Consider the following 72,089-nt stretch of genomic DNA (forward strand, 5'->3'; position numbering starts at 1 on the left):
CTGATGAACGTCGATGCAAAAATCCTCAATAAAATACTGGCAAACCGGATTCAGCAGCACATCAAAAAGCTTATCCACCATGATCAAGTGGGCTTCATCCCCGGGATGCAAGGCTGGTTCAACATTCACTAATCAATAAACGTAATCCAGCATATAAACAGAACCAAAGACAAGAACCACATGATTATCTCAGTAGATGCAGAAAAGGCCTTTGACAAAATTCAACAGCGCTTCATGCTAAAAACGCTCAGTAAATTCGGTATTGATGGAACATACCTAAGAATAATAAGAGCTATTTATGACAAACCCACAGCTCATATCATACTGAATGGGCAAAAACTGGAAAAATTCCCTTTGAAAACTGGCACAAGACAGGGATGCCCTCTCTCACCACTCCTATTCAACATAGTGTTGGAAGTTCTGGCTAGGGCAATCACCAAGAGAAAGAAATCAAGGGTATTCAGTTAGGAAAAGAAGAAGTCAAATTGTCCCTGTTTGCAGATGACATGATTGTATATTTAGAAAACCCCATTGTCTCAGCCCAAAATCTCCTTAAGCTGATAAGCAACTTCAGCAAAGTCTCCAGATACAAAATTAATGTGCAAAAATCACAAGCATTCTTATATACCGGCCACAGCTTTTCTAAATATCAATCCAGAGCTGACCAAATTCACAGTAGTTTGTTTTTGAGAATGACAGGTATTCTGAGGTAGTATCTGGAAGGCCCAAAGGAAGGGAAGGTGGTAACATCTTATGCCACAGACACATTTTGATAAATCTTAGAGATAAAAGGAGAAACAATTCAGTGCTGGTGGCCAAGCACTCTGTATACCATCCACAAGTGGATACTGAGTTGGCACATTCTCCCTCATGAGCAAGAGAAAGGAACCTGCAGACTCTGATTCCAGTCTCTGGTGCTGGGGTTGTGTGAGATCGGGAACGACAGCAGAATTTAATCAGCAGAATTTCAAGTTGTTTGGCCTATTAAATCCTGGAAAGGCTGTTGAGATTGATGGTTGTGGCAGTTTCTTTCTGGCAGAGGGAGGCTGAGGCCTGTGAGTGGTGAGTCTGGTTCATGTGGCCTGGGATGACTGGGCTAAATGTTGTGTCCCCGTCTGTACTTTACAGTCTTTGCTGTAGCATATATAGGCTGTGCTCCTCCCTCCAGGCCTGTGTCCGTTAGGGTCCCCCAGAAACAGGTTCCCAGGGGATGAGGCTCTCCTTTGGGAGCTGAGACCAGGTTGGCTCCAGGCAGGTGTCCAGTGAAGACTGAATTATAGGGGACCTAAGAGCAGGGGGAGAGCAGTCCCCCAAATCACATGCTCTTCTTGCTGAAACAGCTCAATTGTGAGAAAATTCACACTACAAATACGGGCTTACTTTTCTATTTACTGCTGGAGCTGAGACCAGGCAGAGGCTGCTGCAGCCACAGTGTCCCCTGGTGTTTGCCTATCCTCTCCAAATGGCTGTCCTGACCCTTCCTCTTGCTCCACCAACTCTTATGCCTCCTGCCTATTTTAATCTCATGGAAATGCAAGTCAAAGCCACAGTAAGATACCACTTCATAACCATTATAATTGCAGAAAACAAAGACACACAAAAAAGCTAATAATAGTTGAAATGGGAATGGAAAAATCTGAAAATAAAATGCTGCAACTGCTGTGGAAAATAGTTTGGTGGTTCTGCAAAAACTAAATATAAAATTACCATAGAACCCACAAAATTCCACTCCAAGCTATATACACAAAAAATGTAAAACAGGTATTCAAACAAAAACTTGTATACATATGTTCATAGCATCATTCACAATAATTAAAATGTGGAAAGAATCCAAACAAATGTCGACCAACAAAAAATAACAAGCAAAAGGTAGCATGTCTGTAGAATGCCATAATATGCAGCTGTGAAAAGCATTACAACACTAATGCTACAACGTGGAGAAACTTCAAACCTGTTTTGGTTCAAAAAGCTACTGTGTGATTTTATTCATATAAATATTTAGAATAAGTAAATCCCTAGAGGCAAAAAGCAGATTACTGGTTGCTAGGTGTCAGAAAGAGGACAGATTGGGTAGCTACTCCTTAATAGGTAGGGTATTTCTTTTTGGGATATTTAAAATAATTTGGAACTAAGAGGTGGTAGTTGCACACAATTGTGTATGTACTAAAGATCACTAAAGAATTCATAAAGAGGCAGTTAATTTTATGTTATGTAAAGGAATTTTACCTCACTACAAAGAAAAAAAATTCCCCCTCAGAATTGTCACAACAATGTGAGCTCTCTTTTCACAGAGTACTCATAGCATGGGGTCCTGGTCCCTCCACAGTTCAGAACTGCCTGTGGCCAGGCCAGGCACATACTAGGCACGTACTCCATCCACACAGCCACACCATCCACCAGCTTCTCAACCTGTTACCAGTGGGAGGTATCTGAGTTACTGGCATCAAATCTATGGTCTGCAGTAACCTCTACAGAAGAAAGAATTTGACGGGAATAAAGTAGCAAAAGAGACTGAGAGAAGTTTCACAGCAAACATGGATATTATTTTAAAAGTTTTAGAGTAAGAAAAAATGGAGAGTGCACTTGGAAGAGACCCAGATGGATGATTTGAATATATAGCATAAATATGACTTGCAAATATTTTATCCCATGTTGTTGGTTTTCTTTCCACTATACTGACAGTCTCCTTTGAAGCAAGAAAGTGTTCAGTTTTGATGAAGTTCAGTTGATCTACTTTTTCTTTTGTTTTGTGTTCATTCAGCTATATAGCCAAGAAATCGTTTACAAATCCACAGACAATGAGCACATGAAAAGATGTTCAAAATCACTAGCAACTTAATATATGGACATCCAAACCACAATGAGATTACCACTTTATCCCCATTGGAATATCTATTTTTTTTTAAAGGAAAGGTTTGAGAGTATGTGGAGAAATTGGAACCCTTGTACATTGCTGGTGAGATTGTGAAATGGTGGTGATAGTTGCACAATGTGAGCATAGTTAATGCTACTGAAATATACACTCAAAAATGTTTGAAATGGTAAATTTGTTTATGTATATTTTTCCACACACAACAAAAGGTTCCTCAGAAATCATCCTAAATAGTTCCATGTGTGATGAAAGAAGACGCTCCTCTCCTGTCATGAGTAGAAGGCTATTTAGTTATTCATGCTGGTATACACATTCGTGGCTCTTCCTCATGACCAGCATGATCTCCTCAAGCAGAATGAGTCCCTTCTCACCTGGCCCATTTGTGCTTCTTTCCACTGTTGCATTCTCCTATTCAGCTCACTACAAACCACTGTATATTGCAGGTTTGTTTACCGTAGACATTTCTTCTCTATACTGCAATAGAAATGAAACCATACAATATATAATCTCTTCAGACTGGCTTATATCACTTAGTTTTATGTATGCCTGATCTATGGCTTTGCATGACTTCAGAAATCACTCATTTTATTTCGATGAATAGTATTTCATTTTATGAATTTACCTGGTTTAGTTAATATTGAAGGGCATCCTGATTCCTTAAAGTATTTGGCCAGTATCAGGAGAGCAGTTATAAATAAATGTATGTGTTTTTCATCTTTTGCAAAACATTCCACTGCATCAGAATCAAATTTGAAGACAGAGATTCATTTAATAATGGTTTACTAACTGTTGTTTATTTTTGCATTTAGACATCAGAGGTAAAACTTCTGATAATTTCAGCAGTACACATTTTAAATAATAAAAGCCAGAAAGAATGACAGATGAAATTGATTCCATGAATTTATAATGACTTGCTATTTGGTTTTTACTTACTACTGTTACTGTATATTCTGTCTTGAGAATACCAAAATAGTAATGCATTGTGGCAAGCATTCTAAAATAACTGCGTAATAAACAATTGATTTTTTTTTTTTTTTTTTTGAGATAAAGTCTCACTCTGTTCCCATGGCTGGAGTGCAACAGCGTGATCTCAGCTCTGGTAACCTCAGCTCTCAGCTTCATGCAGTTCTCCTGTCTCAGCCTCCTTAGTATCTGGGATTACAGGAGCCTGCCTCCACTCTTGGCTAACTTTTTGTATTTTATGAGAGAGCTTGTTTCACCATGTTGACCAGGATGGTCTCAAACACCTGACCTAAGGACATGCGCCTGGCTCAGCCTCCCAAAGTGCTGGGATTACAGGTTTGACACCATGCCTGGCCAAGCCAATTCTTTTATCTCTTTATGCAGAGAAGTAGAGCTTGAAAACCATCTTTCCTAACTTGTCAGTGCCTCAAGATTGTTAGGATAAAAATAAAACTTCCAACCAAAGGATAATTGTTGGCATCCAGAATTTTAAGAAAAGCTGAGAAATAAAATATCCAGCTTCTGGCTCTTTCCTGGAAAGCATGCCCAATGCCTGGGGAATCCTTGCACCCTGAAGGCAGGGTAGAGCTGGGGTAGGTGGGGATGATCTTTGGAGCCACTGCAACTCTGGCAGCCACCGTTGCTCTTCAGGAAATGGCTTGGAGCCTCAGCCTTCAGCAGAAGTAACAGAGGCTCAGAGATCAGTATTTTGTGTACCAGATTTTCCACCTCTTTATTTTTGGTGAAATATCTATTCAGATCTCTACCTACGAATTGCATCATCTTATTTCTTTGTGTATTTTGCATAGAAGTCACTTTTCAGATGTGTTTCCTAAATTTTTCTCAGCCTGCGGCTTGTTTTTTGGTTCTCTTAACCAGATCTTTTTTTTTTTTTTTTTTTTTTTTTACTTTTTTTGTTTTAGCTTTTTTTGAGATGGAGTCTCACCCTGTCGCCCAGGCTGGGGTGCAAAGGCATATTTTTGGCCCACTGAAACTTCTGTCTCCTGGGTTCCAGGGATCCTTCTACTTTAGCTTCCTGAGTAGCTTGGATTGCATGTGCATGCCAACAAGCCTACCTTTTTTTTTTTTTTTTTTTGTATTTTTAATAGAGACAGTGTGGGAGTCAGTTACTATGGGATTAAATGAATGGGGATGAATGCAGAAATGAAGACAAAGACAAAAAAGATCTGTTTTAAAAGAGGGGTGAGGGGGCTCATTGCTTCTAGTGAGCAAAGGCCCTGAGCTTCTACAGGCCTTCGTATTTATTAGGCAGAATCAACAGGGAGATGTAACTGTTGGTCAGCTGCTTGTTTTATCACAGGCTTACATAATTGCTTTCTTTATACTACAGGCTTTAGATGTTCCTATATATAACCACAAGGAATACTGTTCTGGGGGCATGACTGCACTCAGCATTCCAACTGGCACCAGACGTGGTGTGTCAGTTTCCAAACATCCTGCTTTCATGAGATCAGTTTGCTGTCTGCTCATAGACCCTCCAGTCATTACTGAGTTGGTCATGACCCTCCTTATTTTGTCCTCCAACATCTCCTCCTTTTTGTTTTTTCATTAAGAGTAAAGGTAATTGCAGTCTGTGCAGTTCTCAATTGCTGTTTGGTGGTCCAGCTGATTTTACAGACAGTGAACATAAAGCAGAGACATAATTACATTATGCTGATAATCACACAAAAAAAAAAGACATTGAGGAGATATTCAAAGGAGGTCCAAAGGTTAAGGCTCTCTAAATCTTGCTGGAATTCTGCCCAAGTTTTCTAAGAGGACTGAAATATTTGAGTATGCTTATTCAAGTTAAGGATTTTACTTTGTAAATCATTAATATCAAAAGTAACATTGGATGTGAAAGTCCCCGGCAAATGAGCCTTTACAAGGTTCCATGGATATTCACTTTGGTTTTATTCCAAATTGTTTACACAAGTGTCAGTATGGTTAAAGTCACAATGCAATTGCTGCTGCAACTACAAGTTTTGTTCTTGTTTTCCTAGACACAGAACTGTAGTCTTTAACATTCCTACTTCCGTGTGTATCTCGATGTGAAGTTTATTTTTAAGTATCTATGCATGGTTGGCTCTACACATCCAGTTTTCCACACATTGAGCTGTTTGAATGGAGCTATGCATTGCTACTAAGGACATCACAACAGAGGTTATTAATGTACCTAAGGAGGCTTTTACAAAAATTGTCATGCCTAAGGCCCTACAAGCACAATGAGTAAGCTGAGTAAGAAAAAGGTTTACAAATTGTAAACCAGAGGTGGCCACCCAAGGCTCAGACAGATTTCCAGGAATCCATAGTCGAGGACTGTGCCTAGAATTACTAGGGTGTATATGCTCAGTGTTTGTACTGTGTTATGATTAAGGGAATGATACAGTTGACAGGAATCACAAGTCCATTGGGCATCGTTTACCTGGAGTTGGTCATTTTCTGCTGCTAGAGAAACATAAGTTTTAAAAACACAGATTGTAAATTAGGCACTAATATTTTGTACAAAGGTAACATTAAAACTGTGTTGAGCACAATTACTATAATTAAACAGTGTTCTGACACAAATGCTGCCATTCATATAGGGGAGTTCTGCCTTCCCTATCGACTCCTGAATTGGACGTCTCTTTTCTTGATAATGCCATTGAGGCAAAGGTAGGCTAAAACCTGTTCCATGCCAAGCAAGCTGTGCTGCAGATGGAGTTTAATTCCCAATGTGATATAGTGAAGAGATGATAAAGTTTCAACACCACTATTAGCGAAGTTTATGCCATGAGGTCAGATTCTCATCTCACCCATCTAAATGACCAAAGGGACCCAGCCAATAATGTCTCCCATTAGCACGGACTGTTTTCCCAACTAGGGGCTAAGACACACTGGGTCCAAGGAGGGGGGTAAGAATTATCAAAGGCAGCCCTTTCTATATATAATCAATACAATTTGGGTGATGGGGCTGGGATTAATTAGTAGCTATAACAGTAATGTTAATAGAGCTAAGGTCTAATAGGTACATAATTTTTCCATGGTAACTCAACTGTGCTTGGGATTAATTTGCAAGGCCACTGCAGTTGAGTGATGTACCCTGGGTGACGCATAAAGGAAGTCCCTCCAATGGAGCAGCATAATAATCATTGTTCTGAGAGTCTAATTGCTCAATGTCAGAGGGTTTTAGGGGTCCTGGCGCCCATGCTCCATGATCATGATAGATCTCATGGGGAGTGTCACTCCTAATTGCAGGCCATGATACTGGGGGATTGGGAACATATGCCCAATATGTTTTTGTCTCACACAGGGAAAACATACTGCACAGGATGTTACATGTATCATGGCCATAAGCATGAATGCAGGGATTTTTACCTGACCCTGGTGCTCCACTGGTTTCAGCTGACTAATGGCTTGTAATGGAGGAGCCGGATCCATAGTTGGGATCCATGGCTCTCTCCAGTCTTCCTTTCCATGGTTACAAACACCTTGGGGGAACCACACAGTTTATCCATCTCCTGTAAAATCATAAGCATGCCCATGTCCTTACATCAGTATATCTACTGAGACTTTCCATCGTCCTTCTTAGGGGGATTTTCATAATACATTTGGGTATACTTCCCTTTGTCCCTCTAATATTTACTAATGTCATTTTGCTGCAGTCTTACTATCTGTGCCAGAAGTGAAAAAATTTAAAGAAAATACGTAAATTTAAAATATTAAAGTAAAAGTAAATGTAATTTTGTTTGAGGTGGTAACTGGTCTCCTATTTTGCCTTTCTGTTTTTCCAGCACATGTTGTAGTGTTTGATTTGCCCACTCTATAATTCCTTGTCCTTGAAAGTTGTAAGAAATTCTTGTTTTATGAGTGATTGACCATAGCTGTAAAAAGGTTTAAAAAACATGACTAACGTAAGTCAGTTTCTAATTGTTTAGGAACCCCCATATGAGCAAATGATGACAGATAATGCTATTGTACATGACCAGCTGTCTGACCTGGTTTACATGTAGCATGCAGCTTATGAGAATAAGTGTCTATAGTCACATGAACAAAGGAGAGCTTGCCAATGGCAGCTTTATGAATAACATCCATCTGTCAGATTTCATTTGAAGCTAAACCTCCTGGATTACAGCCTCCTATGGGTATGATTCCAGTGACATGCTGGCAAGTAGGACAGACTTGTACAGGCTGGAGCCTGGCTGGGTGACAAATGAAACATATGAGTAAAAGCAGAGGGGTTTTGATGCAGTAATGCATGAGAAGCTTGAGCTTGTTGAAACACAGAACCAATCAATTTGTCTGCTCTATTATTACCTAGAAATAGTGGTGTAGGGAGTTTTGTGGGAGAGCAAATATGAGAAATATAAAAACGAGCAGCACAAGAGCAAACAGCTTGCTGAAGTCTTAGAAACAAGTTAAACAGCTCTGGTTCTAGGGGGCTTTTAATAGTAGCAGTGCCAATTTACATTTACAACACTAGGCTGAATTTACAACACAGGCTGAATCATAGACAGTGTTTTAGGGAGATGAAGCAGTGAGCTATAAAACCTGAATAACTGCCATTATTTCTGAGTGTTGAGTTGAAACTGGGGGTTTTTAATTGTTTGAGCATGCCTAGGAACATGAGTAGCTGTATGACCTTTGGAAAAGCCATCAGTAAAATAGGTCTGGCTGCCTGAAGTGGACTTGTGATGAGTAATCACAGGGAAGATGAAAGTCTGAACTTTTAATATGGCAAAATATTGTCTGATAGATAGGGTTTATCTATTATTCCTACAAAATCTTCAGGAGCAATTTGCCGTGCAGTCAACATTTCCCAGGTTGCAGCCTGTTGTTGGGAATCCAACTTTTTCCTCATATTTTTAGACTGGCACTAAAAGGGGAAGAATAATTTTGTCTGCCTCATCTCTCTTAAGCATTTTTTATCTATGCATACCCATTGTTATAAGGTGAGTAATTAAAGAGAGATAAACTTGCAGAGATTTTACTCTCTGACTGAATTTATTAAAAAAGCCATTCTACTACAATTACAGATTTTTCTATGAACTGGCCTAAAAGTCCTGTCAGAGAATGGGGATTAGAAAGAACAAAGAGAACCAAAGGCTTTTGTGGCTGTAGCCAGGAGGTATGTGTTTGCTGAAGCATCTGCTCTACCAGCTGTAACTCAGCTTCTGTCTCCTTAGTAAGTTGCTGAGGAGAATCTAATGAAGAATCTCCATGGAGGGTCTGAGTGTTTGAGTTGATAACTAGCAATACCTAGCACTGGGCGCAACCAATTTATATCGCCTAATAGTTGTTGAACATCATTCAAGATTTGCAATGTCTCCCTATGGAGGACTACTTTCTCAGGTCGAACATTTATTTCAATAGTAATAGTAACTAAGTATTAGTGTGGGGAGGTTATTTCTACCTTTTCTTGAGCTATTTTGAGATTTCCCTCTGTTGTGCTTCTCTGAACAACTGGTGTAATAACTTTTCCAATGGAGGAGCCAAAAGAATATCCATATAATGAATGATGTAGGTGGTAGGTAATACATTCTGAGTCTCCTTTAAGGGCTGTCCTACAAAATGCTGTCATAGCATAGACTGGGTGAGCATGCTTTGGGGTAAAACTTTCCAGTGGTAATGACAGTATATATACACACGTATATACACACACATACATATATGTGTGTATATATATACACCTATGCAGACATACATATGTGTGTGTGTATATAGATATAATCTGTTTGTATGTTTGTATATATACATGTATATATGCAAGCTCTGAGTGTTATCTAAAACAAAAAAAGACTGTTAAGTCTTGCTGTATTGGAAAAACTACAATATTATATGGACATATGACCTGCTTAGCACCTTTTCTTTCTTTCTTTTTTTTTTTTTCTTCTTATTAGGGATTACCTAAAAGACAAACTTCTTTCTTAAGATTTACTCACTCTCAGCTGAATCAGAAAATGTAAGTTGTGTTTTACACAAGCCTCTCTTAGTCTTTCTGAGAGATTTTCATAAGGTTTAAATGTGTTATGTATAGCTTAGAGTAATTAAGGATCTAGCCTTGTTTATATGCATTTCAATACACATATGAGGTTTTTTTCCCCCTACCTCTCTATGAAGTGACTGGGATTACAACTAAGGTTTCAAAGAGTAATATCTTTCTTCCTGTTGGGAATAAAGATTCTGTCATCTGTTTCACTTACTTTTGTCTTTCACCTCCCTTTTTCCAGATTTTTTCCCTTAATACTTTTAGACCCTTAATACTTTTAGACTGGCTCTAGTATAAATACATTATTCTTCTTTAAATCTTTCTGTTGCCTGAAAAGCGGCCTAATTTTCTGACAGTATAGAATTGGGTTTAAGAGTAATGTAGCATCTTTTCCACAAAATGAAGCACCTCTATTATATTTTGGAATGCCTCTATGTATCTAGCAGAGTAATGAGAGAACTTGATTAGATGTACCTTTATTTTTTAAAAACCATGCAATAAAAAGGAAACCTGAAATTTCATAGTTCCACATTTATTTGGAATTTTCTGCAGGGTCTACAGTGAAGGTAGGGGTTTGTTGGGTGGCATAGGGAGAGAAACTGATGATAGGGCTATTGGAAATCCTGTAAAAGAAGGGCAGGTAGGGCATTTAGAAGTTGCATTTAAGGGCTACCCAGGGGTTTGTCTCTCTGATTTTGGGAAATTATCTTGTATAGGCTTGCAAGACATGACAGCTAAAAGGCAAGAATCAAATTTACAATACTTACAAAGGTATGGTTTATCCCCCAAGGTAAAGAAAGCTTGTACATAAGAAATGCACACTAATGGCTCTTTCATCAGAAGAAAAATTCTAATAATTAGATGCTACTATTAAAATAAACTTTAATCTTAGAAGACCAGATGTTTATGTCTCAGAGATGGTGTAATTTCCATGCCTTTGTGCAGCATAATATGAGCCATTTTTTTTTTTTTTTTTTTTTTCAGTCTTGAGGGCAAAGACATTCCAGTGTTTCAGAATGCACTGGAGAAAAGTGCAGACTGAAGATAGTTCGTTACCTGATGAAAAATAAGAAAGATAAAATGTCCCTTATTTATTTTTATTTTTTGTCAAATTGACCCTGGGTGAGGAAAAATATACAAAGTGTCTTCCTCATTATTTCTTACCTCCCAACTTCTTTGTGTCAGGTTACCAACATAGGTGCCCCTTAGGAATGCCAGCATAAGCTTCACCTATGTTTTCAAGGCAGCAATCTGGCAGCAGTTGTCCTGCTTACCTGTGTAAGACCCTAGCTCTCCACTGGTGATTCCTAGTTTATCTTCTAAACCCTTTCAACCCAAAAAACTTCCAGGTACCTAGGAAGCCTGAGAGAGATAATGCAGTAGTTAGATTGAAGCAAGAGTCTTTTAATAGAGTTTGAGTCTTTATATTATCCCTGTCTTGCCTTACTATAGTCCTAGTAAAGCATCGACATCCATGCAAATAAGACAGATTGAATTTCAAACATAATATTGTCTTCTTGTTTAGATATCAATGTAGCTGGCTGCAGAACCGGTGCCTGAAAAAATAAAAAAGATACAATGCCTTTCCTTCTTTTATAAAAACATCAGCCCTGAGGTTAGAATTTGTCTCTCAAGGGCAGCTTCTCTTTCCCTGTTGAAAACGGAGATTTTCTGCTTACAGATGGGACATAAGGGTCTTGTAATTATTAGCGAGACATGGGAGGAAGAGAAAATTGGAAACTACACGTTTTAGGCAAAGGGCTGACAAGGTCCTACACAGAGAAAAAAATCCCATCGTACCAGGTGGCGCTGTATAATCTGAAATATTAGATGAAACCTCTGAATCCAAACACTTTCTCTCAAAAGTTAGAAAAGGAGGGTTAGAGCTCGATAAATATTCCCTACAGTATGCCTCTTAGATTAATAGGATAGTGAAGAAGGAGGAAAAAAAAAAAAAAAAAAAAAACATGCAGAAGAAAGTATTCACTCTGGGTAAGATAAATATTTTTACAGTGTTATTAAGGTCTACCATTGGTTGCCAAAAAGGTTTTTACCAGGTTAAAGTTTAGACTAAAATCTTGAATTTCATTTGTTTCCAAGACACTATGAAAACAGCAATATTCGACTAATATTCCTGATTACTAAATCACCAACTGAATTCACCCAGTAAGTTTATATCTCCGGGTTGCAACATTGCATACAAAGAAGAAATAAGAGACTTGATTGCCATAACCAAAGAATCAAGAAAATTAAATAGAAAATTCTGGAATTCCTGATGCCAACACCCTGATGGACTGTCATTGACTGGCCTTAGTTCAGAAGGCTTTAGATAACACTGAGGTGTAGCCTTGGCCAGAAACTTTTCAATTGCCTCAAGACTGCTTCTAAGTCTCTCGGCATGGATAAGCTGTTTTGTGAAGAAAAATGATTTAGAACAGAGGCAACATTTTCATCAACTGAGGATGTTGGGGGGTTGTCAAAGTTCTCTCTATTCAGTCTGTCACCTGAATTTTATAAGGCTGGAAGCCATCCTCTTGATTTGAACTGGCTGACATTGGCTCAGTGTTGTTTGCTCTTGAGTACAAAAAGAAGAGAAAACTTAGGACAAAATTCTCAGAAATAAAAGTAAAGCGAAGAATTTGAAGAAGTGCCTCTATACTCCTACTCACTTTTCTAATATATTGCTTTCTCAGACCATATACCAAATATATATAAATTGAAAATGGGGCTTTGATCTCTTTTCCACTCTTTTTTTTTTTTTTTTTTTGGACTGGTTTTCTTCTTTGCCTGGCCATGTGAAACACGCTATTTGTCTCTGAATCTCTCTGTTGCCTGTGGCACTTCCTACTGTTCAGCAGTACTTAAGATTTGGTTTAGGAATGACATAACGTTGCCATGCAAAATCAAAATTTGGGTAACATGTTGGAAAGCCTCTCTATATTCCTCCACATTATCAGAATACTTTTTAAGGTCCCAATCTATTTGTTTAAATATTTGTTTTTGTAAAAAGAGAACGAGGAATTTAGAGGCGCCATGTTTTTTGGGCATTTTCTTTACAGGTGGCCATTGAATGGAGGGTTGTTTGGGAGAATTGAAGAAGCTGAGGATGATAAAGTGACTAGAGAAGTCTCTGTATGGGGGACACAAGAAAAGCTAGAAATTCTGGAATTTTCTTCTGAGGGTTTCCCGGGGGTTTGGTTCTCTGACTTTTGAAAGTTGTTCACTATAGACAAGTATGATGTGCTAAGAAGGCATGGTCAACATTACAATGCTTACAAATATCTGGGTTGTTTGCAGGACAAAGAAAGATGGCACATATGGTACCTGAGACAATTTGCCTTCTCACTTGCAGAAAATATGTGGATGTTGGATAGTATTGAGAGAGAAATGTTAGGTAGATAGGATGGATTCTTGCTAAAACTGCTTTAAGCAAAGAAACAGACTGAAATACCAGGCTACATGCAGATTTAAAAAAACCTGCATGAACCTGTAGTACACTCATATAAAGGAACAAAGTCTATCAAAGAAATGTTTTTGTATTTTTTTTTTTTTTTTGGCCTAAAACTTGCCTACAGATAATCTGACAAATGATGAAGAAGATTCTGCATAAAAACCCTTCTGTTCCAGAAAATAGTTTCTCTTACTTTTACCCAGTGGGCTTCAGTGTGTTCTGATGAACACTTTTGCAGTCATGTGGCTGTACCTATATATATATATATATATATACATATATATATATATCATTCTGCTACTGAGAGGTATCATCAGATTTTTTTTTCTTCCTTGCAGTAAAGTCAGATTGAAAGCTTAACAAGGAAAAAAATGGCTGTTCACAGCACAGATAGGAGACAGAATGAGTTTCTCACTATGAGGCAGGTTCTGCTGTTTATATGAATTAAGAAAAAGAGTGTGCCTACTACTCTTGAAAAATTACTAGTTCATGTGGCTCAGAACCTTGACCCAGGACTGAAAGGTAGGTTAAGTAAAAATTTATTGTGGCTGAACTCAGTGGAAAACATATCCAGAAGAAAGAGATGAAGATGAAGAAGTGGAAGAGGAGGTGGAAGAAGAGGAAGAAGAGGAAGAGGAAGAGGAGGAGGAGGAGGAGGAGGAGGAGGAGGAGGAGGAGGAAGAAGAAGAAGAAGAAGAAGAAGAAGAAGAAGAAGAAGAAGAAGAAGAAGAAGAAGAAGAAGAAGAAGAAGAAGAAGAGAGGAAAGAAGAAGAAGAAGAGGAGCAGAAGAAGAGGAGGGGAAGGAGAAGGAGAAGAAGAAGAAAAGAAGAAGAGGAAGAAGAAGGAGGAGGAGGAGGAGAAGGAGAAAAAAACACTCATTAGAGCACACTGAAGCCCCTTGTGTGAAAGGAATAGAGACCATTTTCTAGAAGAATGTGCTGTTATTTAAAGAAAAAAATATTTTCATGCAGAATCTTCTTTTATCAGAGTATCTGTTGACATATTTTAGGCAACAAAAAATACAAAAGAGTTTACTTGTTAGGCTTTCTTACTGTATTGAGTGACTGCAGGTTTGTGCAGTTTTGAAAAAAATCTGCCTCCAGCCTGATATTTTGGTCTGTTTCTTTGTTTAAAGTAGTTTTATCAAGAATCCATCCTATCTACCTAATTTTTCTCTCTCAATGCTATCCAACATCTAGATATTTTCTGCAAGTGGAAGGAAAATTATCTGAGATACTTTGTTTGTTTTGCAGACAACCTAGATATTTGTAAGCATTGTGATGTTGACCATGCTCTCTGAGCATATCAGACTTGTCTCTATAGTGAACAGTTCTCAAAAGTCAGAGAAACAAACCCCAAGAAATCCTCAGAAAACACTTCCAGATGTTCCAGCTTTTCTTGTATCCCCTATCCAGAGACTCCTCTGTCACTTTATTATCCTCAGCTTCTTCAGTTCTCCCAACCAACCCTCCATTAAACTGCTACCCGCTAAAGAAAATGCCCCCAAAAATATGGTGCCTCTAAATTCCTAGTTCTCTTTTTATTACAAGACTTTAAATAGATAGATTGGGACCTAGAATAGTATTCTGATAACCTGGATGAATACAGACAGGCTTTCCAAAATGTTACCCAAATTTTGGTTTTGCATGGCAACATGCTATGTCATTCCCAAACCAAATCTTAAGTACTGCTGAGCAACAGGAAGCTCCACAGGCAACAGAGAGATTCAGAGACAATTAGCATGTTTTACACAGCCAGGCAAAGAAGAAAATCAGTTCAAAAAAAAGATGAGTGGAAAAGACATAGAAGCCCCATTTCTAATAAGAAGGGAGACATTGCCCCTTAAAAACCTTAACTAAAGGCCTACTGATTTTATGGATGAGTGTACACAAAAAGACTTTCTGATGTGCATAGTAAAAAGCCTTCAAGAAACTGGATTCAAATCTCTCAGTTAATTTAAGCTGGCCATATTGAAATAAAAACCAAATCATAATATTTCAGACTCCAAGAAAAGGCTGAGACAGGACTCTGTGGATTTTGTGAAAGAACCAAAGTTTAAGAAGGAAATTAAAATAGCTCTCTTCAGTGGAAATCCAAATTTGTTGCCCAGTGTGACGCTGGTGTTTGTGGTCCTTATGTACTGGGAAATGGAAGGACGTGATGACTGATCTTGGAAAAAGTCTTAGTCAACTTGGCTTTGGACTTTCGTTTGGGACCAAGCAAGTGCTGATGTGAAAGCCTGGCCCATGACCTTGACCCAGGACTAACAAGTGCTGATGTGAAAACTTGGCCCACCACCTTGACCCATGAGAGGCTGACGTGATGATTTATACCAGTTTAGGTTATATTCGAAAGTGTATTCAGAAAACTGCTCAGTAAAACTTATTGTCGCCCACCCTGTACTTCCCTTACCTGTAAAGAGTGACTGTTTTTTTGGGAGTCCATGCTTATACAGAAGACGAGCGTGTTTCAATGTTGTTCTTGTTTTTCAGTCAGTTTCTTTGTGAGCATATCTTAGTGCACAAAGAACAAAGATCTGTCTATGTTGAACTGCATTTCTTCATATGAGTGGGCTGAAGGTCTGTGCAAGTTTATAATATGTGTCTGTACCCTATTTTTTTTTTATAAGCTGGATCTTTGTTTCTAGAAACTATACCAAGGGCCCCCCTAACTACCTAACTTTTCTCTGCTGTTAGGGAGAGACCCACCCTAACTACCTAACTAACTGCTGTTAGGGAAAATTAATCTTTCTAACTACTTACTAGTAGCTAGGGAGAGGGGTTGTGCAATGAAATACAACAGCTGGAGCTCTGCCAGAAGTCAGGTTAAGGTTTCCCAGAAACATGGTGTTTTCATAAGTGTTGTCATTTGCAGTACCATTTGGAGTTTGATTTTACCTATGAGAGAAGAAAAATTGGGTTATCAATGTATATGTGTTAAAATGGGATGAGTTGGATTAAAAATCATGAGGCTGCCAAAGAAGTTGTGGGTGCGTGGGGCTTGGCTTTGCTTACATTCCTTAGTCTTATCCCCACAAACCCAAACACCCATTTACTATGAGTCTCCAATGTACTCTCATTACCTGGTAAGATTTGCAGAATAATTGCCCAGAACAAAGACATTGTTACATACTTTACAATGTTAATTATTTTTATATTTTCTACTTAGCTGCAGCTGGAAATTTCTGATTGACTCACAGGAATTAACAAGGAGAGTCTAAAATATAGGTTAATTCTAAAGACCAGAAGATAAAGGGCAATGTAAGATTTGAAACAAATTTTTGTCTTTTGCTTGTCCATTTCCATAAAATGCAAATATTATAGGTCCGAGTTATAGCAAAATAGTCTATAATTTAATAGTTAAACTAATTATTAGCATAAACTGCAGGCCAAATAATTATTCTTAAATAGGCTTTCTACATTGGCTTTGATGAAACTCTTCTTCCTGGTGAACCTCTGATAAGACTTCTTAAAGCCAAGCACAACCGTGTGTTTTACTTCCAAATAACTATGAGTTGGGTAATCTTTTCACTTCTTGAGGTCCAAGAAAATGGATTTCTGGGAATGTTAAAAAGTGACCTTTGAAATTTGAAGTTATGTAAAGACAGTTGCAGGGTCTAAAAAGGGCTTGCTTTTATAGCTTATTTATAATGACTTCTAGCCCTTTTCTACCTTCTGGCTTTGGGAAATACTGCCTCTGTCTAGAAAAAATAGTGGAATCCTTAAGGTGAATATGGATGCACACAGTGATTGTAGCCCAGGAACATTTTTCTTGACATCCCACTCTTCTTAGTTATTATTGATTTCTACTTAGGAGAGACAAACAGTTTGTCCTGCAGTCATCCAGATGGAGGCTTCTGTGTGAGCCAAAATATCTCTACCTAGTAATAAAGTGAGACTTTCAGGAATTATTTAATCGGTCTGACTACACAGAAGGTTGTTTGAACTATAACGAATGGGCTGACAAAATACCATATAAGGACTTTGCTTACATATCCATCATTGTCACATTATGGGAGGAGAGAAAGCCTAGATTGGAAATCAGAATAAAGAGACCCACTCCAGTTTCCAGAAGGAAGTCTACTTTCCTCCTTTCCACCTCCACAATCACCCAAGGCTTTTGAAGAGTATGGGACCTGAAGACTATGGCAGCTGTTCGAGCTGGGGAATTGATCTCCAGAAACTATCAGTCCTGCTGGACCGTGTTTGAGACCGGTCCTGGAATTAGTAATGTATGCCTCTCAAAGCAGCACTCCCTTTCACCACCATAGGTTGGACAGTGTTGAGGTGGCTTCCTATTATTGTCTCAGCATTTCTTGGTGAAGTGTCCTGTCCTGCCACACTGATAGCAGTTAGCAGGTGCCACTCAGGGACCTGGATTTTTACAAAACTATATTGCATTAGCTAGATTCTCTGTTCTTTCCTTCTCTTTACTCTCCTTCTTTTATGCCTCCTCATGTTTCCTATTGTAAAATCTGAAGTAGCCACATTCAGGAGTTTCTTTAAGGTGTCATTGGGATGAGAAAGCTAGCTTGACTTAGGGAGACAGCAAGGAAAGAGTCCTTGGAAAACCAACAGTCTACAGGTTCATGTCTCATTTACACATAACACATAAACAACCTGAAAAAAATCAGGCTACAGACACCAATAAGATAACTAACACAGAAGGTTGTATCTTGAGATCCACATCTTCACAGGCAGAAGAGCCTTAAGTCCATTCAGATATAAATCTTGCACAAAACTCTGGCTCACAGTGATAAGAAAACCTACCATGGCACCAAAATACTCATCTTTTCTATAATCAGTTGGCTCCCAGGAAGTAGTTTCTTGTCCATTTTTTTTTGGCATAAACACAGTGGGTCCTGGTGGCTTCTGGTTGGCACATTTTTTTTATTTTGGACTGTGAGGCCAGCCTCTTTAAATTATTGTTTTACTTCTTGATTAAGCCTGGGCCAAATTCTTGAGACAAGCTTTTACATCAGCTCCTGATAGGTCATGAGATGAGCTGAGCAGCTGCTATAAATTATGACTACACCTCGTGTTTATTTCTAGTCAACTTTCTTGGGTTAAGCTTTCTGATTATTGTCAGGCCAAGACCCTGGTCTTCACAACACTCCACTGACTAAAAACATTTCTTTCTCTTGCTAGTTCATAATAACCCCGAACCCTAACCTCATAGTGGGAAACACATTTGGGTCCTTCTTTTCACTGGCAGAGCGCATTCCTCTTGTGCTTTTTTTTTTTTTTTTCTTTAATCTCAACTTTGTTCCACACTTCTTAATTTGTCTTTAATTAAGACAAAGATCTTTGGGTATAACCAGAGACAAAGGGATACTGTTACATCCTGGTGCATTAGTGAGACTACAACATACATTGGTGCATTTGTGAGACTACAAAATATATTAGTGCATGGGCTGAGATGAAAATAATTCATCAGAAGGGTAAAAATAGACTTTAAACCTTCACATTCATTTAAAAAATATCTCATTTGTTTCAAAACTTTTTTTTTTCCTCGTAAAGAGTCTGGCAATCTCATGTTATTTAAAGGAGATCCTAGGGAAACTGAAAGTTTCATCCTGAGGCTACATCTCAGTGTAACCTGATTGTCCTTAGACTAAATCTGGTCTGTGACAGCTCATCAGACCATTGGCACAAGGACTTCCCATTTTTATCTATTAAATTTACAATTTTTCTTTTCACAGCTATAATGTCTTTCATATTATTTCATAGGTAGTGTTGTGAGTATTTTTACAGCCTAGGTATATATGTTCACTTAATACAGTCACCTGGTGTCTCACTAATTAGGAATGTAATTTTTAAAAAGTTTATTTTTGTGATTTCCCTGAAACAAGGGGAATTCAAGATTTCAGTATAATTTTTTACCTATAAAGGGTCTTTCTGTCCCTCAGTAGTAGATATTCATGGCACTGTATGTGAGGGATTTGACCGCAAATAACTATCCTTTTCTTTATTTGTAATTTTTACAAATATATTATTTTTCTCCACATAAAAGTTACATCGTGAAACAAGTTAATGTTTCCTTTTGGGAGGCATGCAGTGGAGAAAGACTATTAAACCCTAAATCTCTCTTTCTAGCTTTGGGAATAAAAAGAATTTTGAGTCAGAAGTTTTAACCTAGCATTTCTAAGCTTACATCACCCCCTAGTGAAATGAGATTTCTTTTCTACCTGGAGCCTTCTCAATACATTGTCTAAAACTTACAGTTTTTGAATTCTTTTCCCATTTACATCCTGCTATCAGTGATTAGGCCCCATGTCCCATCTGTAAACAGGCAGCCTCCACTATTAATTGTTGGGAGAAAGACAATGTTAAAGGGCAGATATTAGCCTCTTTGCTTTCCGCATCTAATGAAGGGCCATTCAGCCATTCAGTTTCCACAATTTTGGGCCACCTGTTCTGCATTGCAATAATTTTGAATTTAAAATGTTTGAAAGTTGATCTGTGTTATTCTCTGAGATTCTGATGTTTCACTGGGAACATAATTAGGAAAACCAAAGTTAGTATGAAGACCCTTCCTCTATTAAAATATCTTGCACAAATTTTACTACTACATAATATTTGCAAGACCTCTGGAATAACTTGCAGTCCTTTGGGGTTCCGTGGTTCTAGAACAAAAGCAGGGCAGAAAGCTAGGGCTTTGCACAGGTGAGTATCGCTGTTGCTGCTGACTAGCTCTCCAGATTTATGAGTAAAGGCTATGCTTGCATTTATGAGTGGCACCTATGACAGCTTTGGGAGCACAGATGAGACACAGCAAAAAGATGAAAAAAGATGCCCTAACACTTTCTATTTATCCTGGTAACACCAAAAGGAGGAAGACATCTGAATGACACCTTATTTGCTCTCTGTTTTGAGATGGCAACAAAGCATCTGTAGACTGCACTCTCCTTGAGTGCACTTGGAAGCACTGCGACTCCATTGACACTGGGTCTCTAAATCTATAAAAAATAATAATAATATTCAATTGACAGCAAGGTGGCCATGTGGCCATGTTCCTGACAGGAGGCCTGGCCTACTCAAAGAAGCATAATTTCAATAATATCTAACAACTAGGTCTTTTTGCTCTTCAAAAATCCTAGATTTTGTAAACATTGTAAAATTTCCCCTGTGCCTTTGGGAACCATATAAGGTAAGTCTACAATACATAGTTTTCCAAAGTTAAAGAGACAAATCTCTAGAGAACCATCAAATGCAATTTCTGAGTGCCCTATCTGCCTCCTTGATCTGGGTCTCAGAATAGTCATATAAAAACACCTCTTGTTGTGCAATCCCAGGAAACCTCCAACTTTGCTGTTGCCGCTATAAGAAATGCACAGTAAACATGGTGCTGCTAAGGCTTAAATTTCCTTCTCATTGCAGTAAACTTATATACATAAAGCTGAACTTAGGACAGTGCTCTGATGACCATGATAGACACACAGTATTTCCAAAATTTAAACCAGCTGTTTCATCTTATGTGCAGAAATGCAGTGCACCTAAGCCACATTTTAACTACTGCTGAGAAACAGGCAGCCATACAGGCAGTCAGCAAAGGAATTTGAAGATGAATAACTGGCATCCTATAGTCAGTCAAAAAATAAACACAGGCGAAAGATGAAAATGTATTAAAAAAGACAGAATTACTATTTCCAGTAGAAAGAAAAACAGTGCTGTTTGAAAACCCCAACTGAAGCCTTAGTAAACACATAGATGAATGGAAAAGAAAACACCTTCTACTGTGGTATTAGCCGACTTCCAAAGAACCAGAATAAAACTTCTTAATTACTCTAAACTGTCCTTGTTGACTGATAAACCAGAAAAAAAATTCTCTTTGAAATGGCTAAGAGAAGCTTTAGCAAAACACACCACTCTATCTCCTAATTCAACAAGCAATAGACAATGCTAAAATAATAGTTTATTTCTCAGCCATCCTCTAATATCAGAACAAAAATACAGAAGCAAGCCATGGGATCAGATAGCGCTTTGGAAAACCTCTTGGAGTGGCTTTTTCAATCTTTTAAAACAAAAACTGGAAAGAAGTAGAGGGGAGTCACAAGAGAATGAAAAAGACATTACTGGCAACTTCACAGCCCCACAAGATCTAGAATCCCCAAGATGCACCTGCTGATTTCTACTAATGTGACAAGCTGGGGCACTTTCAAAGGAATTGTCCAGGCAGAAAAAGGATATACCTCAACTTTGTCCAGCCTATGAGGGAAACAAGTGAAAATAGAAGAGTTCCCAGAGACATAGGTCACCATGTCCAGCATGGGTTTCTCAGATTAGCCACTAATAGGTATTAGGCCAAGGTCTGCAGCCTGATTCACTAATATGGTGCAACCAGTTTTACTTTAGAGAGATAAAGTTTTCTTCTGTTAACTGGGTAAGAACTAGACATTTGTTAAAAATAAAAGAGAAAGGAAGGAAGGAAGGAAGGAAGGAAGGAAGGAAGGAAGGAAGGAAGGAAGGAAGGAAGGAAGGAAGGAAGGAAAAAAGAAAGAAAGAAAAGAAAAAGAAAGAAAGAGAAAGAAAGAAAGAAAAAAGGAAAGATAAATAAATAAAGTGATATCTCAACACAAAGTGTAATCATATGTTCCACTTAGGAGAATGATCATTAGTGAATTTTATGTGAGAAATATTTATTCTAAAAGATAAGTCTTTTAATTTATAATTTTGTGTCTCTGAAGTATTTGTGCTGCTATAAAGTCAGGGGCACCATTGCGATAGTTCTGTGTCTTTCTTTGTGAGAGGAAAACTGAGGCTGGTTCACACCCCAGTAGACTCTGTATTCTGGGATATAAAAATAAGAAAAATAAACACTGTTAAAGAATTCTCCCTCATCCACATCTAATAAATCACAATTCTGATCTAATATATGGTAGTAGCCATAGATATGAATCAGAGCGTGCAAGAACAGTCTAGTGCCCAACAGTCTGCTTTCATATTTGGGCTTAAGTGTGCACAAAATAATCACATTTGGGGAAATAAGCTGTTTTGTTACTTCTTTTGAAGCTACAAAATGGTTAAAAATGGCACAATAATTTAAATACTTAGTTTGGACATTTCCAGTTCTGTTTCCAAGCCTTAGCTATGTGTGAAATTGCTTTGGGCTATGAAACTGGATTAGGGCATCTTGCAACTCATGATGCATTTAATTCATTTCAGTTCTTGTGTCCTGAGCAGATGGACTGACAATTAAAACTCATCAATTTGATTTTCAACATATTTTAGCATGGATTCTATCCTTTGGGTTGAGGCCCAGATCTTCCTCAGCACCTCACACTCTCTCTCATTGGCCTGTTCCAACTCTGTCTTAATAATACAGTGAACAAGGGCCTTACATTCTTCCAGCACAACTCGGTTATACGAGGCAAGCTCCTTAATTTGAATCATAACCTCTTGGGTGAAAGTTCCAGCCAAAAACCCCTGAGACACGCGGCCTTCGGCACATGCCTCCCATGCTGTCATCTTTCGTCCAGCGGTTCATATTCATTGACAGGTGCTTTACACATGATTTTCATAAATGTAACAGTAGAACAGTCATCTGAACTCTGTCCAAAGGTCATGTAAGGGGCTTTGTACCAGCCTTTTCATTAGCCCACATGAGATGACAAAGAGGCAGTTATGGATGCACCTAGTCCAATGGCAGACCATTGACCGATACACCAGTAGGGTTTTTAAATTGAATAAAACTATTTACAAAGTTATTAACAATATCCTCGATTCCAAGGCTTTCTCTGTTTCTGTCATTCCTTAAGTGCTTCACAAAGTACCCAAAATGAAGACCACAGCAAAAGACAATTCCAGCTTTGCTGAAGAGCACGAGATTGCTGTCATCCGCAGCAGCCCTATTCACAGCACTCACCATTTCTTTAATTACTTCCGTATTCTGAGCATTTTTTTTTTTCTGTCGATCTGGTTGATAGCAATATCTGGATGAATCCATCCTCTTTCTTCAGTGCAATGTCTCTGTATGTGCTGGCACTTTCTGTTAGCCTTATGGTGAAGTACATCTTCTTGATAAAAGACTGATCTCTGCCATCATCAGTAACATTTCTTTGCCCACCTTTTACTCTTGGAACTGATGTATGCATGTCTGTTGTTCCATTCACCATTAGTGGGTCTATTATATACCACTATAGCTTTTTGGTAGCTGAGCCTGTGGCCATGGAAGCGGTAACTGAGCCTGTGACCATGGAAGTAGTAACTGAGCCAGACATCTGAGACATTAGTGTGTGTATCTGGGTCCTGTGTTCTATTCCAGCCTGTTCTGCACCGGGAACTGATGAAGTGTCCCTGACGAGTTTTCCTTCTGTCACCTTGAAGATCACCGTGTCCTGCCAATCTGCTGCAATAGGGTCCAGTTTCTCAATTTCCTGAATGCCACTCACAGTTTTCTTGTTGTAAATGACTGGCTGTTTTTGGGTCTGTGGGGTTTGCTAGTCACAAGCATTTTAGAAGAGTTCTTAGAATAGTTTGCTTTGGTAGATCTGGAAGTTCCTCTTCTGGCATTGTTTGAAAAAACTCTGCTTGTTGTGGTCCATGTCAGTTTTTTCTGTTTTTCAGTCTATCGTCTATTAAAATCACGTATGCATTTTTCACTTCATGAGGTGCTGCTCTGGTTCCCAAGTGTCATCCTGTTTGTCGTAACCTTTGCACCCAATCAAATACTCTGTATTCTCATTTTTATCTTGTCTTTTGTCAACAGTTGTTTCAACTTCAAACTCTTGGGAAGCCATGAAGAAAGACACAGGATTGGAGCACTTGCTGTGTCAAATTTTTTTCAGTTGTGTCTCCATATAGCTCCTTCTTTCTACCCCCAGTGCTTTACCAGGTTCTCCATATGGATGAGGCTCTTCTACTTGGTCACCATTGGTGCAGTGAAAATTGTGTCAAGTAGCAGCTATGCTATGTGACTTAGGTTTTCCACACTTACTCCCTGGTGAGACAGCTTGGGCTTTGTCTCATGGTGCCTGAGAGCTTACTCAGTAGCCTCAGGGAAGAGTAACTAAATCCACAGCCCCTACCCTCTGATGTAGTACAGAAAGCTTTCTTCCTTCCTGTTACTCTTTTGTGTTTGCTTGTTTAATTGTGATTGTAATGATGATTATACTAAACATTCCAATGTTATAACATTTTAAAAGTTACACTAGCTTATTTTCAGTAACATACAAAACCTTTACTCCTGTATAACGTAACTCCATTATTTCACTTTCTGAGTTCTCAAAATTACATCTTTATGCCTTGTATGTCAAAAACACAAAATAGTGATAGGTTTTTTAAATTAAATATACTAGTGTTTTAAGTTAGGTGGAGAACAAATTGTAGCAGTGCACATTGTTAACTTTTTTATCTTACATATTTTTTGTGTTATTGTTTATTCATAGTGCTTTTGAGTGTCTGTTCATTCTACCCTGAAGTACTCCATAAGACATTTCTTAAACGGTAGTCTACTGATAAAAGATTCCAGTTCTTATCTGGGAATGTCATCATTTGTCCCTCACATTTGATGGACAGTTTGTTGGATCATAAGGTTTAGGCTTGACAGATTTTTCTGATATCACTTGGAATATATTAGTCTACTGCTTTCTGTCATCTTACTTTTCAGATAAGAAATCCAATGGTTATTCAGTGGTTATTCAGATAAGAAATCTACTGGTTATTTTTGAGGGTCTTTTTACATGACTAGTTACTTCCCTTGAAAATCCTCAAAATTTCTCTGTATTTGTTGTATTATCAGTTTAATTATCAGGTAAGTTTGAGTTTTTTTCTTTGAGTTTCTCTTACTTGGAGTTTGTTGAATTTCTTCCATGCTTATTTATTGTCTTAAATTGTTACATTCTTTATGACAATTTTGTTAAATAGCCATCTCGATTTGTCTCTTCCTTTGAACTTCCTGAATGCATATAAGTATGGCTGCTTGATGGTGTCCCTCAGGATTCTAGGCTGCACAAATCTACCTTGACCCTTTCCAGACCATGTGGGTGAGCACTATATGGTTGACTGTCCCCAAGTGTGTGTATCACAGTGTGGGACCATTTTATCAGTTGGTCTCACAAGGCTGATGCATCCCAGAGCTCAATTCCCAGACTTCAGTCATTGCAGTCTCATGAGTGCATCATAATGTAGCAATCTCTACTTGTGAGTTATCACACAGAGCTCTTTGTCTCATGGCCAAGAAAATGAAGAAACATGGATGCAAACAGGTTGAAGCAAAACTTTTATAAGTGAAAGTAAAAATCTCTTCACAGTGGAGGTGAAATGAGAGTGGTTTACCTACTGTGAGGCTGGGCTTTACAGTTTCTAAAGACAGGGAAGTAAAGGAATGTGCTTAGTGGTCTTGGAGTAAGCATTATTTGGCTTGGCCCTGAAATTTGGCCTTGGATTCATCTGCAGCTGAAGTGATGATTTACAGAAGCTACTAAGCTCAGCCTTGGAACTTGGTCCTGGACCAAGAAGGAGCTGAAGTGACAGCTTGGCCTGAGACCTTGACTTGGGACCAATGACAGATGATGCAAAGTTCAACTAGGAATAAAATGTTAATAAGCAAAAGAAGAAAGCTCGTCACAGTAAAGAGGGGATTTGCAAGAGTTTCCAACTATAAAGCTGGGTCAGGGCTTTTTATGAACTGGAAAGAATGAAATGCTCTCAGGTGTCTGTGGGCTGTCTTGAAGAAAGCACTACTCAGGCTAGGTTCAGTACCTGGCCTGGGAAAATTGAGAGGCTAAAGCAAAACCATTGTCTGGAATACTGGGCCGAGGAAAAGCAGAAGCTGAAGAGATAATTCATAAATGCTTGATTCGCATTCCAAAGCATGCCCAAAATAGAAAAGTATTACATCAGAGCCCACTGGAGCCGACCATGTATCATGCCCACAAAGGGAGGGAGTGTGTATTTCCTTGAAGTCTGCTGATTATATGAATGACAAAGGCACTTATTCCTTTTACCTTGTTCCCTTATATGTGTAGCTGTGAATATGTTTTAGGCAAAAATGACAAAGGCAGTTTCATGTTCTACGTTGTTTTCTCATTAGTGCAGCTGTGGATATATCTTTAGGCTATCCTCTTCAACTTATTTTTAATCGATGTCTGTGGTCTGTTTTCAGGCTGTTCCTGTGTATAAAAGAGTTTTTCCAAAAACCCTTTCTAGCTTCCTCATTCTTTGTTCTTTCACACTTTCATTAAGGTAATTTTGTGTATTTTGTAGATTAAACAAAGATTGTGTTAAGGGATTTTCTGTGCAGTTTTCCACTTTTGTCATGGAATCAATCAAGGTTCACATTAGAGTACGTTAGAAAATTTTGCATTAGCCATGTTAAATCTGTACTTTCTTCTTTTAAAATAAAGATGTTTAATAAAGGAATACTTTATTTTAATTTCGATGTTTGAACACTCTAGTCCTGGGGTTTTCTTATTAGTAGCTGTAAGGTTGTAAAATATGTTTGGTGTTTGTCTGCTTTCTGCCATAGAACTCCTAAAATCTTTGGGATCTCCAAAGTGCTGTCTTTTAATATGATAATGTTGACTGAGAGCTTCATGCTGGGTCTTGTCAATGAAAAAACAAAGGCATGATTTGAGGGTACTGACTCTTGGGTTCACTCTGCATCATTCCAAAATGGGAAGGGGGCTGCAGGTAATGGCAGCAGCAGCCCATTTAGAGAGTCTGCTGAAAAGATGCCAGGTGCAATGAGGGAGGTGAAGCCAGGTCTGTGCACTCTGTGAAACTGCTGGAAACCGAGAAAAAGCAGAAACCACACTCACATCCACGGTGAATTAGCAGGAGCCCCACCTACTCAGGAGCAGTGGCAGCTGCCCCACCACAGATGCAGACTCAGGCATCCCTCAGCTTTCCGAGGCCTGGGAAGTCATCTTTTCAACAAAGACCCTGAAGTGCCTGTTCTCATTGCCTGGCCTCTCCCAGCTCCCAGTGTCCACTCTGATGTTGTGCAAATGTGCCACCATCCACAGAGATTCTTGGCTGGTGAAGTGACGGCCTAGGAATCCTGTGCCAAAGGTTATATTTATCACCAGTGACCAGTGGATTATTCAATCATGCCTATATAAAGGAGCCTCCATTGAAACAAACAGGAAAGGATTCAGAGCACTTCTGGATAGCTGAACACGTAGAGTGTTCTAGAAAATTTTGTGCACCATAAAATCAGACATTAATAATGTTAAATGTCATATTGAGTGTAGGAGACTTTTCTTCATTTTGAAAGATGTTTCTGCTTTGAATAATGTGTCCAGAATTTTAATTTATTAACTAGAACATTCTCTAAGTTAATCTGTGTCTGCATAGGATAAACATTAAAATGTCAATATTTCCATAAGAATGATTCCATAATTCAAAGTATAGTACAAGTTTTACTTTAGAGAAATAAAGATTTATTTTTGTTAACTGAGTAAGAACTAGACATTTATAAAAGAAAAGAAAATCAAGTGATATGTCAGCATAAATTTTAACCATATGTTTACTTTAGGAGAATGATCACCTGTGAATTTTGTGTCAGAAATATTTATCCTAAAAGATAAGTCTTCTAATTTAGAATTTTGTGTCTCTGAAGTAAGTGTGCCACTATAAAGTCAAATGCACTATCTCTGATAATTCTGTGTCTATTTTTATGTGGGAGGGGAGTACAGGCTGCCTCATACCCCAGTAGACTCTGCATTATAGGGTATAAAAATAAGAAAAGTAAACATTATTACATAAATCTCTGTCATCCAAATCTAATAAAACACAATTTTCCTCTTATATATAGTAGAAGACACAGATAAAACTTAGATCTTGCAAGAACAGTCTAGTGCTCACCAGTCTGCTTTTATATTTGGGCTTGTGTGTTCATCAGATAATCACATTGAGGCAAAGAAGCTGTTTTATTACTTACTTTAAATTTGCAGTGCTTAAAAATGCCTTGACATTTTAAATACACAGCTTGGACATTTTCAGTTCTCCTTTCAGGCCTTAGGTATGGGTGAAATTGTTTTGGGCTATGAAGATGAATTAGGGCATCTTACAACTCATGATGTATTTCATTCAGCTGATGTATTTCGTGATGTATTTCAGTTCTTGTGTCCTGAGCAGGAAGACTGACAATTAAAACTCATCAATTGTATTTTGCACATACTTTAACGTGGCTTCAATCCTTTCAGCTGAGCCCCAGATTTTCTTAAGCAATTCACACTCTGTCTCTGTGGCCTTTTCCAAGTTCATCTTAATATTACAGCATACTGGCCGGGCGCGGTGGCTCAAGCCTGTAATCCCAGCACTTTGGGAGGCCGAGACGGGCGGATCACAAGTTCAGGAGATCGAGACCATCCTGGCGAACACAGTGAAACCCCGTCTCTACTAAAAAAAAAAAAAAATACAAAAAACTAGCCGGGCGAGGTGGTGGGCGCCTGTAGTCCCAGCTACTTGGGAGGCTGAGGCAGGAGAATGGCGGGAACCCGGGAGGCGGAGCTTGCAGTGAGCTGAGATCCGGCCACTGCACTCCAGCCTGGGCGACAGAGCAAGACTCTGCCTCAAAAAAAAAAAAAAAAAATATTACAGCATACAAGGGCTTTCCATTTCTCCAGCACACAACCTGATTACATGAGGCAGTCTCTTTCATTTGTATCATAACCTGCATGGTGAAACTTGCAAAGATACCTGAGAGAGCAGGCCTGTGACACGTGCCTCCTCTGCTGTCAGCTTTCACCCAGCAATTAAACAATTCATTGGCAGATGCTTCACCCATGTGCTATGGAAATGTAACAGTAGAACAGCCATCTGCCCTCTGTTCAAACATCATATAAGGGGTTTGAAACCAAGCCGTTTCATTAGCTCACACTAAAGCACAAAGACGCAGTGTGGATGCACTGTGTGGAATACCAAAGGATGGGTTGCTGACTGATATAATAGGCTTTTTAAATTCATTGGAAGTATTCACAAAGCTTGTGAGGGTGTCCACCATTTCAAGACTTGTTCTGTTTCTGTCATTCCAAATATAAGTACCAAAACAAAGACCACAGCAAAAGACACTTCCAGCTGCACTGAACATCACGAGATTGCTGTTACCCACAGCAGCGCTATTCAGAGCATTCACCATTTCTTTAACTGCTTCTGCATTCAGAGCATTTTTTATCTGTCAATCTAGTTGATAGCAATATCTGGGTGAATCCATCCTCTTTCTTCACTACAATGTCTCTGTATGTGCTGGCACTTTCTGTTAGCCTTATGGTGAAGTATATCCTCTTGACAAAAGGCTGGAGTCTGCCATCATCAGTAACATTGCTTTGCCCACCTTTCACTCTTGGAACTAATGTATGCATGTCTGTTGTTCCATTGGCTGCTAATGGGCCCATTAATACCACTCTACCTTCTTTTGGTAGCTGAATCTGCAGCCATGGAAGCAGTAACAGAGCCAGATACCTGAGAAAATAGTGGGTGAATCTGCACCTTGTTCTCTATTCCACATCATCCTGCCCTGGGAACTGAAAAAACCCTGACGTGCTTCCCTTTTGTCTCTTTGAAGACCACTGTATCCTGCTGAGCTGCTGCAATAGGGTTCATTTTCTTGACTTCCTGAATGACACTCACTGTGTTCTTGTTATTAGAGGGGCTGTGAGGGGCAAGTGTCCTTCTTGATAGTTGAATTTCTAGCTCCATATTCTTTGGGTCAGAGAGAGGTGATGTTGGGTTTCTGCTAACATTCTGGCTGGCAGCACATAACCGGCTGCTTTTGAATGTATTGTATTTGCCAGTCACTAGCGTTTTAGAAGTGTTGTTAGAAAAGTTAAGTTTTGTAAATCTAGAAGTTCCTCTTCTGGCACTGTTTGAAAATCTTCTACTTGTTCTGGTCCATGCCATTTTTATTTATTTTTTCTGTTTTTCAGTCTGCCATCTGTTAAAGTCATATAAACATTTTTCACCAGAGCTGCTCTGGTTCTCAAGTGTCGTGCTGTTTCTCCTAAACTTTCCAATACCCAAAACTTTTATTTTTTTCTTTTTTTTTAGACACAGTCTTGCTATATAACCCAGGCAAGGGTACGGTGGCACAGCTGTGCAATCTCGGCTCACTGCAACCTCCATCTCCCAGGTTCAAGCGATTCTCCTGCCTCAGCCTCTGGAGTAGCCGAGATTACGGGAGCCTGCCACCACACCCGACTAATTTTGTGTATTTTTAGTAGAAATGTGTTTTCACTGTATTAGCCAGGATGGTCTCAGTCTCCTGAACTCCTGATCTTCCACCTCGGCCTTTCAAAGTGCTGGGATTACAGGCATGAGCCACTGTGCCTAACCTCCGTCTTCCCACTTTTGTATTGTCTTTTGTGGAAACTGTGAAATAGCAGCTATGCTATGTGTCTTAGGTTCTCCACACTTACTCCTGGTGGGACAGCTTGGGCTTTGTCTCATGGTATATGAGAGCTGACTCAGTAGCCTCAGAGTAGAGTAACTAAATCCACAGCTCCTACTCTCTGGTGTAGTACAGAAAGTTTTCTACCTGCCTGTTACTCTTTTTTTTTTTTTTTCTGAGATGGAATCTCCCTCTGTCGCCCAGACTGGAGTGCAGTGGCCAGATCTCATCTCTGCCTCCCGGGTTCCCACCATTCTCCTGCCTCAGCCTCCCGAGTAGCTGGGACTGCAGGCACCCACCACGTCGCCCAGCTAGTGTTTTTTTTTTTTTTTTTTTTTTTTTTTTTTTTTATTTTTTAGTAGAGACTGGGTTTCACTGTGTTAGCCAGGATGGTCTCGATCTCCTGACCTCATGATCCACCCGGCTCGGCCTCCCAGAGTGCTGGGGTTACAGGCTTGAGCTACCACACCTGACCTCTCTTTTTCTTTTTTAATTATCATTGATATTATGATGACGTTGAATATTCTAAAGTTATTCCACTTTTAAAGTTATGCTAGCTTACCTTCAATAACATACAAATCCCTTACCCCTGTATACCATCACCCCCATTAGTTCACTTACCGAGTTCTCAAAATCATAACTTTATGCATTGTATGTCAAAAACACAAGTTAGTGATAGTATTTTTATTAAATATGTTAGTTTATTAAATTACATGGGAAACAAATTGGGGAGTTGTACATTGTTAACTTTTTATGTTTTATAATTGTTCCAGTATTTATCTTCACCTTAATATATATTCATTCATACTGCTCTTTAGTGTCTGTTTATTTTACTGTGAAGTATCCCATAAGGCATTTTTTAAAAAGGTAATCTACTGGTGAAATATCCCAGCTTTTATCTGAAAATGTCATAATTTCTCCCTCACTTACGATGGACACAATTTTTTGAACATAAGATTTCTGTTCAAAAGTTTTTTCTGACATCATTTGGAACATGTTAGTCTATTGATTTCTGTCTTCTGAGTTTTCAGATATCTGCTGATTATTTTTGAGGGTTCTTTGAAGATGATTAGCCACTTCTCTTGCTGCTTTCAAGATTTTCTCTTTCTTTTAAAGAGTTTCGTTATCATATAATTTTAGTTTGTTTCTTTGTGTTTCTCTTAGTTGGAGTTTGTTGAGTTTGACATTTTTTTACCATTATTGTTTCTAAATAGTCTTCCTGAATCTTTGTCTCATTCTTTGAACTTCCAGTATGCGTAATATGGCTGCTTGATAGTGTCCCACAGCATTTTAGGCTGTGTTCTCATGACTTTATTTTTTCTATAATTTCCTAATCTAATAATGTCAACTACTCTTTCTTTGGTTTGCTGATAGATTGTTCTTCCCCCGGCTCAAGTCTGCTTTTAAATATCTATAGTGAATATGAATACATATGTATATATATATTTATCTGTAGACTTTTTTAGGTTGTAAAATAATTTTACTCTTTGTAATAATAATTTTTGTTCATGATTTTTGTGTTTCTTTTGTTTATTCTATTAGCTTACTAGGAAGCTTAATTTTAAATACTATGTTTTGGTAAGACTGCCATTTGGGCTGTCTAAAAAAAGTTTCAGATCATAATTTTTTTAATTTTTATGAGCCATACTTCTCTATTTCACTCTATGGTTTGTGATTTTGCTGGTGCTGAAAAAGAGCATTTAAATTTTAAAGTGCTGTAACTTTGAAAATAAGATTTTTCTTCTTTGTGGTTTAGTAGGGTTTTGTTTATTCATTATATAGGCTCTTTCTCTCCTGTAAATCAGCCTTACTGAGCTGCTTCCTGGGTCTTTTTTGAACTGCACTGTTTGGGGTCACATAATTATTAAAACCAAAATTCATTCTACACACACAGATACACACACATACACACATGATTAGTTTTGAAAGTTTCTGCCCACAAATGTCTAACCTCTTAAGAGAAAAAGAAGAACAATTAGCAAAAAATGTTCTGGCTTTTCAAATCTTCTGAAAATTGGTTGCACAGAAGGACAAAGAGCCTGCATAATATTTGGGAAATAAAACAATGACTGCTCAACTCTGTCGGGACTTCCATAAAGCAGAAGCAGCAGTCGGTGAACAAGTCCTCCTGAGATTTGGAGGACAGGGTCCTTTTTGTTTATCATGGCTCTTGTAAGGTGCTCCAGAAATACGTGCAAGACAGCATCCCACAGTGGTGGTTAATAAAGAATAAGTAGCTGCTGTTGATCTGTGCTATAGAATTCATAAAATTTAATTTTTGTTTACTATACAAATCATTTTTTGGAAGCTGTAAACCTTCAGATAGACTCTGGAATTCTATGGTGATAGCATCATACTAATCCTGCTACGGCACCTATTGTATAGTTGAAGAGACAGTATACAGTGCTGTGTACTTTCCCAGAATGTACATTGCAGCACTTTCCCAGAATCTGCTATCATTTTACTTTGGCCTAATTGTCTTTGCATCTAAAGTGTGCCTTGCATAGAAGTCACAGAAGTGACTCCTTCGTTTAATGCTACACTTGTACCAGTGTGTGCCTTTTTAAGCCAGAGCTCACATTTAAAGTTGTTATAAGTACAATATTATATACTGTGACATTGACTTACTTGTTTTCCGTATGTTCTTTGTCTTACTTGATCTTGAATTTCTGTTTTGCTCATTTAAAAATTTGGTTAAATTTTTAAAACCTTCTGTTTTATTTTTTATATTACACTTAGGTATATTTTGGACTTCAATTATTATTGAAAACTTAAAATAGCCTACCATGAACAATACTCACTTGAGTGAATAATCTAATGTTTAAGGTCAACAATTTAAAAATATGCTGCTCTTGTAGTTTTCCATCCTTCTCAATTTATAATGTTGTCTCTGATTGTATCTGTGCACACAGAATGTTCCTTAACACATAAGCTTACCAGGGAGGTAATAGTAATAGTATTTTTCTTTTAGAGAATCTTTAGTCACAATTTCCTTTAGCTTTTCTTTATCTAGATATGTTTGTGTAAGTATCATTTTACCAGTTACACATTTCAGCTTTCATAGCACTTTTTTCTATTAAAACTTGTATATCCAACCACTTTCTAACTTCTGTGGTTTCAGCAGAACAGTCATCTGTTAATTTTAATCAAGACCTTCTTGTACATAGCAAGTTGCTGTTCCCTTTCTGTTTATACTGATGCGGCTATCATTGACTACATTGTGGTTACAAATTTTTGTTCCCTTTCAACCTTTAGATTCAGACTTTTAAGTTGAGGAAATGTTCGGCCATTTTTGCCTTAATTTTTTTTTTTTTTTTTTTTTTGCCTCTCTTTTTCTTCATTTATAAGACATCCATATTTTATGTACCAGTATACCTCATGGTGTTCTATTTACTCTTTAGATTTTTTTCCACTTTTTTTTAAAATTTTACTTCTCAAACTGGGTTATTTCACTTTTTATTCCTACAGATTGAATATTTACCTGCTCAAATCTGCTGTTAAACTCCTTTAATGTAGACTTGATTTTAGTCATTACCTCCATTTTTATGGTTTATTTTACAATTTGTCTCACTGATGCTCTCATATTTTCCTTTCATCATTTGTCAGTCATTTCGCTTTAGCCTTACTTAAAACTGTTAAGTTCTCTGTCTATAAAATTTGGGACACATCTGATTCCTGCATTTAGTTTATGTTGATCATAATTTTCTCTCTCTCTCTCTCTTTTTTTTTTTTTTTTGCTTTTCCGAAAACTATATTTGAAACGTCATAATGTGCTAATACCGAATACTTTTATTTCTGAAATGCATCGTGTTTTCTTAGTTATTAAAAGCTTTGCTTGCATTCGATTAGAACTATGAATAAGAGCAATATAAAACTATCATTTTTCAATACAGCGTATGTATTAACACTCTAGCAGGGGGATTGTTTACAATTCTGTCTTAACCTTCACTTTCTTCTCACTTTGAATCTACAGATAAACTTGAGGGTTAACACATATTGTTTTACATTTTTTAGAATGTTTCCATTGTAAGCATATGTATGGTTGTCTAAGTGCTTCAGTTTATTAAACTGCTTTTGAATATTCAGATTTTGCAAATAGAAATCTCTCCAACTTTTGTTCCTGTTTATACTTTCCCTATTGTATACAATAACTATATTTTGTTCTCAGCAACTTAAATGTTTGTGACCAATTCCTGGCATTTCCAACTGAGAATGGCTTCTAAGTTAGGCAAAAGAGAAATAAATATTAATTTTATCAAATTTTCACATATCCTCCAGAAAGACTGGAAAAAATAAAACACAACAATTTAGCACATAAGGGCTTCTGTGCTTTTTCCAGAAGCAGGAATCAGGTCCTCACTTTGACAATGTGAGTTTCAATTCTGAAGGCTTCATCTGTGACTAGGAGGTGATAGGGCAATCCACAAAGAAAAAAATATATAAAAACTTACAATTTTATAATTGTCTTTCTGGATTAAATGTTTACTTGGTTGACATAAACTGCTGATTCTCAGAGTACAGACTGGTTTTTTTTTTGTTTTGTTTGTTTTGTTTTTCTTAGTTTTGAAATAATTATACTTAGCTAGAAGGATCAATGACAAGAGTGACACTAGTCTGAGGTTAAACAAGCAGTTGCTAGGCAGATGTCCTTGCAGAAGACTTTTTTTGTGTATGGTTGTGATGGTCTTTATACAAAGAGGTAGTTTTTGCAGAGTCTTTTGTGATAGCTTTTGTTATCAGATATAAAAGCATGAAAACCCCTCTTTGTGGCTCTGTTTGTCAGATATTTTGCTTGTTTAAACGTTAGTGACTTCATTTTGATTCTGATATCTTTCACTTTTCCTCCTTTTGGTCAAGATCTTTGTCCAAAAGCATCATGGATCAATCACCCTGTAGGTAGGTCTTAATGTCCCTTGGTCCTGGGATAAACCCATCCTGGTTGTGGGGAGTGATTGGTGACTAGGAGTCAGTTTCAAAACCCTTTTAGCCACGTTTCAGCAATAAAGAAGGTTTGAAGGGAGTGGCTCTCAGGTTAAGTCTACCAGGAATCCATTATTAAGTTTAATTTTGTCTTTTCTGTAGTATTTTGTTATCATCTCAAAGTGCTGGGCCTTCTTTTTTTGTGTGTGTGACAAAGGCAGAAGGTTTATTCTTCATAGAAAATTGTTCAAAGTTGCCAAGTTTAAGGAGAGGGTACTATTTCTTTTTTTTTATTTTATTATTATTATTTATTATTATTATACTTTAAGTTCTAGGGTACATGTGCATAATGTGCAGGTTTGTTACACATGTATACTTGTGCCATGTTGGTGTGCTGCACCCATCAACTCGTCTGCACCCATCAACTCGTCATTTACATCAGGTATAACTCCCAATGCAATCCCTCCCCTCTCTCCCCTCCCCACTCCCCGTGATAGGCCCTGGTGTGTGATGTTCCCCTTCAAAAAGGATGAGTTTGTGTCCTTTGTAGGGACATGGATGCAGCTGGAAACCATCATTCTTAGCAAACTATCACAAGAATAGAAAACCAAACACCGCATGTTCTCACTCATAGGTGGGAACTGAAAAATGAGATCACTTGGACTCGGGAAGGGGAACATCAGACTGTTTTTGATGGTTTCTTTTTCTTTTTAATGGTTTGAAACTGTTAGCCCTGCCATTTTGGTTTTATTTTTATCTATGAAGAACTGAGTGTTTTCTCATTTTAGAGTTTATTGTTATTTATGAGGTTTATGCTTTGTCTCTTGTTTAAAATGCTTAAATTGAATATTACACTTCCAATTTGGGATCCTAGATATTAGGATTTTGATTTACTGGTTATATTATAAGGTTTTCAGTTGTTTTTTCCTTAATTGAAATTATCAATTTCATATAAAATGTATGAGGTAAGATTCTCTGTTATAAAGTACATTTTGGTTTTGTGTAAAACAAATATACAATAAGTGGCTTACAAAGTGAATTTCAACTAAATAGCTAAATGAAATAATAAGAATATAATGTAAGCATGCAGCAAGAGCAACAAGAACGATGATTGCTGGTGGAAGCCTGTTTAAATTGCTTACAAAATCGCCAGCTAACTGTGGCTACAGCAGACTGTAGAAGGGGAAAGTAATAGAGGATGAGCTCATACAGGTAACAGACAGTCCATGTGATTGTCTTGCAGTTTTATAGGTTTGTAGATTTCACTTTCGATTTCACTCTACACCTGGTTCATGACTGGAAGTGGAATTGGTAAGGTTGTTACTAGCATCTATTGCTGAGAGGTTAGAAATGCTGCTAAATATCCTAAAATCTTGAGTCTCAGGCACCTTTGAGAAATTAACCGTGTTGAACCATCTCTTGATAAAATTATTTTTAAAAACATACATTTAGAACTTTTTGATATTATATTTTGAAGATTTCTTAACTCCAACTTTGATTTCCTATAAAGCCGAAGGATTTGAAAAAGCATATGTAACTTCAATTGATTCAACTTAGGGTAAGCATTAGTAAAGTAAGGTCAGTTCAGTTAATCAACGATTAGAAACTAAATGATATGTTTTCTATTTCTCTGCTTTTCCTTCCCATTGCTTTTTAAATATTTTTGTAAAACATGAATGCCAAGAAATAAAACCCTAATCACCTCTGTTTGCGGGTACCAAGGGAGAAAATTCAATCAACAGCATTTGGAATAGAGCTAATCTTGACTACAGTTGAAAGGCATAAATAATACATATGCATACATGTGCATTGGCACATTGTATTATGGATACACATCATGCGTTCAGAGAGTCTTATGACATGAATGATCCGAGGAGATTACAGTAAGTCAGCCAAATGGAAAACAAGTTTTCAAGGATTATAACCAGGGTTAGAGGATTTTCTATTTTGTTAAACTTGCTTAGTAGAACTAATGCTCAGGTATCTTCTACTTTAAAAAAGTTATTTGATACGAGTTTGCATAGTGGACATCTTTGATCAGAATTATTTGTGCTCTGCATTGTTCCAACATAATAAAAAAAATGCATTCACAAAAGTGCGTATTAGGCAATAAGAGAAAATAAAAAGCAATGAATGAGGAAACTGATGTAAGAGGAAAAATATCTGAAAATGTTAAGATAAATCCAAATGGTAGTGAATTTCTACAATGGAAAATCTTCTGTTTGAATCAGAAATTTGTTTCAGAACTTCAGCAAGTAGCAGCAACATGGTATCCACAAGGCAGAATGCCTACCCGTATAGGGCTTGCTTTTTCTCCAAGATTAATAAAATGCCATTCAAAATCTAAAATGAAAAGGCAAGATTAATTTTTATTTTTTATTTATTTTTTTTTATTTTTATTTTTATTTTTTTATTTTTTATTTTTTATTTTTGCTTAATATACTAAGGGAGAGCTTTGCTGTTTAGACATGTTCTTGGAACAATGCAGAGAGTGTGAAATCGAGGTATTGGCAGACTTTAAGCGGTGTACGGAAGTTGGCATTATTTGTAGAAACAGAGTTGTTCAGGCCAAGCTTGTCGTGAAAGAGGAATATTTCTTGAAGTCTATGCCTGACCTCCAGATTTTTCAAAGTGCTGGCGCTGTTTCATTATTATTACAATTAGTATTATTACTTGTAACAGCTTTTTCACTGAGGTAGCTAATACTTAATTTTAACCTGATTTTAATGACTACATTTTACAATGACTATAAAACCAGTATTAACTAAATCCTTGTGAAAGTTTAAATTGTCATTTTCTAAGAAGACATGATACACTTTTTTTTTGTTTGTTTGTTTGTTTGTTTGTTTGTTTTTTTTTTGAGGCAGAGTCTCGCTCTGTCGCCCGAACTGGAGTGGCCAGATCTCAGCTCACTGCAAGCTCCGCCTCCCGGGTTTACGCCATTCTCCTGCCTCAGCCTCCCGAGTAGCTGGGACTACAGGCGCCCCCCATCTCGCCCAGCTAGTTTTTGTATTTTTAGTAGAGACGGGGTTTCACCGTGTTGGCCAGGATGGTCTCGATCTCCTGACCTCGTGATCCGCCCGTCTCGGCCTCCCAAAGTGCTGGGATTACAGGCTTGAGCCACCGCGCCCGGCCTTTTTTTTTTTTTTTTTTAAAGAAATGAAGTGTTACTAATTGGTAACCACTTATTAAGTAACTCCTCTGGTAAAGATTCTAGGGCCTTGCCAGCAAGTAAATAGAAAAATAAGTGCTTTAAAGGGTTTGTTTTACAGAGATGCATACGGACCACTGAAACACATACACCCATGTGTGTGTGTGTGTGTATGTGTGTGTGTGTGTGTAGTGTATGTAGATATATATATATATATATATATATATATGTCAGATTTTTTGTGTGGAATTAGTTTACAGTATCAGCATCAAATAAGCTAATTTAGTAAAATATTTACAGTTTTAGTATTTATTCAAAGAATGCATTTTCAGAATACTTACAAACTGTTTAATTTGCCATCTGTTTATATATTTTTATATACACATATATGTGTGTGTGTATATATACACACATATACACATACATATATACACATACATATGTACACACACACACACACACATATATATATATACAAGAAGTACCTAGCACAGGAGACACATATGTGCTTTGGAAGCTAGGCCCATCTCACTTTTTGATGTATTTCTCTCTGCTTGATATTCGCAAGATGCTTATTAGATTGTGCCCACTTGATTAATGTAGATCTTCCCATTGACTCAAATGTTAATTTTTTGGGGGGGAAACACCCAAGAAACACATCCAGGATTAATACTCTGTACCCCTCAATCCAATGAATTAGACACTCAGTATTAACCATCACAAGGTCCATCCCTTGTCCACTTGAATCAACACACATCTCCTGCTATAACACTTAGTCTTCAAATGCAGACAAAATGAGGTAATAATTATACCTAACATAATACAATTATCCTCTTACAACCAGGAATGCAACAGTCCCGTATCCAAACACTATTTCATAAAGTTTACAATATGCAAATGTTGGTGAGAACTGAATACATCTTATTTAACATGATAAAGAAAACTAAAAAAGATATTTTTCTTATACATGTGCAGACATCCACAAACTTTTTTTTAAGAGAAGAAGGAGGAAATACTTAAGACAACGTCCTCATTTCTGAAGCTGGTCACGTGTTTATTGCAGGTATGGATGATTAACTTCTTTTACTACCCATCTGTCTTCCCTTTGCCTTCAGCAAGCACCTCAGCAGGTTGTAGGTTTTTATTGGTTTTGTTGTTGTTGTTGTTGTTGTTGTTGTTACCCTGGTGAGTCACCCAAACCTTAATACCTGAAGGGTCTGATCCAACTGTAGTCCTGTCAGGATTGGGTTGTTGTAGTTCCCTGACTTTAGTCACATATCAAGGTAATTCTAAGACATGTCCTAATCTTCTGTATTTTATGAATACTCTTCCTTCCCTCCACTGTGGAGTAGTAGGCTGATTTCATCTGGATAGTTTGGGTCAATCACCTCAATCAACACTGTAACTGCTTTGTTAGAATGTTGAGGTAGAGGTAGGGGGAGACCAAAGTGTCCAGGTGGCAACATTCACTTCTGATTTAATGGAATAATTATGGTTTCTTCTGGTGACAGCATTTTTCCTTGGGGAACTAAGATCTCTAGGCCAGCAGAACATAATGTCATAAAAAAAAAAAACAGGAAACAAAAATGTTGCTAGTGGAACACCAGGAGCGATAGTGAGTGGTGAAATGTATACTTCCATTGCTGAATTCCTGGATCCATGAATTTTAGTTATGGAAGAACCAATAACATATATTGGATGCTGATTCAGAGAATACGTGGTCTTCTGGAGAACTTTGCCACAGCCCTGCAAAGTATTGTCACACAGTTGGCATTGCAATTGTAACTTCAAAAGGCCACTTCACCATTCTATTAATTTAGCTGCTTCAGGTTAATGAGAAACACAGTAAGACCAGTAGATTTAATGAGTGGGAGCCCACTGCCACACTTCTTTAGCTGTAAAGTGAGTGCACTGGTCAGAAACCATGTCGTGTTGAATACCATAGTGGTGAATAAGGTATTTCATGAGTCCCTGAATAAGAGTCTTGTCAGAAGCATTGTGTGCAGAATGGGGGAAGCCATATCCACAGTAAGTGTCTATTCCAGTGAGGACAAGCCTCTGCCATTTCCTTGAGGAACAAGATCCAATATAATTAATCCATCAGCAGGTAGCTGGCTGATCACCCCGAGAACCTGGGCCATAGTGAGAGCTCTGTTTTGGTCTCTGCTGCTGGCAAACCAGGCACTCAGCAGTGGCCATAGTCAGGTCAGCCTTTGTGAGTGGAAGTCCATGTTGCTGAGCACATGCATAACCTCAATTCCTGCCACCATGAACACTTTTTCATGGACCCTCGGGCAATGACAGGGGTGACTGGGGAAGAGGCTGAGTGGTGTCCCAGAACCAGTGTTACTATCCACCTGATCATTAAACTCTTTATCCACTGAGGTCTCTTGTTGGTGAGCACTCACATGCAACACAAATATTTGGACAGCTTTTGACCACTCACAAAGGTCCATCCATATACATCTTCCCCAAATTTCTTTGTCCCCAATATTCTAATCATGCATCTCCCAAGTGCCTGACATCCAGCTGGACCATTGGCTATGGATTATGAATCAGTATATAGTCAGAAATCTGGCCATTTCTCCTCCAATGCAAAGTGCACAACCAGGTTCACTGCTCAAAGTTCTGCCCCCGGGAAGATTTCTCCTCACCGCTGTCCTTTAGGCATGTCCTAAAAAGGGTCTCTAGTGCTTCAGCTGTCCAATTTCAGGTAGTGCCTGCATATCGTGCAGAACCATCTGCGATCCAGGACCCTATCTTCTCTTCCTCTGTCAAATGCTCACAATGGCATCGGTACAGGCTGAAGGTGAGAAGGTGGGTTGGCTGGAGTTGAGATCATGGGCATTTGAGCCACTTTCTCATGTAACTTAGTTGTGACTTAGGACCTGCTCAAGCCCGATCACGTGTATACCACATCCACTTGATGATGAAATGCTGCCGTGCACAACCCACATTATGACTCGATGGGTCAGAAAGCACCAAGTTCATGATAGGCGATGTAGTTCACATGGTGACTTAATGACCAATAGGCAAATATTCAGTTTCCACCAAAGTCCAGCAGTGGGCCAAGATCTCTCTCTCCAAAGAACAGTAGTTATCTGCAGAAGATGGCAGGGCCTTGCTTCAAAATCTTAGAGGCGTATGCTCTGATTCACCTGTGGGAGCACTTCAAAGTATTGTCACATCGTTGGCACTGTAATTGTGACTTCAAAAAGCCATTTCACCGTGCTATCAATGCAGATGTTTCAGGATAATGGGAAAGATGGTAAGACCAGTAGATTTAAAGAGCAGGACACTGCTGCCACAGTTCTTTAACTGTGGGTTCCAAACAAGATTCCTATCTGCCACTGAAACCTCAAGCACCTTTGAACCTGCTGGTTCCTATGGCCAGTATGGTAAAGGGATTTGCACTGCAGCATGTAGTAGTTGCAGAGTCTTTACCTGTTCTGGAGGCCCCCGAAAGATGGCAGCCCTTCCTGTCACTCAATAACTGTGCCAGGGGACATATTCAAATGGAAAATGTGCTGACTCAAAAATATGAATAGGCCTAGTTGGTGGTGTGCCTCTTTCTTGGTTATAAGAGGGGCATCACACAACAACCCATTCTTCACCCTGGAAAAGATATTTTGACAGGCTTCACAAGACTGGACCCCTAGGAACATTACAGAGGTAGAAGGTCTCTGAATTTTAGTCAGATTTATTTCCCATCCTCTGGTACATAAAGGTCTCACCAATAATTCAAGTGTGCTTGCTACTTCTTGCTCACTCATCAAATCAGCCTAATTTCATCAACGTGATGCAATCACCAATGTGAAATCACTATCTTACAGAAGTGAAAAAGCAATCAAGGTCTCTCTGAATAAGATTATGACAGGAAGCCAGAGAGTTAATACACCCCTGAGCAAGGATAATAAATGGGAATTGCTGGCCTTGCCAGCTGAAGGCAAATTGCGTCCGGTGGTCCTTATATTCAGCAATAAAGAAAAGGGTGTTAACCAAGTGAATGGCTGCACTCCACGTAGCAGGAGATGTATTAATTTGTTCAAACAATAAACCACATCTGGTACGTCAGCTGCAAGTTGATTCACAACTGGGTTGTTACAATACTCCAGTATCATTCTCCAAGATCCACCTGTCTTCTGTACAGGCCAAGTGGAAGTGCTGGTAATTACCACCCCGGCATCTTTTAAATTTTTGATGGTGGCACCCATCTTCACAATCTTCTCAGGGTTTTGATGTTGTTTCTTACTTACTACTTTTCTACGTAAGGGCAGCTCTAGTGGCTTCCATTTGACCTTTTGTATTGTAGTCAGGGAAAGGTGGGATTCTGCCAGCTGCTAAGTATATATATGCCAGCTATGCATTTTAGCACTGGGAAAATGACCACAGGATGACTTCAGGTACTCACTGGATGCTCGCTCTGTAAATCTGACCTAATAAGCTAAAGCTCTATTAATTACCTGACTTCCCTGAGCTTCTACTTCAACTGTACCACCATGATAACTGGAACTCACATCAGCACAGAGCTAGTGTCCAGCAGGTTCTGAAAAGTCTGATTTTTCCTTTCCCTAATGCACAGTTACCTGGCTAATAGCCTGACGGTCTGCTTGGGGAAAGATGGTGTGAAGATTCACTGCATAGTCAGTTATGTAGTGGGTTTGTTGGTCACGACAACCCAGCCTCCTCTTCATTCAGTGGGTTCTGGGTCTTTAAGCTGGTTCTAGTCTGGTGAAATTGACGGAGGGGCTGTACTTCTCTGTTTTCATCATTCACAATAGTCTTTTTTCCTTTTTGACTCAAATATTTCTGTATGTGTAACCTAAGTATGAATGCAGTAGACTTTCCATCAATTTCACTTCCATGAATGCTGTGATTAATTCATGTAGAACCCAATGGCAGGGCTCTACAGGAGTCACATTATGACTGTCTATCCCATAGCTCTGCCCATATTGCCTTTGCTTGTTGAGTGCTTCCACTTGGCCCCTGTCACATCGAGATCCGATTGTTCTCATCATATTTAAATTTTGTAGTTGTGTGACTGTGGTTTCCAGAGAAGAGCAATTATAGGGCAAATGTGCCCACCAGATTGAGTGCATCTGCCTTCTCCAGACCACTGACCCAGATGTTAATCTCTTTTAGGCAATACTCACACAGACACATGCCAAATTAATACTCTGTATCTCTCAATTCAGTTAAGTTGACACGCAGTATTAGCCATCACAGGCTTGTGGCGATAAATTTGCTGGTCCCCACTGAGGCTTCACTTTCAACCGGTGACAGCCTGAACTCTGGGTCCTAGGATGCTGGACAAGAATGGGGACCAATGGTGCTTTTTTTGAAATGCATTCATTGTTGCCAAATAGTCCAATCAGCAAGCATTTTATTTCCTTTGAAGCACATAATATTCCCAGATTCAGCCATATTTGATGACTATTCAGACTATCAGCTGTGGAGAGGAGCTACCCACCCAAAGGCCATCTCTCTGCTGTGAACTGAGATGTCAGGACTATCAGTGGTGGGCTAGAGCTACCCACCACAGTCTCTGTTGCAAGCTGGGGAGATAATGGGCTGACTAGCTACAGAGAGGAGCTGCCCACTCAATGGTCTTCTCTTTGCTGAAGGCTTAGCCAACATTGGAACCACCAGGTGTGAAGAGGACCTGCCCACTCCAGGGTCTTCTCTCTGTGGAGAGCTGAACACCTCATAAGATGATCAGCTGGATGGAGAAGCTACCAAGTCCAGCATTTCTTTCCTGCTGAGAGCTAGACACTAATCCTTGACAGCTTGCCTATAGAGAGCAGCTGCCCACTCTAAAGCCATCTCTCTGCTGAGAGCTGGACACTCATCAGAACATCCAGCCTGTGAAGAGGAGCTACCCAATGGGGATCTCTTTTGAGTTCTGTCCCTCAGTAAATCTTACCGATACGTTTCTCACTCTCCACTTGTCCATGTACCTCAATCTTCCTGGATGCAGAACAACTATTTGAGAATCACTGAATGGTGGAGCTGAAAGAACTGTAACACAAACAAGGATGAAAAGATGTCTCTTGCTCATCACATTGTGGAACCAAAAATAAGAGTATAGCTGTGGCCCTTCAGGGTGCATAGACCTAGGGTCTCTCAAAACCAGGGCTCTGACACCCTCTTTAGGGCTTTGCTGTTTCTGGCATCCCCAAACTTCTGGGCACCACTGTATTCCCCCGTATCACCTGTGGAAGCTGCTTACAGTAGACCTGGTCCAGTATGTCTTCTCAGTGAGATGGCACTTCTGTTGACACTTCAAATTTCCTGCTTTGCAACAGCTGGCAGGCCTGGACATGTATAGCTGCTGGACCCCACACTTACATAAACACCACTTGCCACTCTGTCTCACATTAGCCCTGGGCAGGTGTTAAATCCTGGGCCCATAAGGCAAGCTGAGTGCAGCCTGTCAGGCAGAGTGGGTAGAGCAAGCTTAGCAGGCCTGAACAAAACTCAGACAAAGGCACCACTGGCCACAGAGGTTTTCAACTAGCAAGGTGACTCCCCCAAAATCCCATGACAAAAGCAGCACAGCTGGTTGTGTTTAAGTGACTTTATTCTGTTGGATCTTGAAATACTTAAGATTCAGTCTCCTTCAATTTGGAATTTTAAAACCTTATTTGAAAATCATTATATTTCTAAATCTTTTAGAAATTGAAATTGAAAGACGTATTTGCACTGAACCACACTATCCATCTTACTTATACAGACATCTGTTCTATGAGAATACACTTCTGTAATTCATGGCATTGGGCTTCCGGTCAGCAGTCTTCCAGTGGATTGTAAAGCTTACTAATGGAACAGAATTTCTGATCCCTGGATTTTGACATTTTGTACTCATATAATTTCTTTTTGTGAGGAGCTTTTGCTGTGCATTGTAGGATTATGAGCAACATTTTGGGCCTCTTCCATTAAGTGCAGTTGTAAACTCCTTTTTCCATGGAAGAGATACCCATATATATTTGTGTCTTGTGGAAGCAAAATTGATGACTATCTTTATCGTATAAATTAATACCCATAAAAAAAGCAAATGGCAGTGATGTAGTGCAGTCATAGGAATGCTTTTACATTGTTGTTCAGAATGTAAATCAGTGTGTGGTGATTCATCAAGTATCTAGAATGACAAATGCCATTGGACTCAGCAATTTCATTACTGGGTATATAGTCCCCACAAAATAAGTCGTTCTGTTATAAGGACACATGCATACGTATGTGTATTACAGCACTATTCACAAAATCAAAGACATGGAATTAACCCAAATGCCCACTGGATAAAGAATGTGGGAAAATAACAGCTTCAGGACAAATAGCTAATTTATGCAGGGCTAAATACCTAGATGATGGGTTAATGGGTTCAGTGAGCAACCATAGCATACATTTACCTGTGAAATAAACCTGTATGTCCTGCATATGTACCATGAAACAATATAAAATTTAACTAAATTAAATAAAAATTAAAAGGCATTTATTTTTCTAGCAGTTATAGTAACTTTGAAATGTGTGTCACACCTTATTCAAGACATTTTATAAAATAACTACAAATCAGAGTTTTGACAAACTACATGGATGAGTAAATAAGTATATTTTGATATTTCAATTTGATTGAATTTCTTTTCTTTCATTTCAAGGAGGGACTCTTACACAGTCTCCTCAACTGTCATGCAGTGGTGCAATCTTGGCATGCTGCAACCCCCTGCCTCCTAGCTTCAAGGGATTAATTGGCCTCAGCCTTCTCATTAGCTGAGATTACACTTGTGCATCAAACACAGCTGAGGGGGTTTCATCATATCAGCCAGACTGGTCTCAAACTCCTGACATCAAGAAATCTGCCTGCCTCATCATCTGAAAGTCCTGGATTACAGGTGTGAGCCAGTATGCATGGCCATTGATTGAACTTCTAATTGAGAAACATATCCATCTTGCAAATCTTTATCTTCCATGTCATACTTTCATGAGTTTCTTCATATGTCTAATAAGTCAAGAAAAATAATGTAATTGTAATGCCTTCTATTTTCATTGGAAATAAATTTATTTCCATTTATAAGTAATTAAAAGAGAAAGTCTATTTAGAATGTCATTTTTTATTTTGTGTACAACTCTCAGGGTTTAGAAATTTCTTTAAAAATATAACTTTGGAAACTATGTTTATTGATATATATTTTTTTAAAGATCTTTTTATGGTAAGAAAATTCAAACTTGTTTCAAGATACAATTAGATGTTTGATTATATCAAATACACTTAAAGGTATTGTCTTTGAGAAGACAGGTTTTCCTTAAGCTAGGTTTTCTATGAATAATATTGTGATTACTTTCTCTCACTGCCTAAAAATTAATTGATGTTTTTGTCTTCCCCGCATCAAAAGTTCACCTGCATTGTATAAGAAGTGAGAACTGCCACAGAGCAAGTGGTTCCAATCTGCAGCTCACCTACTACCATAAATCTGAGTTTTGAACTACTTGTAGCACCAGCTATTGACTGTGTAAAAGAAATCTAAAAAAGAGAGTAGGCCCTTTGACTGCAGTATAAGACACAGACAAAGCAATAACTAGTGAGTAAATTATAAAGCCTGTTTTTATTCACTAATTTTAATTTAGTGTGGTGTGAAATACTATTTTTTCATTTAGAAAAAGAAGTAACTCATGAGTTTTTTTGTTTTTGGTCAACTAGCCCAACATTTTGTAGCCATCAGGTGTGTAATTAGAAGAACTTTAGTGAGAGAAAACAAATTTTTTGAAGAAGATGCATTTCTTCCATGGTTTCCTATAGTTGGTTTTAGTAATTTAACATAGTGAGTTGTTTTAATCATATGTGAAAAATTACTGAAGCCTTGCATGAAGAAGGAGCCAAATTTAATCTTATGAAAAGTTTATATTTAAAATGTATGCATTGAAGTTGCCTAATGTTATTTTACTTAAAGTCTAAGAAAGGTATGGTTTTGACAATCTTGATATGAGAGGGAAACATTTGAGTGTATTTTATTACTTCTAAATGTCCACATAAGTTTCACAAAAAGAGTAGCAATGTTAAAACTTATGCAGAAGTGAAACTCAAAGTGGGAGGCAGTGTAAGCAACTTAACATATAGTAGCGTAAAACTTAGTGTATTTCAAGAGAATCCTGAATGTTAAGTATGTAATTAACAAATATATTCAGTATAGGCCTTTAATTAGTAAATATGAATATATATATATATATATTTTCCGTGTATTTTTCTTATCACATTATAGGAGTTTCCAGCTAAACTCACAGCTTAAAATATCAGGTCTTTATTTGCATTGTGAGATCTATATAGGGGGTAAAATTTGCTTTTTAAAAACACTTTTTTGTTAATTTATTTAATGATTGTATTGACATAGTAAATATATATTTGCAAATGAGATTTTTCTAAACAAACACTGCTGTTGTTAAACACTTTAGCTAACTGTTTTACGTGGTTAATACATACATATATTTTCAAATATATAGGAGGATATGTACTAACCATTATTAGCTGACCACCACACATTTTATATTCCTCTTCCAGAGACTATCTCTGCCTGTAGTAATCCATACATACAGCTATTTGTTTATTTTTTTTACACAAATGAGTTTAGACAATAGACTATATTGTTAACTTTGTTTTGTGGTTAGTCACACATCTGTCAGTACTTGAAGATCCATTTAATTTTGTTTGTAGCTACATAACTTGCAGTTCAATGTTGTCTAATTTAAGGAGTCTGCCTCTGAGATGGATTGATGTGTAAGTGGTATTCAGTTTTACACTAAATACAGAAGAATTTACACTGCTGCCATGACTTTAAACACACCATCTCATTGACTTCATCTCACAGCAAATCTCTGATTGCAGACAAAGTGATTATCACTATTTGCTGAGGAAAAAACAGATAATTATGTGAAGGTTGTAGTTTTATGAGTCACAACAATAACTTTAAATGAAGTACTCAATTAAAACTGGGAAAACTCTAATGTTTTGTTTATGTAAAGTTCTAATGACAATAAATTGAATACACTCATTTTAAGTGCAAAGGTTTTTAATGAGTAAACTCATAATGATCAAACCTAAGCCTGTGTTTAACACATGAAAATTTAATGCTATACCATCTTCTGTAACTCTTTCAAAGACAGCGTTTTATTTCTTATCTCAGCTTGTGAAGAACTTACTGAGTGAGAATATCTGCCCCCGGTGGACCCCACCAAACTAAAGGATGTGTGGGAGTCAAAGATGCTGGTGTCACTTCTCAAGTACATTCTGTGATCCAGCAGCTATACCTGATCCCTGTCATCAGCAACAGTATTTCTACCATTGAAAACACAGATAGTGACATAGATGATGATTGTGGGGCTGGGAAAAGAGGGTTTTCATCCTCTGACCTCAGAATGGGTAGGTCCATTGACAGCTTGATGTAGGTCCATTGACAGCTTGAAAAGCCCACAGACACTCAATGCCAGCTGCTGAAAGCAGTTAGGAGGAAGGCTGCACCCTGAAAAGCCTCATGGGGGGAGTTGCACAAGACCATGAGACCTACCTCTTGCATCAGCATGACCTGGGTATGAGACATTAAGTTAAAGAAGATCATCCTGGAGCATTAAGGTTTTAGTGCCTCATTGGATTTCAGATGTACTTAGGGCCTGTAACCCCTTTATTCTGGTCAGTTTTTCATATTTGGAAAGCCTGTATTTTCCCAATGCCAGTACCCCATTGTATCTAGGATGTAACTAACTTGCTTTAAATTTTACAGGTTCATAGGCAGAAGAAACTTGCCTTGTCTTAGATAAATGTCAGACTTTGGGCTATTGAGTTAATGATTGAATGAGTCAAGACATTGCAGTACTATTGGAAAAGCATGACTGGTTTTGAAATGTGAGTATTTGAGATTTTGAGGGGTCATCATTGGAATGATATGATTTGACTGTGTCCCCACCCAAATTTTATCTGTGGTGGTGGAGGGGGATGAGATAGGGAGTACTCAGATTATGGGGGCAGGTGTTTTTTTGTGCTGTTCTTGTGAGAGTGAATAAGTCACATCAGATCTGATGGCTTTAAACATCAGTGTTTCCCTGCACAAGCTCTCTCTTTGCTTGCTGCCATCCCTATAAGATGTGACTTGCTCCTCCTTGCCTCACCAGACACTTAAATCTCTAACTCCATAAACCTCTCTTCCTTTTATAAATTGCCCAGTCCAGTGTATGTCTTTATAAGCGCATGAAAATGGACCAACATTGTGCAAATATCATATTGACTAATAAAGGTCTGCAACTTTCGTTTCACAGTCAAGTCAGGAAGTAAACACAATGTAACTACATGTAAATCTCTGAAAATGTATATCAAACACTTTTTGGCTGAGTAATGTTGTCTTAACATATCTTAACATAAACAATGCTAAAAGAGTTGTGAATTCAAGTTATAATAATGTCCTCTATACTTTTATAATTAGTGCTAACTTAAGACTAAAGCCATTATACTTTTTTAAAAAGACAATTTTCTAGTGTTCCAGCCAGAATGAATACAGTGGTGCCATCATCACTAACTGCAGCTTCTAACTCCTGGACACATGTCATCCTGCTTCCTCAGCCTCCCAGTTAGCTGCATCTAGACCAAAAGTCCAGTAGGCTCAGCTAATTATTTAGTTTATTTATTTATTTTAATTTTTTCTTAGAGACAGAATCTTGCTGTGTTACTCAGACTGGCCTCAAAGTCTAGACCTAAAGTGATCCACCTACCTCAGCCCCATTAAATGCTATTTCCAGTGTTGAGCCACCACATTCTTCTAATTAAAAAACAAAAAACAAAAAACTTTTTGTAAAGATTGTGTTTCACTATTTGGCCAAACTGGGTTCCAAATTCCTGGCCTCAACTGTCCTTCCCTTGGTCTTCCAAATTATTGGAATTATCAATATGAGAAACAAAATCTGGTGTAAAGACAGAACCACTTTTTAAATTATAAGTAAAGATTTTGTTTAGAACAGATAAAGCTTAATACTGAATGATAAGGTAGAATAAGCTGTGATACAAATTTACTGGAGTCAGAGCCAATTTTTAAATAAAAAATGCATATTTAGATGAGAGAATTTTATGTTTACCAAGAATTCTCACACAATTACTGCAAAATGTTTCTTGTATAATTTAAAAATTGAAATAATAATTTTACAGTGATGAAATATGTAGCACTATCATAGACAGACAAACCAATTATAAGTACACTATGAATGAAATCCAAAGCCATGTACCAGTCACTGGCAGGAACACAAACATTTATTGGTGTAAAATCCAGGGGTAATGAGGAATATAAAGGCAATTTGTATATTAATCATGGTAAATTATTTTCCTTCAGGCAGAAAGAAATTCTACTCTTCAAATAAAAATTACATATACCATCAAAAACATTCGTATCTTCAAGCTGTTAATGAAATATTTGTTAGTTAAGACTAAATCTTAGTGATTATTTCACCACTTCACTAATATTTCAAAATGCTTGAGTAAAAAATAATAATTAATACAATAAATAAATGGTCTTCCATATTTCCATATATTAAACCCCAGTATTCTAAGGCACACACATATTTTACCTTGAAATAACTAAACCAAAAAGGCAACACATTCATATAAATTAGAGCTAATTATTTCACAAAAAAAGGAATGAGAAGACTGAAGAAAAAAACTAAACACATTTGATAACTTGTAAAAAAAAATCTTACAAGCCAAATACAAATTACTTATCATAAGAAGCAAATCTAAATGCTTAACACTGAGTAGGGTGTAGGTTTGATAGATCTGTGTTTGCAAAAGGTCACTTATTTGTTGTAAATTGGAAAACGTTACTGACGCAGACACTGATGCTTAAGTGGTTCCATATAGTCACTGCTATCTGACTATGTTATTGCTCTGATGTTTTCTTTTATGCTATTAAACAGAATCTGGTGTGAGTAAATTGAAGATATACGATAAGCAATAATAATAGCAACTGACACTGATAGCACTTAACGAAGAAATAATACACTAAGAGACACAATAGATACTGATAACTTTAATTCTCATAAGTATTTTTGTTTTTTTTTTTGAGACAGGTTTTACTCTCTTTCCCTAGGCTGCAGTGCAATGGCAGGATCTCTGCTCACTGTAACCTACGCCTCCCAGGTTCAAGGAATTCACCTGTCTCAGCCTGCCCACTAGCTAGTTTTACAGGCATCTGTCATGACACCTGGCTGATTTTTGTATTTTTATTTTTATTTTTATTTATTTATTTATTTATTTATTTATTTATTTATTTATTTATTTATTTAATTTTGAGATGGAGTCTCGCTCTGTTGCCCAGGCTGGAGTGCAGTGGCTGGGTCTCAGCTCACTGCAAGCTCCACCTCCCGGAGTTAACGCCATTCTCCTGCCTCAGCCTCCCGAGTAGCTGGGACTACAGGCGCCCACCACCTCACCTGGCTAGTTTTTTGTATTTTTTAGTAGAGATGGGATTTCACCATGTTAGCCAGGATGGTCTCGATCTCCTGACCTTGTGATCCGCCCGTCTTGGCCTCCCAAAGTGCTGAGATTACAGGCTTGAGCCACCGCGCCTGGCCTTTATATTTTTAGTAGAGGTGGGGTTTCACACTTTTGACCAGGACAGTCTCACTGTCTTATAAAAAACATTAAGACCCACATATAGTTACTTTAAGAGCTTGTATTAAGAGGGAGAGAAAGAGTGAAAAGAAATTGTTCCATTTCTCAGAGTTGTGAATAGCAGGCAGTGTGATATTATAAATAAATCACAATCTAAATGGCAGCTAAGTTCACAACAATACAGGCAGCTTGGAAGTGAGAAGTTATGAAGGCCAAGAAAGATATCTGTGTTAGTTAACATAAAACATCTTCAAAGATGTTTTATCATTCCATCTCCCAAACAAATTCCAAAGAGATAAAATGGGCTGGTTAGGCCTAAAGAATGCAATCTGTTTGTGAAACTACATGTGGTTGTTGAAATCTGTTGTAACCACAAAAAATGAGGAGGTATCTACAGTAGAAAAAGAATAACATTTTCTTCTATCAACTCTTCAGTATTCAATCATTAAATTGCTATTTATTTTAGAGGAGAGATGAAAACACCATGAGATCTTTTACATCCAAAATTATTCATTTAATAATAATCATTTTTCTTCAAGTCAGTCACTATATTTTGTCAATTATTATTTGCTTTAAACCAGTTATCATCTTGATTACCCATCTGATACCACTGAAAGAGTAACAATAAAACCAGAAGTTAACTTTGTGGATGAGAACAAACAACTCTAATGTCTTCTGGTTTTGTTCAATGAGATTTTCTTTTCTTTTTTTTTTCAAAACTGAACAAAACATAGATTTTATCACATTTTACAACAATGTGGATTTACCCCCTCCATTGGATATACTGTTCCCAAAAATCAATAAGATTTTGATGACTATTAATGTCTACCTTTAAAGTATTAAAAGATTTTTCACATTTGTACTGAAAGGTATTATTAAAGAAACAAATTATAAACATATATTCTTTACATTTTTGTTTTGTTTTGTTTTGTTTTGTTGTGAAGACAATAGAAAATCGTTTTTTTCACAAACTGGTCCCTGGTGTCAATTGTTTGCAAACAATCACACATAGATGTATGCACACATAAATTATTGAGTGAAAGCTTGGAAGACAGAAACTCATAGTGTTAGAGTAATTTGAATGAAGAACAACAGAAATGTTGACTAGATTTCAGAAAAAAAGTTTTGAGTACATCAGGCAAATGAAAATAACTTGCTGACACAAGAAAAAAGGAGAGTTAGTCACCCATGAAGCTATAGAACTGAAGTAGGTAAATAAGAATTACATATCTAAATTACACCTACAACACTAGGTTTACAGTTTAGCTATGGAATCTAGAACCTTATACTGAGAGATATAATGCATTACACGTGCACTACAGACATTTAAAAGAAATCTAAGTGATATTCTAATGCGGAGAATGGAGCTGCTGTGAGTGAAACAGAAGGCTGCACAGAAATCAGAAGATCCCTTGTTCTTTCTACCTCTGAGATACCTAAGGAGTACCTTCTTGAAAGAACAATAAACTCTTATGAGAGTGCACAGCTTGTTTTAGAAACTAGAAAGAGCTATACACTGCAACATACAGTAAAAAGTTGTGTGACAGTGTTTTATTGTCATGCATGCCACAAATTAGGCCTTGATAAAATGAATGAAACAAAGGAAACAAAATCAAGATGTTATTACACTTCTTGTGTGTGTAAGCATTGGGAGGGGCAGTGCTTCTCTTCAGGTTCGTTGGAGTCCAGCAACACAATCACAGCTCAGGAGATGTTTTCACCTCACTGTCCCAGGTAGTAGGGACTACTGGGGCAGACAATTACACTCAGCTAGCTAACTTTTTGCGTCTTAATAGAGATGAGATATCACCACATTGCTCAGGCTGATTTTGAACTCCTGGAATCAAGTAATCTGCCTGCCTGGGCTTCCCAAAGTGTTAGGACTGCCAGTGTGAAGAGAAGTGCCTGGTCTACTTGAGTTTTCCGAATCTAAAGAAGGACCCAGTGTCATTGATGACTTTTGTATGAGGATCAATAGCTATATGATTACAAGCTTGCAAATATATATACATGTAAACACACACACACATATATACACACACACACACATATATATTATATAAAGTTATACATTATATATGTATACATAAGTATACCATGTATGTATTTTCTTCCAGGGCTATAAAGGGGTACTTTCTTCTCAGTGATGAAAATGTTCATTTCATAGAAAAAGTGTTTATTTGATGATGTGTAATGTTCATCTTTGAGATGATTATTATACATAATCTCAGGGATAAACATTACTCTAGAAACTAAAAGATAACATTGATGTACTAATCCATCTCATACCAGTTAGAATGGCAATCATTAAAATATCAGGAAACAACAGTTGTTGGAGAGGATGTGGAGAAATAGGAACACTTTTACACTGTTGGTGGGATTGTAAACTAGTTCAACCAGTATGGAAAACAGTATGGCGATTCCTCAAGGATCTAGAACTGGATGTACCATATGACCCAGCCATCCCACTACTGGGTATATACCCAAAGGATTATAAATTATTCTACTACACAGACACATGCACACGTATGTTTATTGCAGCACTATTCACAATAGCAAAGACTTGGAATCAACCCAAATGTCCATCTGTGACAGACTGGATTAGGAAAATGTGGCACATATACACTATGGAATGCTATGCAGCCATAAAAAAGGATGAGTTTGTGTCCTTTGTAGGGACATGGATGCAGCTGGAAACCATCATTCTTAGCAAACTATCACAAGAATAGAAAACCAAACACCGCATGTTCTCACTCATAGGTGGGAACTGAACAATGAGATCACTTGGACTCGGGAAGGGGAACATCACACAGCGGGGCATATCATTGGGAAGGGGGAGGGTGGAGGGATTGCATTGGGGAGTCATACATGACATAAATGAAGAATTGATGGGTGCTGACGAGTTGATGGGTGCAGCACACCAACGTGGCACAAATATACATATGTAACAAACCTGCACGTTATGCACATGTACTCTAGAACTTAAAGAGGCCTCCAGTGGAATGGGAAATAGGTTCTGAGAAAAGCTTGAAAGGAGCTGTTCCAGACACTGCATTGAGATGTGGGAAATTTCCACACAGAGTGAAACCGTTCCTTTGATTAAGCAGTTTGGAAACACTGTTTCTGTAGAATCCGTGAAAGGATATTTGGGGGCGCATGGAGGCTTACGGTGAAGGAGGGAACGTCTTCAGACAAGAACGTGAAAGAATCTTTCCGAGAAACGGGTTTGCGACGTTTGCGTTCAGCTGACAGAGCTGAACCTTCCTTCGGATTGAGCGACTTGGAAACACTGTTTCTGTCGAGCCTGCAAAGCGACACTTGGGAGTGCATTGAGGCCTACGGTGACAAAGGAAAGCCTAGAGATAAACTTTCTGAGAAACTGCTTCGTGATGTGTGCATTCATCGGACAGAGCGAAACCTTTCCTTGCATCGAGTGGTTGGGAAAACTGTTGTTGTGGAATCTGTGGATGGATACTCGAGAAGACGTTGAGCTCTACGGTGGAAAAGGACATACCCTCAGATAGAAGGTAGAAAGAATCTCTCGGAGAAACTGATTTTCGATGCGTGCCTTCGACTCTCCTTGTTGAAAGTCTCTGTGATTGAGAAGCTTGGAAACACTGTTTTTGTAGAACCTGCGAAGGGATGTTTGGGCGTGCATTGAGGTCTACGGAGAACAAGGAGATGACTTCAGGGAAAGGCTACAAACCGACTTTGGAGGAAGCGGTTGTGATGAGTGCATTCACCTGAGAGACCGAAACCTTTCTTTGATACATCCGTTTGGAGACGCTGTGTTTGTAAATATGCGAGGGCGTATCTGGGAGAGCACTGAGGCCTGTGGCGAAATTGAATAGGTTCAGGGAAAACCTCTTCTAGTCACAGAGTTAAACTTTTTTTTTGGATTGATTGAGTGAGCAGTTTGGAGAATCTGCTTTCGTGGAGTCTGCGGAGGGGTATTAGAGATCGCACTGAGGCCTGCGGCGGAAAGGGAAGTGGCTTCCGAGACGAACCTGGAAGAAGCTTTCGGAGAAATTGCTTTCTGAGGTGTGCATTCGCCACACTGTAGCATCTGTGAAGGCGTAATTGAGAGCTCATTGAGGCACAGAGTTGAAAGGGGAAAGTCTTCAGTAAAAGCTAGAAAAGAGCTTTCTGAGAAAAACTGCTTTGTGAAACCATTCTTTTGATTGGGCGGTTTGGAAAGACTCTTTGTTTTCGAATCTGTGGAGCGGTACTTGAGAGTGCAATGGGACCTACGGTGGGAAAGGAACTATTTTCAGATTAAAAGAGGAAAGAAGCTTTCTGAGAAACTGATTTGCAACGTGTGTATCTATCTCTGAGTTTAACCTTTCCTGTGAGTCAACGGCAGGCAAAGGCCGGTGTTGTAGAATCTGTCAAGGAATACTTGGGAGCGCATGGAGTCTGGTGGTGAAGAAAGGAAATAGCTTCAGAGGAAAGCTAGAAGGAATATTGCTGAGGAACTGCTTCGTGATGTGTGCGTTCATCTCACAGAGATAACCCTTTCTTTGATTTCAGTAGTTTGGATTCGCTGTTTTTGTCCGTTCTGTGAATGGACACTTGGGAGCTCACTGAGGTCAACGGGGAAGAAGCCAATAGCCACCGATGAGAGCTCGAAGGAAGCTGCCTCGGTAACTGCCTTGGAAGAGTGTGCCTTCGTCGTGCAGAGTGAAAAGTTTCCTTTCATGCAGCAGTTTGGAATCACTGTTTTGGCAGAATCTACAAAGGGCTACTTGGGAGCGCATTTGAAGCCTGAGTTCTATAAAAGAAATAATCTTCAGAGACAAAGAAGAAAGCAACGTTCTGAGAAACTGCCTTCTGATGTCTCCTTTCGTCTCACAGAGATGAAACCTCCGTTGGATTTCAGCAGTTCGGAAAGATGCTTTATGTCCATTCTCCAGAGGGACGTCTGGGAGCCCCTCGAAGCCGACGGCGAAAAGGCAAATATCCCAGGTGGAAAACGGAAAGGAAAGAAACTGGCTGAGAATCTGCTTTGTGATGCGTGCACTCACCTCGGAGAGTTAAACCTTTCCTTCTAGTCACCGGTCTGGAAACGCTGTTTCTGTAGCATCTGCAAAGCGCCTTTGGGAGTGCAGCCAGGCCTCTGGTATAAAGGAAACATCTTCAGATCAAAAAGGAGAAAGAAAGCACCTCAGTGAGACACTGCTTTGCCATGTGGGCATTCATCTCACAGAGTCGCCGCTCCCTTTGGACTCCGCCTTTCGGAAATCCCGTTTCTGTCCATTCTTCGAACGGACATTTGGGAACCCATTGAGGCCTACGTTGAGAAAGGGACTGTCGCAGGATTACAAACTTCAAGGAAGCTACCGGAGGAACCGACCTTGGTGTCTGCATTCATCTCTCGGAGTTAAAACTTGCTTGGCATTCAGCGGTTTGGAAACGTTGTGTTTGAAGAAGCTGCAGAAGGACGTTTGGGAGCACCTCGAGCTCTACAGTGAGAAAGGAAACTTCTTGCAATGAACACTAGAGAAAAGCTTTCTGAGAAAATGCTTCGGGGCACGTTCACTCATCTCACAGAATGAAAACTTTATTTGGATTCGGCAGTTTGGAAACACAGACTTTGTAGACGTTACAAAGGGATATTTGGCAGCACATAGAGGCCTCCGGTGAAAAGGAAACATCTTCAGGAAAAAGCCACGAAGAACCTGTCTGAGGAACTGCTTTGTGACGGTTGCTTCACCTAACAGAGGTAAACATTTCTTTCGAAGTGAGAGTTTGGAAACACTGTTGTCGTGCCTTCCGTGAAGGGACACTTGGGAGGTCATCGAGGACGGCAGCGAAAGAGGAAGTATTCCGGGAGAAAAACCAGAAGGAAGCTTTCTGAGAAACTGCTTTCTGCTGTGTGCATTCCTCCCCCAGGGTGAAAGCTTTCTCTGGATGCGGGAGTTGGAGAATGCTCTTTTGCTCCATTCTGCCAAGGAACCTGTGGGAGCTCATTGAGGCCGATGGACAAGAAGCCAATAGCAATCACAGAATAAAACCTAGAAGGACGTGATCTGAGAAACCGCTTTGTGACCTGTGCGTTCAGCTGACAGACATAAACCCTTCTCTCCACACGGCAGTTTGGAGAGAATGTTTTGGTAGGACCTGTGATGGGATGACTCGGAGGGCTTTGAGGTCTGCAGTGCAAGGGAGAGCCTCTTCCGATAAAAAAGGCAAAGATGCTTTCTGAGCAACGGCACTGTGATGTGTGCCTTCATCTCACAGAGTTCAACCTACGCTTCCGTTCAGCAGGCTGAAAACACCGTTTTTGCAGAATCTGCAAAGGGATATTTGGGAGCGCAATGGGGGGAATGATGAAAAGTCAAACATCGTGAGAAAAACCCAGAAAGGACCTTTCTGAGGAACGGCGTTGTGATGAGTTCTTTCACCTCTCAGAGTCACAACTTTCTTTGGTTGGCACACTTTGGAAACAATGAGTCTGTGCAACCGCAAAGCGATATTCGGGAGCGCGGTGAGGTCCATGGTGACACAGGAAATGTCTTCAGAGATGAAACGGAGAGAAGCTTTCTTAGAAACCGCTGTGTGATGTGTCCCTTCATCTCACAGAGTTAACCCTGTTACTTTTGTTCTCCTGTGTGCGTCTTTGACTGAACTGTTTGGAAACACTGCTGCCGTGGAATCTGCAAAGGGGCCGTTTGGAAGCACACTGAAGCCAGTGGTGGAAAGGGAAATATCTTCAGACGAAAACTCCGTAGAAGATATCCGAGAAACTGCCCTCTGACGTGGGCATTCACCTCACGGGGTTAAAATGTTCCTTTGATTGCGCAGTTTGGAAAATGTCCTTGTAGAATCTGCAAAGGGATCTGTAGGAGGAAGTTGAAGCCGAGAGTGAAAGAGGAAGTGTCTTCAGAAAAGGAGAGGGGAAGAAGCTTTGGGAGAAACCGCTTTGTGATGTCTGCATTCTTCTCACGTCGTTAAACTTTTCTTTGGATGGAGCATGTCGGAAACACAGTTTCTGTGGAATCCGAGAGGGCGTATTCGGGAGTGCAATGAGGCCTCCAGTGGAATGGGAAATAGGTTCTGAGAAAAACTTGAAAGAAGCTGTTCGAGACACTGCATTGAGATGTGGGAAATCGCCACACAGAGTGAAACCGTTCCTTTGATTGAGCAGTTTGGAAACACTGTTTCTGTAGAATCCGTGAAAGGATATTTGGGGGCGCATGGAGGCTTACGGTGAAGGAGGGAACGTCTTCAGACAAGAACGTGAAAGAATCTTTCCGAGAAACGGGTTTGCGACGTTTGCGTTCAGCTGACAGAGCTGAACCTTCCTTCGGATTGAGCGACTTGGAAACACTGTTTCTGTCGAGCCTGCAAAGCGACACTTGGGAGTGCATTGAGGCCTACGGTGACAAAGGAAAGCCTAGAGATAAACTTTCTGAGAAACTGCTTCGTGATGTGTGCATTCATCGGACAGAGCGAAACCTTTCCTTGCATCGAGTGGTTGGGAAAACTGTTGTTGTGGAATCTGTGGATGGATACTCGAGAAGACGTTGAGCTCTACGGTGGAAAAGGACATACCCTCAGATAGAAGGTAGAAAGAATCTCTCGGAGAAACTGATTTTCGATGCGTGCCTTCGACTCTCCTTGTTGAAAGTCTCTGTGATTGAGAAGCTTGGAAACACTGTTTTTGTAGAACCTGCGAAGGGATGTTTGGGCGTGCATTGAGGTCTACGGAGAACAAGGAGATGACTTCAGGGAAAGGCTACAAACCGACTTTGGAGGAAGCGGTTGTGATGAGTGCATTCACCTGAGAGACCGAAACCTTTCTTTGATACATCCGTTTGGAGACGCTGTGTTTGTAAATATGCGAGGGCGTATCTGGGAGAGCACTGAGGCCTGTGGCGAAATTGAATAGGTTCAGGGAAAACCTCTTCTAGTCACAGAGTTAAACTTTTTTTTTGGATTGATTGAGTGAGCAGTTTGGAGAATCTGCTTTCGTGGAGTCTGCGGAGGGGTATTAGAGATCGCACTGAGGCCTGCGGCGGAAAGGGAAGTGGCTTCCGAGACGAACCTGGAAGAAGCTTTCGGAGAAATTGCTTTCTGAGGTGTGCATTCGCCACACTGAGTTTGTCCGGCTTTCTGATCCAGGAGTTTGGAAATGCTCTTTTTGTGGACTCTGCGAAGGGATACTTGGGAGAGCATAGAGGCCTATGGTGAAAAAGGAAATATCTTCGTAGAAGAATTGCAAAGAGACTTTCTGAGAAACTGCTTTGTGAACTGTGCATTCAATCTCACAGAGGTACAATTTTCTTATTCTTGAGCAGAGCAGATTGGAAATGCTGTTTTCGTAGTACCTCCAGAGGGATATTTGGGATCCCATTGAGGCCTGTGGGGAAAACGGGAATATCCTCAGAAAGAAACTAGAAAGAAGCCTTCTGAGACACTTGTTCGTGACGTTAGCGTTCATCTCGCCGACTGAAACCTTTCTCTTGGTTCAGCAGTTTGGAATCACTGTTTTGGGAGAGTTTGCGATGGGACATGAGGGAGCGCACTATCACGCCTGTTGTGGCAAAGGAGTTACCTTCAGATAGAAACTGGAAGCAAGTTTTGCGGGAAGCTCTTTCGTGACGTGTACCTTCCTCTCACAGTATGAGAAACAAGCTTTCTGAGGAACTGTTTTGTGATGCGTGCCTTCATCTCCCAAAGAGAAACCGTTCTTTGGTTGAGCAGTTTGGAAACAGTGTTTCTGTCGAGTCTACAAAGGGCTATTTGGACCGTATTGAAGCCTGTGGTGGAAAGGATAACATCTTCAGATGAAAACTAGAAAGAATCTTTCTGAGAAACTGCCTTGTGACTCCTCGAACTGAGTTAAACCTCTCTTTGGATGGAGGAGTTTGGAGAAACTGTTTTCTAGACTATGCAAAGGGATGAGTTGGGAGTGCATTGAGGCCTATGGTGAAAGAGGAGCAATATCTTCAGAACAAAGGCTAGAAGGAAGCTCTGTGAGAAACTGCTTTGTGAAGTGGGCTTTCATCTCACAGTGTTAAACTTTTCTTTTGATTGAGCAGTTTCGAAACAGTGCTTCTGCGGAACTATAAAGAAGTGCCTACGAAGTTGCTTTCTGATGTGAAAGCAATCTAAGAAATTGCTTTCTGATGTGAACATTCACCTCACAGAGTGAAACTTTTCAGTCAGCAGTTTGCAAACCCTTTTTCCATATAAATAATCTGTGAAGCGCATTATTTGGGAGTGCATATCTGGGAGTGCCTCGAGCCCCATGGTGAAAGAGGAGCCATCTTTAGATCCATACTAGAAAGAATATTTCTGAGAAACTGCCTTGTGATGTATGCACTCATCTGACCGAGTTACACCTTTCTTTTGATGGAGCAGTTGGGAAACTCTGTTTGTGTGGAAACCGTATAGGGATACCAGGGAGAACACTGAGGCGTTGGTGAGAAAACGTATCTTCAGAGAAAAACTAGGAAGCTTCTTCCTGAGAAAGGGCCCTGTGATGTGGGCATTCCCCCTCGTAGAAGTTATCTTTGCTTTTGATTCAGGAGTTTGAAACATTGCCTTTGTGAAAACTGCGAAGGGACGCGTGGGAGTGCATTGAGTTTTTTCTTTTTTCTTTTCTTTTTTTTTTTTTTTTTTTTTTTACCGGTATGCATAGTTTTATTTTAAAATTCTTACAGAATGATAAAAGGCAAACGTGACTCCCCGTGCCCGGTTAGGCTTCATAAGTGTGTGACTTGTTTGATCACCCAGGGACCCATGCTTACAAGGGTGCCATATTGGTTTATGATTCTGTAGTTGTCATCTTGAAATTCTTAATACAGTTGAACAAGGGTTTCTGCATGTTCGTTTTACACAGTACCATGCCAATTCTATAGCTGATCTGAAAAGCTGCCTGATAGGTTTTATTGAAAATACGTGAAGGTAAGTACTGTAGCTGGAAGATGTTGGAAGCATATTGCCAGGTGGCTGTGTGTATGTGTATCCCCACAATGACAGAGAACAAGGTCCAGTTTTTCTCTGTTTAGTGAACGTCTGTATGCAAATTGATGTTTCATTTTCTTCACTGCAAGGCACCCAAAATCGCAACTCTCATCTTACAAACAGATGAGCCAGCACCACCTAACACACCCAAACCAAAGCCAAGTCCAAACCCCAAGCAGCCTGATTCCACTGGTAAGAGCCTGTAACCCTATGGGTCATCTGTATGTTGTTTACAGGACAGTGATGTCCATGTCAGCTGGGAGGAGATTTCACTTGAGACCTGTGCTCACTCTTCACTCCTTGTACAAGGAAATTCAAGTGCTGAAGTGGCGAAAAACCTAGTTTTCAACTATGTGATTTTTATTTGGATTACATTTTTAGTGTCCTGATTTTACTTCTAAGATTTTAAGATTTAAGTCGTAAATCTTATATAGGGTCTTAAATTCTGAGATTTTTTGGATTCCACCTCTAAAAAGTGGAATGCCAAGTTTTAAACATAGACGTGCTATGAAGGAAGGGATCTTTGCATTTCCAGTGGAGGAGTAAGTGTTTTTTGAATAGTTAGATAGTTACTGAATTCTTTTTTGTTTACACGCTTGTTTAACTTGTAACACAGAAAAATATAGTGTCCAAATCCTGTTGACATTTTCATAGTTATGCTGCTAGTAACGTGATTTTTGGACATATTCATATCTCTTGATGATTTTCTTATGTGATTTAAATCTTTCTAACATGACTTTTACTGTCAATTTTATATTCTTATTTGTTTCACACATAATTATATACTTCAGTATTTAATTTTGAACATGTTATGGTTCGTCTAACATTTTAGAATTATGGATTTCAAAGCCAATTTGAATCAACTTTATGCACTTGTTTTTATTCCTTTGAATCAATTTCTAGAATGCAAATTGTTTAGATCAATGTGTACGAGTGCTTCTGTAGCTTTTGACCTGGTTCTGAAATTGCCCCAGAATTGTATGAATTTATTTTGATGCCAGGGATATGTGCAGATGTGCCTTTCTTCCCACCATCATTACTACTGGTGATCACCTAGAAAACCTTTGTCGTGTACGATCACATGTAACATTAATCTTTGCCTAGTTTCAGTTCCTTACTTCTGTAATTAAAAAAAAAAAAATTGTACATCAATTGGCCATATATACTTCTTTTTTTTTCTTTTGAGACAGAGTCTCGCTCTGTCGCCAGGTTGGAGTTCAGGGGCACCATCTTGGCTCACTGCAACCTTTGCCTCCCGGGTTCAAGCAGTTCTCCTGCCTCAGCCTCCCAAGTAGCTGGGACTACAGTAGCTGCACACCATCATGCCCAGCTAATTTTTTTTTTTTTTGTATTTAGTAGAGACGGGGTTTCACCAGGTTACCCAGGCTGGTCTCCTGAGCTCAGGCAATCTACCCGCCTCGGCCTCCCAAAGTGCTAGGATTACAGGCAAGAGCCACTGCGCCCAACCTACTTCTTCTTTTTGTATTTGTTACTTTGCCTTTATTCTTATCTCCCGATATGTCCCGTTTTATTAGCGTTCTTCATTTTTTTAAAGACATTAAATATTGCCAACCATTTACTATGAAAATGCTTTTTCATCTTATTTTTGCCATTGGATAGTTTAACAGTATTTTCTGACAGGCAAGTCTTCAAATTTTTATTCATGGTTTTTTATATTTGAGTTTTCTGATTTTGGTGACTTTTTTTTTTTTTTTTTGAGACAGAATCTTGCTCTGTCACCCAGGCTAGAATGCAGTGGCATGATCTCGACTCACTGCAACCTCTGCCTCCTGGGTTCAAGCAATTCTCCTGCCTCAGCTTCCCGAGCAGCGGGGACTACAGGTGCCCACCACCACACCCAGCTAATTTTTGTATTTTTAGTGGAGACAGGATTTCACCATATTGGCCAGGCTAGTCTCGATCTCCTGACCTCATGATCTAACCTGTCTCAAGCTCCCAAAGTGCTGAGATTACAGGCGTGAGCCACCACGCCCAGCTGACATTTTTTTCCTTTGAACCTCAGAACCATTTTGTCATTGCCCCCTTCCCTTTTGGGAAAAATAAAACCTTTTTTTTTTAAAATTGTTTACAAGTAAGAGTTGACTTGTAGAGTGTGGACATGCCTGCAAAATTGAGATTTTTCTTGATATTCGACGTACCTTTCCTTCCCCGATGATTTCTTTTAATGCAGTTCTAATTTTTTTTTTTTTTCTCTGGATAGATTTTTATGCCCACTATCTTTTCGTTTATTGTTGTAACATAGAAAGGATTTAATATGTTTTTCCTTACTGTATCCTAAACTATGATCCCTTATTAAATTTCTGTTTTTTTCTCATTTCTTACCTTTCTAAGAAGACAATCATATTATTTGCACATGATTTAAAAATATTTTTCAATTTTCTGTCTTTATATGTTCTCTTCACATTTTATTTGTATTTTTGTTGTATTACCTTTGATAGTAAACCCAGGACAGGTTTCAATATGAGTGAAGAGAGCAGATATTTTAAATTTGTGACTTTAAAGTGAAAACCCACAGATATTAAGTTTTAAATAAAATAAATTGCCTTTTAAAAATGTACTTCATTTCAGGAAGGGTCTTTCTATTCTGGTAAACGTTTTTCCCAAAATATATAATATTATTGGTTTTCATACCATGAGGTTTCTTATTTCTGTATATATATTTGTATAATCATCTGGTTTTTATTGATTACTCATCAAAACCATATAAGTTATTGATTACTCATTGAAACCATGTAAGTGTATTCTTACATGGTTTTGGAAAAAGGTTGGATTTGATGTAGCCCTTCATGTTTCTTTTATTTAAGCCTCCTTATTATCGCCTTTCAGTATAAAATTGTCTCCAACCTTAGTCAGGATTTGAAAACCTTAACACTAGAAGGCAACCTCTGAAACCACGGTGAATTTTTCACGTCAGTTTGTCCAGCACGTCTGGGTTGATAGAGCCACTTTTTAGACCCCCTGTCGCCTAAATCTGATCACAATCATGTGTCCCCATCTCTTAGGGCCTCTGTGGCGGAGGGTGTTGGTTACCTGGAGGGAGATGATGTGAGATGGGAAATTAACAGGAGGGAATCATGTGTTGGCAGGGTTGGAGTTCCAGCTTCGTTCAGCCAGCACAATTCATTTATAAATTACTTTGTTTCTCTCTCTCCCTCTCTTTCCACCCCCGACTCTTGCTCTCATCTTTTACTCTTTGCATCTGAGAGAAGAGTGATGTGAAAATGATTGGGAATTCACTTTTCTTATGAGGTCGGTCACAATGATACTTAGAAAACACTTAGAAACAGAGGCCTGTGGTGTTTTCTCCATCTGCTTCCAGGTCATTTCTTCCTTATTTCTCTCAGAACTTTGGTGTTAGCAGCCTGTTTCCCTTCTTTAGGGGATGACTTTGATTTCATAGATGTTTCTTCGTGGTGAACGAAACGCTGAGTAACTCTTTAAAGTCTCCTCTGTTGCCTGAATTGCTTATAGTTTATTTGTGTTTTTGGAGTGCTGTAGGAAGAGCAGTGATGAAGGTTAGAGGCTTCTAGATGCTTCCATATTAGTTGCCTGGGGCTTAGGCAGGGGACATGTGGACCCCTGGGGGGACGTGACAGTTGAGATGACAGCTGAGGAATGAGGGTGACTTACGTCCCAAGGAGTGGGCCAAAGGGAGTTTTGTGTAGCAAATGTGGCATGTGCAAAGGACCTGTGGTCAATGGAACTGAGGCTGCCTGTGGGGCTCAGTGAGGGGGAAAAGAAGAAGTGAGGTATGGCATGGGATGGAGGGGAGCAGAGTGAGGCCACAGTCAGTGCCCCATCTTGAAAATGTCCCTTTGAGTGTCCCCAGGGGCCATCCTTGTTTTCAGTGCTTATTACCCTTGCTCCCCTCTGCTTGCTCCCAGAGAGCTCTCTACTGTCTTCCAGGTCTGCATCTCTCAGATCCTGGCTCTGATCCCACACTGCTGTTGCTTACACTCATGTACCCGTTGCTAATGTCATCATTCCCTTCAGCAGCTAAGTGCAAAATTCACTTCCCATTAGCAAAGCAATCTATACTTGGCCGGGCGTGGTGGCTCAAGCCTGTAATCCTAGCACTTTGGGAGGCGGAGACGGGCAGATCACTATGTCAGGAGATCAAGACCATCCTGGCAAACACGGTGAAACCCTGTCTGTACTAAAAATACAAAAAACTAGCCGGGCAAGGTGGCGGGCGCCTGTAGTCCCAGCTACTCGGGAGGCTGAAGCAGGAGGATGGTGTAAACCCGGGAGGCGGAGCTTGCAGTGAGCTGAGATCCGGCCATTGTACTCCAGCCTGGGCGACAGAGCGAGACTCCTGTCTCAAAAAAAAAAAAAAAAAACCAAACAAACAACAAAAAGAGCAATCTAGCTAATCTATACTAATAACAGCCAACTGGGAGATCCTAAAGAGTGCAGTTAAAGAAAAAAAAATTCAAATTTTCCCTCGAAAAGAAACCAGTGATATCACTTGGGTCCCCTCTCTGAGGTTCGAAAGCCTCTCCGTTAGTTTTAGTTGCTTTTAGGCCTGTTCTTACTGCATTAGCAAGGTGTATCTTTCTCTTCATATGCAGACAGTGCCCTCTCCTGGTGGGAGGCTCTCAGTCTCTGTCTACAAATTCAAGTCCTGAGAGGTAGAGGGGTCCCCAACTGTCCATCTTCTGCCAAAGTGGTGCCGTTGGGAATCACCAACTTCCTATGCCCACCAGTTCCAGCTACTTGGTTCACTTTGACCCAGCTCCTCAAGGGTGACACCCTTCCTCATCAGGCTCCCAGATTCCATCAGGTGTTCAAACCCCATGTGACAGGTGAAATACTGGTCCCCAGAGATGACCACATTCTAACCCATTTATCGTGTAAATGTGTGACCTTATGCAATACATGCGACTTTGCAGGTGGGATTTCATTAAAGATCTTGACATGGGAAGATTATTTAGGATGAGCTGTGTAATTACAATGGGATCACAGGTTTCTTATAAGAGTGAGACCTGTGTCAGGATGAAGGAGGTGTTCATATGTGGAAAGAGACAGAAAGAAAAGTAGAGAGGACCACTGAAAAAAAGTAATTGAAAGACTTTGGCACCCAGGTTGCCATGGCTGCCCCCAGCCCTTCAAATTCTCCTAAAGCCTCAAATGATCTTTGCCTGGAAGATGCACCAGCCCACTGGATAGCTGAGATGCAGCTGTTGGAGGGTAGACCTAGCCTGTGAGGACCCAGTAACTTGGATCCAATACATGACAACAAGGATTGAATGAGCGGTCATTTATTGATGAGTGATTGCTGGTTTTCTTGGCTACCTGGGCCCTGGGTCACAGGGATGGGAGGGCTGAGATGAACCTGGAAAAAAGCCTTCTCAGCACAGAGTCCCAGAGATTTTGAGTATGTGTATAGAAAAAAGCCGTTGTTCCTACACATTCAGTGTCAGAAGTGAAGGATGAGAATGGTGTGCGTGTCAAAGGAAAAACAGCTTCTTCCCCCTGTACGTGAGGTCACAACAAATTTGCAAGATTTAGTGCATGGTGAAAGAAGCAGGCAGCCCCTGACATCCAGGGACTGGCCTGGCTCCCACTGCCTGGCTTGGGGTTTCCTGTTGGTCATAAGGAATGTCACAGACAGGACATTTTAAAGTCAATAAGAAACGTCAGACAAGAGCACTGTGACTACAGTGAAGTCAGGAGACCTTGGGTCGTGCTTTGGCTGTTTCTTGATTTATTTCAGCTCAAGGCAATCAGTATGTCAAGGTGGCATATTTTGGGGTGTCACATAATCTCTTACATTCGTATTTAGGGTGGGGTGTCCTGTACCCCATCATCTGGAAGGTTGTAGCACTTCCTGCTTTCTAGAGATGGTAAATGAACTCCTTGGGTCACTGGGAAGGTTGTAGTACTTTCTGTTTCTCAGAGATGGTAAATAAACTTCATGGATCACTGGGGATTTGTAGCACTTCCTGCTACCTAGAGATGGTCAATTAACTTCCTAGGTCACTGGGAAGGTTGTAGCACTTCCTGCTTCCTGGAGATGGTAAATAAACTTCCAGGGTCACTAGGGAAGTTTGTAGCACTTCCACTACCCGGGATGGTAAGAGAAATTCCTGGGTCACTGGGAAGGTTGTAGCACTTCCTGCTTTCTAGAGATGGTAAATGAACTTCCTGGGTCATTGGAAGGTTGCAGCACTTTCTAGTTTCTGTAACACTTCCTGGTTTATCTGGAGATTGTAATGCTTTGTGATTCGTAGGGACATTGCAACACTTTCTGGCTCACATTGTTGCATTTCCTGGTTCAAATGGGTAATAGTAGCACTTCCTGGTTCACGGGGACATTGTGACACTTCCTGGTTCAGAGGGATAAATGTAGCACTTCCTGGTTCACAGGGATATTGCGACACTTTTTCAGTTCATACAGATAATTGTCACACTTCCTGATTCATATGGATAATTGTATCACCTCCTGGTTCATAGGGACATTGCCACACTTCCTGGTTCATCTGAATAATTGTAGCACTTCCTGGTTCATAGGGAAATTGTGACACTTTCGGCTTCACAGTGGCATTGCCACACTTCCTGATTCATATGGATAATTGTATTGCTTCCTGGTTCATAAGGACATTGCCACACTTCCTGGTTCATCTGGATAATTGTGGCACACCTGGTTCATAGGGACATTGTGATAATTTCTGGATCATACCGACACTACCACACTTCTTAATTCATATGAATAATAGTAGCACTTCCTGGTTCACAGGACGTTGCAACACTTCCTGGTTCATTTGGATAATCGTAGACCTTCCTTGTTAGTAGGGACATTGTAACAGTTTCTGGTTCATAATTGCAGCACTTCCTGGTTTATGGAGAACCTGTAAAATTTCCAGGTTAATACAGATAGTTGTGGCACTTCCTGGTTCATAGGTATTGGGGACCGTGCCAGGGGTGGTGGAGAATGAACAGACACAAGAGACAAACACAAACAGAGAACATGGCGGCCACGCCTAGAGCCTCCGCCTCACTTTATTTATACTCCATAAATCCCACGTCAGCAAAAATAACACAATGCAAAACAAACTTTCTGCACCCAGATGTAACCTTCTACTTAGTTCCTTGTCTCTAAGTTCTTTCTTATTTTGTCTGCCTTCCTTGGCGCCTACTAGAGTTCATTAAAAGTTCAACTAGAGATACTGTCCTTGACTACTGGAGTTCATTGAAAGTGCAACTAGCTAGAGATACTGTCCTTGAGCCTTATCTATTCTTAGCATATTATTTTCAATGGCCCCTGCAATAGGGACATTATAACACTTCCTGGTTCGTACGGATAATTGTAGCACTTCCTGGTTCATAGGGAAATTGTGACACTTTCTGGTTCATAGTGATATTGGCACACTTCCTGATTCATACGGATAATTGTAGCACTTCCTGGTTCATAGGGAGATAGCCACACTCCCTGGTTCATCTGGATAATAGTAGTACTTCCTGGTTCATAGAGACATTGTGATACTTTCTGGTTCATAGTGACATTGCCACACTTCCTGATTCATATGGATAATTGTAGCACTTCCTGGTTCACATGGATAATAGCACTTTCTGGTTCCTTTGAATAATTGTAGAACTTCCTGGTTTGCAGGGACATTATCACACTTTCTGGTTCATATGGGTAAATGTAGCACTTCCTGGTTTATAGGGACATTGTAACATTTCCTGGTTCATACAAATAATAGTAGCACTTCCAGGTTCATAAAGACATTTGAAACTCTCTGGTTCATAGGAATAATTAGCACTTCCTGGTTCACAAGAATATTGCTACACTTCCTGGTTCATCTGGATAATTGTAGCACTTCCTGGTTCATAGGGAAAGTGTGACACTTTCTGGTTCATAGTGACATTGCCACACTTCCTGATTCATGTTGATAATTGCATCACTTACTGTTTCATAGGATCATTGCCACACTTCCTGGTACATCCGGATAGTTGTAGCACTTCGTGGTTCACAGGGACATTGCTACACTTCCTGGTTCATCTGGATAATTGTAGCACTTCCTGGTTCATAGGAAAAGTGTGACACTTTCTGGTTCATAGTGACATTGCCGCACTTCCTGATTCATGTGAATAATTTTAACACTTCCTGGTTCATAGGGACATTGTAACATTTCAAGGTTCATACGGATAATTGTAGCACTTCCTTGTTCATAGGGACATTGTAACACTTCCTGGTTCATCCGGATATTTGTAGCACTTCCTGGTTCATAGAGACATTACACTCCCTGGTTCATGCGGATAATTGTAATACATCCTGGTTTGCAGAGACATTGTGACGCTTTCTGGTTCATAGTGACACTACAACACGGTCTGGTTCATATGGATAATTATAGAACTTCCTGGTTCATAAAGACATTTGCAACCCTCTGGTTCATAGGAATAATTGTAGCACTTCCTGGTTCATAGGGACATTGCCACACTTCCTGGTTCGTCGGGATAATTGTATCACCTCCTGGTTCATAGGGACATTGCCATACTTCCTGGTTCATCAGGATAGTTCTAGCACTTCCTGGTTCATAAGCATATTGCAACACTTTCTGGTTTATATGGATAATTGTAGCACTTCCTGGTTCATATGGATAATAGTAGCACTTCCTGGTTCACAGGGACATTGCAACACTTCCTGGTTCATTCGGATAATTGTAGAACTTCCTGGTTTGTAGGGACATTGTAACACTTTCTGGTTCATATGTCTAATTGCAGCACTTCCTGGTTTATGAAGACACTGTAACATTTCGAGGTTAATACAGATAGTTGTGGCATTTTCTGGTTCATACAGATAATTGTACTTCCTGGTTTGCAGGGACATTGTGACACTTCCTGGGTCATAGTGACACTGCAGCATTTTCTGGTTCATATGGATAATTATAGAATTTCCTGGTTCATATTGCAACCCTCTGGTTCATAGGAATAATTGTAGCACTTCCCGGTTCATAGGCCCATTGCCACACTTCCTGGTTCATCCCAGTAACTAGCACTTCCTGGTTCATAAGGATAGTTGCAACATTCCCTGGTTCATCACCACCATCCTGCCATCTGCTCTAGCCCTATGCAGCCACTCACAAGTCTTCTTCATATCCATAGATTTGCCTATCAGGTGCATTTCAAACAAATGGCATCCCATGTGGTTTTGTGCCTGGCTTCTTTCACTCAGCATAATATTTTTGAGGTCCATTGATTCTGTACCATGCATCAGAATTTCATTCTTTTTGATGGCTGAATGACATTCCATTATATGGATAGACCACATTTTGTTTATCCACACACCTGTTGATGGGCATTGGCTTCTTTCCACTGTGTGACTGCCATGAATAATGCTTAGCACTTAGCATACAGTTAGGACTTCTATGTACATACTTGTCTTCAATTTTTTGGGTAAATACCCAGGAGGGGAATGGCTGGGTCATATGATAACTCTGTTTAACCATTGAAGGATCCGCCAGGCTGCTTTTCAAAGCACCTGCACCATTGCACCATCCCACAAACAATGTAAGAGTACTCCAGTTTCTGCACATCCGAGCCAACACTTGTCATTGTCTGTCTTTGACATTAGAGCCATCCTAGTGTGTATGATGAGCTGTCTTATTGTGGTTTTGATTTGCATTTCCCTGATGACCACATAGGTCGGCTTTCAAGTTTTCCTGTTCTTTCTTCTCTGTCAAGTAGGTGAGTAATACATAAATAAATATTTCTTACTCAGCATTTTGATGTGTTTTATTCATAGCCTTATTAATGCTTGACCTCATTTGCCTGTCTCTCAGATACGGGTCTCTAAATGTCAGT

General features: G+C 39.2%; 1 pseudogene; it reads right to left on the reverse strand.

Annotated features, from left to right (window-relative positions):
* Positions 1–22,189: 22,189 nt before the first annotated feature.
* Positions 22,190–23,992, reverse strand: LOC104659587 (annotated as a pseudogene).
* Between the last annotated feature and the right edge of the window lie 48,097 nt (positions 23,993–72,089).

The sequence above is a fragment of the Rhinopithecus roxellana genome, chromosome 22, assembly GCF_007565055.1.
Source record: "Rhinopithecus roxellana isolate Shanxi Qingling chromosome 22, ASM756505v1, whole genome shotgun sequence".
Classification (NCBI taxonomy): domain Eukaryota; kingdom Metazoa; phylum Chordata; class Mammalia; order Primates; family Cercopithecidae; genus Rhinopithecus; species Rhinopithecus roxellana.